The sequence below is a fragment of the Ptychodera flava genome, unplaced genomic scaffold (assembly GCF_041260155.1).
Source record: "Ptychodera flava strain L36383 unplaced genomic scaffold, AS_Pfla_20210202 Scaffold_32__1_contigs__length_2955704_pilon, whole genome shotgun sequence".
NCBI lineage: Eukaryota > Metazoa > Hemichordata > Enteropneusta > Ptychoderidae > Ptychodera > Ptychodera flava.
Window position 1 is genome coordinate 1,594,841 of NW_027248354.1, and position 72,089 is coordinate 1,666,929.

Genomic DNA, 72,089 nt, shown 5'->3' on the forward strand with positions numbered 1-72,089 from the left:
CCGATACTATGCTTTTGAATGTTGTAAGATTTGTTTTCGTCGATTTTGCATGCGCAATTTCAATTTCTAAAAATGCGGACAAATATTAATTTTTGCATATTAATAAGAACAGTGACGTAAAGTTATTAAAATGACTCTGAAAAGTTTGACAGACCTCGATACTGCTGAAAACCATCGACACAATCAGTTAATGATACCGTAAAATCTTAAAAGACGTAATTTTTGCGACATTTAGGCCTACAGTCCATGATGACGCTGAGTTTTGCCTGCCTGTCGTAAAACGGTATACATCGAAACAATTTGAAGCCCTACTCTCGGCCTCTGAGAGTATAGACGACAGACAGTGCAACTCGACAAAACTGTCAATGATAAGGTCGCTCTGTTTTATAAAATGCACACTTGTTATCACGATATGTCGTGGTAAGAGTCGGCCTTGTGAACTTTGGTTAAAGACCAACGAGCGAGCAAGATGTTCTAGCGGTCCACAAACAAACGCAGCGAAACTTGAACTTGACTGTCGACTGCAGGTAGTGCAATTGGGCTGTCGTGTAACATCTAGTCCTTGTTCAAAACTTGAGGTAAACAAATACCTCCATGTTCAAAACCAAATATGTTTAGTCAACAGCACTGTTCTCGTAGTAGGTTTTTGTCTTAAACTCTTCTGTGAACCGTTTATGTTTTTAACGCTTCAATGAAAAATCAAAGCAAAGAAAATAGAGTCAGTTTGATAAAAGAAGGGCTGTATTATGTACATTTGTGTACATTTAAATTCCGAACACTTAAAGTGTGGAACTAGTGAAGTAGTACTGGGTGTTGTTATCATATGACACAGGCATATGCTAACATTACCAGGGTTACACTCTCTAGACGAGTATTTATTATAATATTGTGTCACATAGTTGCACCAAAATCAATCCATTCCATCATTGCTAGAATCTGCATGCACGGACGTAATTCATACTGATCTGAATGTAATCAGTTGCACCGTGCTATGCGCGTCGATCGGGGGGTTAGACTTTTTGTACATGTAAAAAGTCGCAAGACAAAAAAATACTATGTTGCGACATTGTCAACTCCCACCACCCCCGGTCTGGTGTACCATAGAGATCAAATTCCCCACTACCAGGACACGAAGTGCGATCAATATTCCCTGTTGCCCCGCACTCCCACGGTGGAAACATTGATAGGTGCATGACATTCAAGTCTGAATCGCTGATTCAGAGTCAGTCATCATCTGCACTGTTACAGGTCTTCATCATCTGCATCTGTACAGGTCTTGACGGAGAAATTTTCATCATTTATTCCAAATTTCAGTCGGTCATAAGGACCGACATGTTGCCAAAAACCTTCGGCCCGACGAGAAATCTGTCGGTCTCGGACCGTCGGACCGACGTTAATTTCGCACACTGCTTATAACTGAATGCGTCATTCTAAAATCGTGAGGTTCGAGTCTTGTACAAGTAAAGAAATACGTGAACTTCAGTCAAACAGTTGAATATCGCGTTTTCTGATATGTTGAATCGAGCATTCGTCGTTCTTCGGTGGCGACTGGCCGTTGAACTACTATAATAACGATGATAGACAACCCAGCAGCACGCTGTTTGTCCGCGTGATTACAGGAAAAAGCAGTTGGTGATTCGAAAAAAGCACTTTCGTGGTTGTTTAAGTTTTTTCAAGTTCATGGAAATAATTCTATTATTTTCTATTTTGGTTTCTTTAAATTTATTGCATAAGTGTATAATTACCTTATTCAATATCGTTTTCAAGCTATACTGACATGAATTTGTGCTGTGAAATATCGCATACTTTTCAATCGAGATTTACTTCGACCCTGGACTTCGACTCATTTCATAAGCAGTCCGCCAATGACAAATTATGTCTGCTCTATATAACTGTTCGTGATAGAGGGACCGTGGTCTGCTCTATAAGAGCGCCGGTACAAATTGAAAAACAAATGCTAGGTCAACATTGTGTTTACATTGTAAATCACAGCATCATTCTAATGTAATATAGCAAAACTTTACGTGCGTTACCCGTATCACGTTCCCTCTTTACCCGCATATAATTTACATAACAATAAGCTTTTCCAAACCGGGCAGAGCAGACACTGGTGCGATATTTTGTCGCTTTAAAAGTTCGAACTATTGGCATATTATTTCTAATTTCTACTGAGAGGCATGTTGCTCGCTCAACTGTCGAAACAAAAAGACGTCGCAACCATTCTCACAAAGGCAGAAATTTTTTGGTGACGTACAGGAACGTAATGTTCATTGCATGCTTTAAACCGTACAGTATAAAGCGGGAACAGTTTTGATTGCCAGACTTCACTGGGCATATCACTGTGTATGCAGACATAAAAGTCCATCTGACATTTTTATCGTCAGTCGCAATTAGTTCGGAGCGGGATCGATTTTGAATGTCGGACTTCATTAGGTGCAGACGAACATGTAAAGTGTTATCAGAAAAAGACGTAATTTTTGGATTTTCGGAGTAGGCCTAGTTTGATTGAGACGGGGTCAGTTTGAATGTCAGACTATACTTTGCATAGAGACCACGTCAATTCGAGAAAAAAAGCAAAAAACCTGTTGTGTTACTTCGACGCGACGGTATTTGATAATTAAACGTGCATTAACCTAAACGCAGGCATATTTTATTACCTAGTGATAATGTCGATCGGGAATGACAATTGTTCAAAGAAAAGTTCCGAGAAAAATAAAATAAATAAATAAATAAAATAAATTACGGAAAACTACCGATTTTTGGAGCCTTCGTTTCGGCACGTCGCCAGAGCTAATGGCTTTACCAGGCAAAACAATGACGATGAGTCATTACTGAGATCGGACGTGTCCTAATTCATAAGATAAGCTTGCCTACGTTCCCCAGATACATCGGACTAATGTTTATTGTTCACAAGTTGTGAGAAGTAATCTAATAAATGACTAGAACCGTCAAGCACCGCAAAGCGGCTAGTTCATCCTCCAACCACAACTATCGGTATTTTCGAGGTATAGCTTAAACTTACTTGTATAATTAGGGTTATCATACGAAGTTTGGAGGGTACCGACTGATGTTTCCGTATTTTGGCAAGTAGCGCAGCAACTTTATCGTGCCTTCAACAAACAGGTTTTTGAATTGCTCTGAGCTCCGGTCAGAGGGTGGAGATTCCAAACCAAAGCAAGGTCATTCGAACGTAATGTAAAACACAGTCCTCCACGACGATACCCTGGCAACGTTTGCCGATAGGGTCCGAGGAGCGGTCGGCATATTTTTTCGCGTACAATCCGGGGGAGTTCAAAAGAGTTCTTGGGGGATGTCGCCCGATCGACTGTCAAATTGTATGACATCGCAACCATTTCCAAAATAAAACGACACTGAAACCCTTGGTGAGGTACGTGAACGTAATCTTTATTCACCGTGATTACGTTCAGATGCTATGATGAAGGCATAAGCTTACAACGCGAACTTTACCGAGTTTGACCATGGTTGACCGATGTGTAAAACACAATCACTGCATCAGAAAAAGATGTTCGTTTTTTTCGGCTCCAATTAGTCGGAGTAGGTACAATTTTGGATGTCGGACTTGAGCAGATATGCTAAATATATTCAGAAACGGACATAATAATTTGGTGTTCTGCATCATAGGTTGGGATTCTGGGAACAGTTTTTGAATGTCAGACATTGTATTGACCGATATAATATACCAGAAAAAGTCGTGGTTTTTGGTAGTTTTTTCGACCCTAATTTCATTCAGAGCAGGATCGAAGAATTTTGAGTGTGGAACTTTGTTGCATGTCGACTCACATGTAAAATGTTAACAGAATTGGACGTATTTTGGGGTTTTGAGGTCGTAATATTAAGTTGGATGGAGAACAGTTGTCTCTAACGGGTATGGATAAGCTTAGACGTGAAACATACCGGTAAAACAGGTAGTTTTTGGCCGCAATGCGTTTTGAGCGGAGACACTTCCGTATGTCGAAAACTGACTTATTGGACTAGGCTTCAACCACCGTCCCTCCTGGGTGGAGGGACGGTGCTTCAACAAACATTATTGTTACGGTTTATTGTTGACAGGTGGGAGTGATCATGGGTTTTCGAGAAGCCCAACAACGTCACTATGTAAATTACGCAACGCTGTGTCATTCAAGGGTTTATGCAAATAGGAATGCAAATGTGTCCACAATGTTTACAAAAGCTCCCCGATTTGACCGGGATAGCCACGTGCATATGTTTTGAATTTTAACAATCGTGTATTACACGGAAACAATTACTTATTATGAATGAGCGACACAGCTCAATGATGGCCTTGATTTCAAGGCGTATTCTCTGAGAATTTCGAAAATTTGACAGAAAAATGACCAATTTGGTATTTATCTACCTTAAGACATAAGATAAACGATGGCACGCGAACTGGCCCACAATGTTCATTTTTGTTAAAATCTAACACATTTCCGAGTATGTTATGGTTTCAAACTTATCGTCCACTCAAAGGCTATATATTACACGGATTCAAAATTTATCATAAAACAAAAAATGACCAAAATCACTCAAGGAAGGTGGGTGTACCCCTTAAAACTACTTTTGTGCCCTTATCAGTTAGGATTCCTATCCAAATTTCTACGAGGTGAAAATCGCATTGCGGAGACGGCTAATGTCACAATTATTTCAAATTTCATGAAAAAAGTACGTTTCCGCCAGAAAATGAACCGTCTACCTGGCAGTTTGTGTATTCACATAAATTAGTGTGATGGCAGGTTAGCCTATGACGTCGGACTGTCAAGTACGGTTTCTTTCAGTTGCCGGGAGGTGCTAACTGATCCTCGTTAATTGGGATTAGCTGATAAACAAAGGCTTGTTCCAGATCGATTATTCTCTTTTGTTCACTCGCCAGTTCCTTTCCATGATGGGTAGACTGGGAAACTACTCAGAGATTCGTAAATGTAGCGATTTTGTCGGGTGGTAATACGGTTTTAACAAACGACCCAGTACTTCTTTACAGTGTAAATGTTTTGCCTGTTTTAGATTAGCCAAGATACGAAGCCCTCCTACTGATTCCGGCAGTACGTATGTAGTGTTCACTCAAAGGGGTTTGTTAGCGTATCGAGCCCGATACCGTTTTCATGTGCCGATATCTGATTAATCAACTCGACAACATATCCGATAGCCAAAAAATCTCCACTTACTCAAGTTTTCACGTCCGTCGTTGTTTCTTTATCCGCACGTCAGTGTCTTTTGTACTGAACAATGTAATATCGTATAGCGCAGTTACCTCCATGATCATATTTTAATTTTGCAGTCAGTGTTCGCATTTTCAAAGCTTGCTCTTCTTGAACGATTGACACAGTGACAATGCCATTTCCAAAATGTGAATGAGAGATCGACCAATGCAAAATAGATGACTCGGAGCAAAGCCAGCGCGAAAAGAACTGACAACGTCCGGTGCGGCAAGCTTATGATTAGCTGACCACAAGTAAAATTGACAGTTATGGCTACTTATTAAATTTGACCGCAGTTTGGGCTGTTTCACCTTTTGTGAATTGAAATATCTTCCGATGCCGTCATTGTAGCAAGCGACGATGACGATGTCACGATCCCCATCCGATTTGCCCCGACGGTTGAATCGTGTCTATCCGAGTATGAATGATACCCTGTAGCTATGGGTAACCGACCATTGCCGAACAATGCCGAAGATCAACCGAGTAACGTTCCCGGAATGGCAAGGCTTGGTTATCACGGGTAAATGAAAAAGCTGGCGTTGAAAACGTTGTTTTCGTGCAGCTTTGTCGGACTAGGTCAGGTTCGTAGGCAAGCCATAGGGTTTTGAGCAAAGGCACTTTGCGGGTTTTTTTCATAATTTGAGTCATGACGTCGCCATTGATGCAAAATTTCAACACGATCTTGTAGTAGCTTAGCCCTGCGTACGATGCTGTGTGTTCCGCTACAGCTAACCGCCCCGCTCAGCACAGCGGGGCGGTTAGCTGTAGCGGAACACACAGCATCGTACGCAGGGCTAGTAGTAGCTCATCCCACAATTACGTTGTCACACGTGCCCTTGAAGAAGCAGGAATCAGCAAGTCGAAAGAAACAATTGCAAGTTCTGCAGTTTAAGACTATATCTCGGGCGACTGAATGGCTATGTCGCTTTCGGTAAAGTTAATGGCACCGACCTTGGCAAAATGCAACTATATTCTATAGGACTATCAAAACAAAATAAAGAATCGGCAGTTCCGATTGCAAATATGTCTGCATGCTCCACCTCCTATGTTTATCTGAAACCGAGTAAATGGCCATACAGGGCAATCACCTCCTCCAAAAAGAGAACTACCGTAAACGCATGTCTTCATGCTTATCCGATTCATTTCCCAATCATAATCATAACGTCAACCCAAACTTTGATGAATAGTCGAAAATCTACAACAGGGATTTGTAAAAACTCCATGTTTACAAAAGACTTAACACAATTTTACAAAGTGTTGTGAATTACGAAATAAAGTTGCATTTAGAGAATTTAAATGGGTTGCTTCGGTTAGGTGTGTCGCTTTTATCTTGTTTGCTGTGCAATCAATGTGTTTTAATATTGACAGCACAAGTAGGGAGAGAAATTTGGCGTCAGTTTTTCGAAAATTTTACATCCGAACGAAAAATGCCTTTGATACGAAACAACCGGATTGCTTCGGTTTAGAGATTTGTTGCGCTCATCCTTGTTTGTTGTGTAATCAATGTGTTTTTTTGTTGACAGAATTAGTAAAGAGATAAATTTTGCGTCAGTCCCTGCAGTTTGGTTCATGAGATTTTGTGCTGCGGACCAGTCTATATACCTAACTCATGCACATTTGTTGCGTACCTGGCATTTTCCCAGCATTTAAAATTGGATCTGTGGTGTGATCATCTGAAAGTTTTGTGTTTTGTGCGTGCCAACACTTGATAGCTAAGGCTAATCAGACACATATTTAATCACCTTCGACAGATCAAGCTGATGAGGCTGCACGTGTGGACAACGAACCATGTGGCCATACTGTATATTACGCTTGTCACTGATACTTGTCTTCGCATCGAAGCATAGACCCTCTAAAACACGTCTATGATCGAAGTAAATAATCACCCACATGATCCATGAGTGACAGCTTTTTATTTGCCCCTTTGCATCAAAGCTGAACCGCGTCACGGCATTCCTTGCATAAATGCATATGAAATTAGCTGGTTACCGGTTGCCGCCTGGTAGCGTTGTTTGCTTTTTGCTTTTTCACATTGATCCTGTTAGTCTGAAGTGATAAGTCGACCACATTTGTGGTCATAAAGCTTTCCCCCAGATTGAGCGCTCTATATAAGACTGCACTCGATTCCCGATAGTTTCGAAACCGACGTTTGGTATGCAGTGTAAGATTTCTTTTACAGACTGCCTGACTGACAAACATTAAATGTTGTAATTTATGAAACGTGTGTGTTTCACGGCATATAGCCGTTCCGTTGGTTGAAGAATACTCGAAACGTAGGCCTACACACTGTCCCTCCACAAACTGGCCTACATCATGGATGTAAAAAATAGACATCCATGCCTAGATAAGCTCACTCTTTTAGCGAATATAGGCTACAGTAGAAGTCAGGTCTCGCTGCCACTCTCTACATTAATGCAGCGTGGAGGTAGCATGGAGGTAGCATACCTCCATTGATAATGCAATCATGAACTATGTCCTGTAAATCCCAGTAAAAATCACACGCGCAGATACGGATACCTAGCTTAGGGGAGAACCATTTGATTTGGGGGGGGGTATGGAGGAAATGGGTATGGGAGCAATTTTTTTTTCCTGTCACAGTGACAGCAATTTTTTTTTCTACTGTCAGAGCTGCATCAATTTTTTTTTTCAAATGGAGTAGCAATGCAATTTTTTTTTCTTTGTCATCAAGTTTGTGATGCGTTGTATATAAGGGAGCCGTCATTATTTACGGCCTGAAACTCAGAAATTTCAAGTGACACACCCCCCCCCACCCCCCCCCCGTCAACCATGATGAATTTGAGTAACTCCCCTCTCTAACTCTGAAATTTTGACTGATCCCCCCCACTTAGAGAAGTTAACTACAAATACATGTATTTGTAAAATTTACAAAATACAGCAATTTAACAGTAAAGACCTTTGAAATCCTGATGTACTCTGCTAGACTATCATCAGTTATTTCATGATGGTTCAAAAAGGTGAACCCATCAAAATGAAATTGCAAGTCACAATAAAATAATGATATAAAAGCTCACGCAGTATCTAACCATATAGTATATTGTTTAATTTGGATGGGTATTATGACAAGGTTTTCACTTGGATATCTGACCGGGCAGAATTTTAAAATACAGGGGGAGAACACGCGAGAGGCTTAGGGGAAAGTGTCACAGGGGCTTTCCCGTATCTTGCATGGAAAGTTTAAGATATTGATATGTGCAATGGTGCAGTCTGGTGCCATCTGAGAGGTGTTTTTTAATTTTTTTTTTACTAAGTGAAACTGTTAGAACACCTCAAGGGGGAGAGCACGAGAGGGGGTTTCCCCCTCTCGTATTGGAAATTTTGGGAAATTGATGTGTTTAATGGTGCAATCTGAGAGGAGTTTCAGGTTATTTTGCATTTGGTAAAACTGTTTGAAAATGACATTGAACACTGCAATATTTTTACATTTTATGCATGATCAGTGTTTGTGTCACAATATTCAACAACCAAACGATGACAATACAATTTGTGAAAAACAGTTCTGTTTGCCAGAGACTGAAGATAAATAAATATACAGGAACGGAAAATTTGTGACCTTCTTGTGTCATTTCTCCAGCTGCCAGCTTCTAATGAAAAGCTTGAATATGGTATGTTTAACTGTCAAAATGGTCATTGAAGTGAGGTAAATGGAAACATGTCTCTGTGATAATAAAGGATGAATTCACAACAGTTCAGTTTTGTCCTAGATCCTGGGAAAATTTGAGAAATTGATGTGCGCCACGGTGCAGTTTAGTGCAATCCGATAGGTATTTTAAATTTGTCTTTTACCAGTAACACTGTTAGAAAAGCCAAGGGGGGGGGAGAGCACGAGAGGGGGTGCCCCCCTCTCGCATTGAAAATTTTGAGAAATGGATGTGTGCAATGGTGCAATCTGAGATGTGTTTCAATTTATTTCGCCAAAATAAATTGAGTAACCCGTCCCCCTTCTTCCTCTCCACATTTTGAGTAACGCCCCCTGAAGTTTTCAATTTTTTTAGTGACCCTCTCCCTTGTATTTCATTACATTTGTTGTTCCTCAATTTTTCATTGTCAACTTGTACATCTTCCTAATATATTTATATTGAGAGAATACTATATTGATTTTAACACTAGTTTATCGACTCCTGTCTTGTGTTTTAAAATTTTCACAATTTACAGAAGTCAAAAAGTCCCTTTAGATAGTGCCTATGCCATTGAGATATTGCAACAGAAATCCTGAAATATGATTTCTTGGGTCAGGAAAGGGAAGGAAAACATTGAGTGCACTGAGGTGTAAGTAGACCTATGTAGTGCATGCTTATATCATAAGTGCTGGGAAAAAAACATAAGAATTGCTTGTGGTAAAAACATTTGCGCCGCCTATGGCGGCGCGCCGGCAAAGAATACATGAGAATAGGGTTTCCAATTTTGCTAATTTCTGGTGCATTGTGACATTTTTTTTTTCACTTCTGTCTGTTATGACAATTTTTTTTTTCTCAGGCCATGGCAGGATCAATTTTTTTTTCTTCTATCTCACCTGGCGACAAATTTTTTTTCTCAAAATCCTCCATAACCCCCCCCCCCAGAAATCATATGGTTCTCCCCCTTATGTTACACAACTGGTATCAGTGGTAAATGACGTTATGCTAGCAGGTACTGCGGTTTTACAAAAGTTTCGGCAGAATTTTGAGGTTGTGAACGGGTTACGAGTATTTGATTCAACGTTACCGACGTGGCCCTAACCGATGTATAAGTTGGGCTTAACCATGCCGGTTAAAGGACATTTAAGCCATGTCGTATACGTCGGCCTACAAAGCGGATAAGCTGACGGTTAAGTAACGTATCGGTAAGTAAACAACCGACGGTTCTCTTCCGGTCCAGTCGGATCAGCCATTGAACCGGTGACGAACCGCTGACAAACCGTTGCTAAACCGGAAGTGTAAACGCCCGATTTCATACAGTGTATTTTCAATACCATATCTTTATTGTGTCTGCAGTATTAGGTATTAATTTTGCATTTCTGGAATGAAACTCTGAAATATCACTTGAAAAAACTGAAATGGTACGTGATTAATGTAATCGCGGTTTGTGACATTAATTATATGCATCACATCATGGTAGCCATCAGAAAAGTAAACATTAAAAGAACAGACAGTGGCTACACTATGTTAAAATTATAACCCTGACGCTACACTTTAATAAAAGTGAAATTATACAGTAATCAGTTTGCCCTGTTGTAGAACATTCAGTTGGCTACCCACTAAGTGTTTATTACAACAGTGTGGCGTGTTATTATTTGTGTTTATCCAAAAATGTAATTGATCCAAAAATGTGATTGTGTGAGTCTAAGAAATCCTTTACTAAGTATATATAACCCTCTGTGTTGTCAAAAAATAAAATCACATGCTCAAAAACACTGTACATGTTAGCATGTACACATTCCCATCCTTCTCCAAAACATTTTTGAATTCATTGCAAAGTAGATTTGGAAATAACCCCCTCTGTACAGTGTGAAACAGGGAATAATTTCTAAGAATTTATAAACAGTTGTGAAAAAAAATTTGCATGTTCAAAGTTTAAACAACTGGACGAATAGTCAGCTGACAATTATGAGGGTAATTATTTTAGAGTACCAGCTGTGACACAAAATACAAAAAATATTCTTATGAGAATAAAACGTTAGCTTGAATATATATAGGTGACATAACTTCCCACCCCTCTGTTTGGTAAACTACTGAAACAGCAAGGCTTATATTATCATAATGACCTTGAAAAGGGCATAGCCAGTAACAAAATATGGAAGGTTAAATTTAATTTTTTGAATTAACATTGACCGTGTTTCAATTCAACTTTGTCACTTTCTCTAACGCATTTGGCAAGTAAGGAATGATCTACCATAGTTACCTGCCAATTGACCTTTGTTTTGCTCGAATAAACATGCCACTGATTGCCACTGAGTTTTAGGCAGACATGTAAATTATATTCGCGGCGGCGATGTCTTAGACTTATGGCTGTCCATTCAATCACGGTCACTCCACAACCTGATTCTGACTCGGACAGCTATTATTGTAAACAATTGTACATCGTACCACTGCCATACCTTGGTCATATATTATAAGCGGACACACGTTATTTTTGAACAACGTTGAATAGCATTTGTGATCTGACCCAGTTTTCATGATCGGCCGGGACTGCACGGGGAGGCGTCATACGACTGAAGCAATGTAAGAAATTCCGATCAATTCGACCACACTCAACACAATAAAAAATCGACAAAAACCTGTGAGAAATTACGATTTTAATAAGATATATTTGATTTTGAGCGTAAATGTGACAGAAAATTTTGAAGTGAACAACGTTGTAGTAACGTATGTACGGCGCATACGTCATGTTCGACCGTCGCGTTCGACGCGTTCACAGCACTATTGCCGTGCAAGATACGGTGCTCCATAGGTTTACACGTAAAGCACGATCGAGAAAAAAAAAGCCCAAAGCTCAAAAAACACCCCTACATTGAGACTACACTAAAAATGCTCTTCCGATAATAAGGAAAGTAAAAAAAATTGTTTGAGTACGATAAAAATTGATCTACTTTGGTAAATTTAGCTGCAAATTTCGCGTCATACACCCGTGGCCCTTGACAACATAATCGAACAATGGCGCCATACGCGATGCATACCCGAGCATTCCAATCGAATTTTTTTGACTTTCTAACGATCAAATGCTAATCCATTGTAAAACAAGGCATTTCAAAATATGTGAAATCAAGCGATTTCAGTGATACTTATCAGGGACTTTGGAATTTTGTGCTGTTCACTCCAACTTCCACGACCTTCGCCACGCTTCTGAAGACCTAAAATAGCTGTCTCGTTCTTTCTCGTATAACTAGGGCCGTCTCGCGAGATGTTCGCGTTCGATTGTTCATATGTCGTTTCTCCAACTAAGTTATCTCATCCCGTACGTACGAAACGCTTGTGTAAGAGGGCTGATGCCTTCTTTAGGTCTCCTGGGGAAATTGATGCCCCAAGTAATAAATAGACACCCTCCACTAACAAACAGAAATGTTGAAAGAAGTCTGCAGGTAAGACTTTCCATAATAAGGGTACAGAATAGTACAAAAGAAAACTTCTAAACTCTGAAGCTTTCCAGTGTGCGAGTTCATTTGATATGGTTCTCGGTGCTCTTGTAATCATATAAGGTGGCTGGATGGATAGAATATTCTTGTCAAGCATTTGTATCTTATTGCCAATGTACCAAGCATCTTCCTTGTGTGATTTGTCTCTCCAAAGTGTCAAAAGCATTTTCATAATACCTAAGCATATGCAATGCATGTAGTCTGACCCAATGCCATTGATGATATCAAATGTTGGCAAACATGAAAACCAGCTTATGTTCTTCACACCCATGACTACTTGGCCTTCCCACTTTGAATGCTTCTGGCAGCTTCCTTGGCAAATTTAAATGTTGATTTGTGGGTCCTCTCTTCTTTATGTCCTGTAGCAGGGTTTTCTCTGTCATAGGGATAAGCTCTAGTGTGACCTCTAACACTTGTCTTCACGGTCTCACCTGGAGCTAAGCAATATGGACAACCATACATACCATTAAACTGGACGCACTCCATAAACATACATCTTGCTGGAGCATCAAAGACAGCACTCAACAATATCACTCGCACGGTTATGTTTGTGTTCTTTTCAGGAACTTGTAATGGCATTCCTGTAATTGGGTAGATTAAAAACTGGTTAGTACTTTTAAGATAAAAAGGCTGTCATCAGTGTCAACAATACAATAGCAACATATCAAGTCAAAATATTTAGCAGTATGTATGTTAACAAAACAATGCATCTTACCCTCACTTTACACACTGTTGACTAGTACAGAAGCTAAATATAACTAATTCACAACAGTCTACAAAACCAGTAAAACAGTGTTTCTTGATGATGAATAAAACAAGTCATTGACAATGACACAGTCCCAACTAGTAATAGGAGTACTATTGTTTGTCAGTTCAGACTTGCCTTAGTTATGGCTTAAAACAAAAAATAATCATAACAAAAATGCAGCCTGGCAGCCATCTTGGATCATATTACAACAAAAATCAATATGCATATGTGTGACATAGATCAATGCCCTTGTACCAAATTTGAAAGAAATCGGTTGAGACATGCCTCAGTTATGACTGAAAAAAAAATTGTAACAAAATGGCCGTCTGGCGGCCATCTTGAATTGTATCACAAAACCAATCGACGTGCATCTGTACGGGGTATGGTACTATCCTTGTGCAAAGTTTGAAAGGAATTGACCAGGGCATGTCAGAGATATCTGCGTGAACGGACGCACGGACGCATGGACAGATATAACCAATCTATAAGTCCCCCAAGACTTCGTCCGTTGGGACTAAATATTTGGGAAAATGAATTACAGTAAAAGTTAAAACAAGGCTTTCTAGCTAGTATCCTTTTTAGCTTTGATGCAAGTAAACTGTGGTACATATGTAATAATAAGTGTAATATTACCTTTCTCAAACATTTCCTTGAAGCTTTCGGCAAATGGCTTCAGAAATGTTTTCGTCTCTGGTTTTCTAAACCCAAACCAAAGACCCGCAAATATTCTATTTCTTCTTTGATATCTGTGAAATAAAGGATGTTCAATAAGTTATTGTTTTGTGTACACAACTTATGAAATTTATAAACACTTGACTATACCGAGGAAAAAAATTTTGTAAATGGTTGTAAACCAAAATGAAGGAGTGCAATCAAGACCGGTAAAGAATGCATCCTACATGTACAGGTTGCAGTTGTTTTTTTACAGTTCAGAGTGTTGCCTGAAAAAGTTATTGTGTAAATTTTATTTTACCAAACATTGTTCACTTGACTTTGCAGACTATATTTGAAAGGAAGAATGAAAAAATAAATTTGAAACAAATAGTAAAATTATTGGCATTAAAAAAACCAGTAAGACCAGCAATCTCTACTGAAAATATATACTAGCTCAACTAATACAAATTATTAATATACCTGTCCTTGGGAGGAAGTTCATTGACACTATAATACACTGGCCATATGGAGAATTTGGAAGACCTAAACAAAGCGACTCCATCAAAATTCATTTGAAATGATAAATGAAGCTCAGTCTTCTTATGTTGACTTGATGTGTTGTGGAAAAAACCATCATCACTGAAATGTTCCCGGTATAGTAACCCATCCATCACATCAGCTATGTATCCATTTGATGGCTTGTTTCGCTTAACTCGGTATGCCAATTTCTCAACCATACCACTTCCTACAATAAAAAATAAAGAGAGAAGTTTTATATGGAGTGCATCACAAAAGAAGATGTGCATGTACTGGATAAATTTTTCAAACGTGAAGGCACATCTGTCTAGTAGCAAAAAGCTAATGCCAGGGCAGCAGTTTTTGAGATGAACTCGTTATGCTAGCTCCCCAATTGCAAGCCTGACATGAGAATAAAAAAACTATCAAGTTGAAAGCAAGCAGCAAAATGAAGGGAAAAGGGAAGCAGTCTACAAGAAAGCTCCATTTTATTGAAAATAGCTAGCTAATACTAAGTTGAGGTTTCTGCCTTAACCTTTAGCATTTTTATTGCCTGTCCTTTTATTGCCAGTAAACATGTTACCTTCGCCAATAATAGTATCACCTGTGTTAACAAACTGATTTACATATGCCAGTAACGGAGAACCAACAGGAAACTGTAATTCCAAACAGAACACTGGAACAAAAACCCAACAGTTAATTAAAGCTTACTGTATAATGAATACATACAAAATACAAAGGATGGACAACCGCTATGCATTGTAATATCAAAATTGTACTTACGTGAAAATATGCTCTGTAGCTGGCTGAGTACTGGTAAAATGATGAAGTAACTTGTGGACTTCTTCTCCATCGTACTTCTTGAGCAAACAGGGCAATTGGAGTCAACCTCTTTTCCAATATAGCCATAACAGTACAAACAAAAATAATGTCTTTCTATTGGAGATTTCAATTTCTTGAAGAAGTCGTTGAACATCTTTAGACTCTTTCGACACAAGTTAGGCGCGATACAGTGCAATTCTATTAAACTTAGTAAGTCTGCTAAAGCAGTCCCAGTTAAGCTATGTCGAATGGCAAACGAAATGAGGAGAAGCAAACTTATGCCAACTGTGAGAGGAGCTCCAGGATAGAGCGGTTTGTCCTCTTCCTGGCTCTCTGTTTGCTTTTGGTTTTCGTCGCCCACAGGGTCAGATGCTATATCAGAATCACACTGTGGATCATCGACATCCTCACTGAAATCGTCGATGTATTTGTCCCACGAACGATTACCTTGCGTGTAGTCAGGATTGTCATCTGATTGTTCTTCCAAGTCGCTTCCATTGGCAATCGAGGCAACGTCTGTTTCGTGAAAATCGATCGATTCATGCGCATCAAGAATATCTGTTTTCTTGTAGTCATTTGCTGGCAGAGAGTTTGCAGCCGTAGAACTGCTCATCCTACTGGCAGAGTGCAAAATTTCAGCATGGCCAACATCATCTATCATGTCCTGTTCGATCTCCATTTCCGGTGCCCCTGCCACTTGTCGTTCATTAGTGTCCTGTGATAGCCAAACTCGCGCGGTTGAAACAGGTATAGGCTTCAATGGGTTACTTAAATAAGTCATGTACGATCCCCGTTTCGCTTTGGTCTTCCAGTCGTATTGTCGTCAGCCATTTCTCTTTGTTTGTCAGGATTGTCAGGAATCAAACGCAAACTCAGCTGCGAAAGTATACGTTGTGATGCCTACTACTATTGTGTTTACATCAAAATCAATATGGCTTCAGTTCAGCAAGGTATGCTGGGAGAAATATCGGTAATGCAATACGTGTGATCTGTATATTTAGCATTTTATGAAAATACAATATCACCAACTGATAGGTCATTATGTAGTTTTTCGATATTGATAATAAAGGCTTATCTCTGCAGCAATCAAATGACCATTTCTCGCTTTATGGAACAGAAGGTTAAAGGTCACACAATATCCAATCGCATAACGCTCTTCGAGCGGGAAAAATATTAGTATCAAATATAAACGCGCAAAAATCGTTAACCGCGCCAGCCATCCACACCACAGCTCTTACCGCTCCTGTGTCATTTAACAAGAAAACGTCGTGAAATGCCTTCGAAACGCTCTCGCATTCCTAAGACCAAGTTTGGAGATCAAGGTAAGTAAATTTCAACTGTATGTGATATATGACCAAAATTTCGCTCGATGCTTGAGTTGTGCTCATGATATCCCTTGTGTAGTACTGGCACGACACGCCTGCAGGTTGTACTATGCGGCTCAGTTCATTTTCGGTACCTGTAGTATAGACAGAAGTTTCCATCCCTTTCTTGTGTTTCATTTTCCATATGGATTATTACTAAAGAGCATCAGATCAGTAATTGGTTGGGTAAGGAAAGCTGCATGATCAACTGCTTAGATTAGAATTAATTCATTCCGTGGCAGGCATTGAAATTCGCATCGCCGGCGACTGTTTTTTTTTATATTCATACTTTTTATCGCTAAAATATCTTCGACCTTGTAAAACGGTTCGGACATGTATCCCAGGCTTTGTTATCAAATTATTCAGCGGGTTAAAACTGAGAAAGGAGACGATTTACTACGGTAACCTGCCAGCATACGTGGCCTGAATAAACATAAATGTAATGAATTACAACGGACGATTCTATTGGCTACGGCAGTTGCTGATTCCTATGTAGTGACCTTTGTAATCACCAATGAAAACGTGCGTATTACTCATGGCCGCCCTCATAAAGCTCTTCAAAATTGCCGATAAACAAAGTGAGAAGCGGTTGCAATTGCAAGGTCAAGCTTGGTTGTACGACCTCATGTTTTTGAAGCGTACCTATAGGTAAAACAGAAAGGGTGTTACGTAGATTTAAACTGTTTTCAAAGGCAATGGCCTGATTTTTTATCACGGAAACACTTTCCGATTTATTAAATTTCGAATAGTAGGCCGACGTGCGTTGCACTGCCTGTCGTAGGCGTCAATGTGCACCCGCACCCAGCTGATCAGGCGGACATGTGCATTGTACACTGCCGGGCCCATCGCGTATTGTAAGAAATGAAAGGCAATTCATACAAATTGCCTTACCGTTCTGAAAAATTGAAATGAAATTGAAAGTTTTGCACTCTGCTATAATTTGCAAGTTATGACACTCAAAACCGGGATTTCAAATATCAGTAATTGATTTCTTTAATGTTCAGGAATTTTCTGTCACATTTTTAGTGAGATTACAAAATTTAACCGCTTTAGTTATGCAATAAAAATACTTTTGATTGACATGTTTGTTATTACTTGTAGGTTGTGACAAATATTATGGTTACAGACACCTGCAAAATCTGTCATTTTGGCACCACTGAACACAGAGACCATTGTGTTGTAAACAGATCAAAATCAGCTATCTGACATAATTGATGTAGTTTTCTCAGTGCAATGATTTATAGCACATAATGTTTTGAGGATCGAAGATAAACAGTAAGGAAACAAGATTTTATTGTGGAGACATCCAGGTCTCTCTGAACCCATGCGCCAAGGCAAGTTTATGTATCACAGATCACACATTTACAAAGCCACAACATCTGTCATTTTTATTCAGAATTTCAGTTGGTACAGTTCCTTGAGGACAATGCCTATCTGGTGGTAACAAGTGAGAATGTTAAGCAATGTGGATCCACCATGAAAGCCCTGTGGCCTCTTGACAGGCAGTATTACTCATGCCTTGTTCAGAGCAAAAGTTGTGAGTATACCCTCCATCCCAGAAATATATAAAATCAAAACCTGCAACTGCCAAAGATTTTATATTATTTTATATATAATCATTCAACCTAATAGTTGTCAAAAGCTGAAGTCAGTTAAACAAGCCCCAATTTTCTATAGGAGAACTACTTCCTAGCCATTCAATAACAGTTAAGCTGGGAAGAAACTGGGCCAACAGTTGAGTCAAGAGAACAAACCCTGAGCTTCATTTACATTGTAATGTTTTACAGGTTTAGAATTAGGAGCTCCTATTAAAGTAACACAATAGCTGATCTATGCTTGAAACAAAATTATTCACTGGCCATGTGTTGAGCACAATGACACAAGCCTGAGTGTTAGTGAAAGAGCGATCAGTACTGATTGTAGAAAGAGTATAAACTATTATTATATTAGATCCATATATTATTAAATTTTGTGAGTTTGTTGCAAAGTATTTTTTTATAATTTGCCAATTTCCTGGTGAGCGCAGCATTGATCCTGGGATGGATAGAAGATTGATTCAGTGTTTGTAAACATGACATTTTGAACATAGGCAATATACATATTTGTCAAATAATTGTTTAAAAATGAATGTCATTTTAATTTTCAGGTGATAAGGAGGAGCTGCAAAGAATGAAAATAAGTTTGGAGAAAGCTGTCACTGGTAAAAAGAGACGGAAGTCAGACCCTCCTGTCACATCCAAGATATCTACATCAAAGAAATCCAAAGTTGCTAAAAAAAGGTTGGTGAGGATGAAAAGACAGCAACAGAGGTGAATGAAAAAACAGCAGAAGCTGCCATAAAAAAAAAAGTAAGGGAGGAGAAGGAAAAACAGAGACTGGCAAAACTCAAAGCTGATAATGCTGTGTTTAAAAGCATGGAGGAGTCTGGTTACTTTGCACTCAGGTAAGATGGTTCTGATAATATAGGACTGTATAAAGTACTTCGCAAATATATACTGCAAAGATGCAAAGACGGCCATAAGGGGCTGTGGATAATCAAACATGCGCATGGTAAACGAAAGTAAGTGCGTTTATCCTCAACTACCCTCCCCTAAACGAAAGTTTGGAAGTGCAAAAATTCTACCAAGCCTCGATCTGTATCTGCAGCTAATAATTGGTGACTATTTCACTTTGAAATAATGCATACACTACCAACTGCCCTCCAGCATACCCTCTCTAAAATCAATCTATGTTCACTGCAAACTCTACAATGATGCAACCAATAGAATGAAACGAAACCATGTATCCAAATGATTTTTACGTTATTTTACTCGTGCATTGATTCACATTTATTTCAAAAGACTGCAGGTGTAGCGCCAGTGCCATACTGGCCTGGTACACACCAAACAATGTAGCAATATTTTGCAATATAGAAAAATGTGTAGCGTGATGTTGTGATCTGAAAACTTGCAGTGCAATTTTTGCACACGGTAATTTAAATACAGCCAAAGCCCCTTCCCCTAAACACAGAAGTTGCGTTTACCATGCGCATGTTTTTAGTATCCACGGCCCATAAGAGAATCATTTTTCACTCACGGTGTTGTCAATCCTTTATTGTTCATGTATAATTTAACTAACAATCACTTACACACACTCACACACACCACACACACACACACACACACACACACACACACAAATACAAATGTACATAGATGTGTACACATTTTCATTGCTGAAAAGATGGAAGACTTGAATCTTTTGTTTTGTCTTTAGTGATGAAGATGAAGAAGTACCTGAGCTTCCAAAGGAGCCTCACTTTGATTTGTCCGACTCAGACGTAGAAATGAAGAGTTTGGATGGTGATTTAGTCAGCAATGGTAATAGTGTATCTGAAACCGTTTCACCAGAACAAAATCTGAATGCCAAAGGTCATCCAACCCAGGCTGGAAAGTGTCCTCGTCCTGAATATCGGACCTGTGCTGTTTGCCCAAAATACATACAGGAAAACCAGTCTCTAAAACTGGACATCATCTCTCTGCGAAAAGAAGTTGCAGATCTGAAGGTTCAGTTGGCAGCTGCCAAAAATTCATGTGAGTACCATGCCATGTTATTGTTGTGTAAAAATGTTGCAGCACTTCATAACAGGTTTCTTCCCATCTCCACAGAGGGAAGCACATAGAGATCCTCTCTTCTTTGTGTATACTTTTATGATATGACAAGTGGTTTGACTTTAAGACAAGTCACTTAATTTACCTGAAAGTTATTTTTTGCTTTTATACATTACCCATATTTCTGCCAAATGAAATTACTGGTAAAAATAAGGAATTCCTATATTTCTATGGAATTTAACATATTTGACAAAGCTGTAATACATTGTAGTTTTCTTTTTGAACAAATTACTGGTGTCATAAATTTTGTGCAATCAACATTCAGACATGCAGCCAAATGACACCCCTTCATACTTAATCACTGATAGCATCTTGATTTATCAACAGCTGTCGAAGAGAACACCATAGAATTGGCTACCCCACCCAGACCTGGCAGAGTTGACAGACAACTTGCAAAAATGCATAAGGTATGTCCCCGTAAAGCTAGTCAATAGGTGCATTCAGGAAATTGAAAGTTGCGCTTGGATATTTCTGCAGTGTTAGATGTTGAAAAGGTCATGTAATACTGGTACCAACAGATGAATGTGGATCTGCACATAGACACACAGGAGTAGTGTTTCTATGTGTATTTTGCACCTAGTGTTTGTTGTGTGTATACAGCGCTTCATTCAATTTTCTGGTCTTGCCTATTTACACCAAGGGTTCTACCCTCTTTGGCATGTCAAACAATATCAAATTTTGATGTGTAAAAAGAGCACACATTTTGTAATTATATGAAAGCCACAGTAACTGTAACTTTTGAGAAATACAATAGCTCTGTTTAAAATGGCACTCCCACTTAATAACATTTTTAAAGCACATTTTTTCCATGTCAACGGTCGATATTAGGCGTGGGGTCTGTGCGCGGATTGTGAGATATCGATAAAATATGTCCTCAAAAAAGTAAAAGTTTAATTCTGGTGGCCCACCTAAATTCAGCTTCCGAACATTGAACGTTCAGCAGTAGGGCCATTGTCAACTAAGCTATGGAATACGAGTCTACACTGATGCTGCTGTATGCCACAGTACCACTCGTGTCGGTGATCGGTCATGCCCCATGGGAGAAAGCTGAGTCTTACTGACTTGGTGAAAAATCGGACAACAATTTTTGCTTATTCCACCAGAATTCTCATAGGTGACTAGCACAATTACGTGCGGTTTATACATAGCGGCCACTGTGTGGTATGCATTGCATAGACGCATACCATACGGCGACCGCTATGTATTAACCAAAGGTAACTGTGTGGCTGACGACGAAATGTAGTCATCAGAGGCAGTTAATATTTTACACATAAAAACTGATATTAAGGATGGATGAGGATGGTGGGAGTGTTAGTGATGTTCCCAAGTTCTTCATAAATATTCCCTGACCTTTGCAAAAACACTGGCAAATTCAAAGATGTAACCAAAAATAAGTATTATGAATTTATGCCTGCTTGTGTCTGTTTGAAATGTTCTAGTATGTACAGTTAACACCAGGAGATGAGATCTTCGTGCCACCAAAACTTATGACAATAGCAACGAAGAAGGTAAAAGTGAGTAGTCCCACAGCCTGTGCTAGATTCATGGTGAAGTTGTTTTATGATGAAGATGAACTGATTCACATGAATGTGAAAGGCATGAATGGAAAAGAAGGCATTGACCCTGCGATAAGATCCTCCATATTCGGTAAGTTTTATAAAGCTCGCTTAAAATCTGGCATTTCAATGACTTTCAGAAGTATTCAGTCATCTTATTATCACTAGTCAGAGCTTCCGTAAACAAAAATTCTGCGTATTTCTCCCATAATTAGTTTGAAGTAAGCAAAGTAAATTGACGTCTGCTGATCCGATGTGCATTGAAAAAATGCAGTTTCCATAACAAAGACATGAGCACACATGGTTTTCCTCCATTGCATAGTTTATCCATGACTGAAAATCAATGTTTGCTGATAAAGATGTTCCTAATTTCGCAATATTTTGTCCTACTTCCTGTCAATTATGTCTTATCAATTGTTTCCTTCAAGGCTGTACCAATAGACATGTAACATGTACAATAGTTTGTCGTTATTTTTCAAAATTTTTTTCCTCCACTGCGCCCAATGCGTACTTGTAAACCCTGAAGATCTCTGTGTCAAATATCAACAATTTAAGCTATAATTCTCAGCAGACTTAGAAATAATAGTTTAATGGCAGGTCTGCATGCTTCTTTACAACAATTACCATGAACTTTTTCCAAATATTACAAAGTTAGCCATAATTTCAGACATGATTCAAATCTCATCTGTCTTGTGTGAACGTGGGTTCAGTACCCAAACCAGGATTGAAACATCAAAACATAGTTGTTTGAGTAGAGATGTCATAAACTATCTGATGGTGATAACCATGGAAGGCCCAGAAATTTGCAAACTGACTTCAGAGAAGTGATGATATAGTTCAGGTAGCAAAGACATCGTCGGAAGTAATAGTCTAAATAATTAGTAAGAGAATAGAACAAAGTGTATTAAAGATTGTAATACTTGGTCAAAGAAAAACACATTATCATGTTTATTGAACACTTTATTCATGGACTTATGAACAAGTATTCAATATTGCAAATACAGCTATTTTATTGGTACATGTAGTTGTATGCATTTTTGATACATTTTTACGCATATAAAAAAAAATTGCATACAGCCTTATGCAAATTTGAAAATCCTAACGGTAGCTCTGACTAGTATGTGCACATTGTATTTTTTTACATAATTTTTAAAGGGACAAAGTGGCCCATTTTTCATGAATTTTGTTTCATATGAGGTACTATTAGTATTGTTTGACATATGTTGAAAGATACTGAATAAATGGGTGACCATGCATATATTTGACCCCAGTTTTAGACAAATGAAATGAAACCATCGCGAGAATGAATTACTGGTCATGACCATTAATTCATTATCTTGTTTGTTTCATGTATTGCGTCTATAAACCAAAGGTCAAATGTATGCATGGTCACCCATTTATTCAGTATCTTTCAACATGTCACAGTACCTCATATCAAACAAAATTCATGAACAATGGGCGACTTTGGCCCTTGAATGAAAGAGCAAAACAATCACATTGCTATGTCCCCAAACCTCTGCTTTGTTCTTTTTACAATATCAACAATGACCCCAAAAGCAGCTGCTTGGTAACCTTAAAAGTGCAGTAGCTTTACCTTTTAGACACCTTCCTTCATTTTTAGTCCCCACGGACACCGTCCGGGGGACTTATAGGTTTGTCACGCCCGTGCGTCCATCCGTCCGTGCCTCCGTCCGTCTACGCAGATATCTGAGAGACTCCTGGAGAGATTTCGTTCAAACTTAGTACAACGATAGTACCCTACCTCATACAGATGCATGTCAATCAAATCACAATGCGATCAAATTTGGCCGTGTTAGAGGACTTTTTAGTTTACACCTGCATAGACTCCCATGTATAAGGCTGTTCTCCATAGACTCCCATGTATAAGGCCAAGAAAAATAAAAATTTAGTTTCTCATCGTATTCATATTGCAAAAGGATGCAGTGACACAGTTTTTAGTCCCCACAGATAAAGTCCAGGGGGCCTATAGATTTTTTGACAAAATGTCACGTGACCTCATTGAGTTGCACAGGTTAGCCAATATGCAGAATAAAATTAAAGGTTAAAGGCTATAATTATACTGTCCCTTTCTCTTGGTACTGCAACATCTTGCTTGTCTTTGCTAACCTGAGATTATTTATTTCTCTTCACAGCATTCCTTCAGGATCATTGTGACCAGGCCATTAAAGAATCAGAAATGAACAGCACTATTGGGAACATGATAACTGCAATGAAAACCAGGTCTAACAGGAAGAAGTGATGTGCTCTGTCAGTAACCAATTGTCTATTTTGTGATGTTTTGAAATTTTGAAGTTTTGGACATTAATTGTTAGCAGAAGGAAACTGATTTTAAGCTAATATAGACTACAGTCTATAGAAGCTATTGGGATGGGTATCCGTCAAGCATCGGGCGTTACACAGTAAGTGAGGCTACCCACGATTCTCCATGATCCGTACACATGGAGATCACTCACTCAACTAAGGCAAATTTCTTCTGTACGCAGAACAGCTCGATCCATATGTGATAATTATTACTTTCTGATTTCTCACTGTGAATAATGAGAAGATAAACCCCTCTTCCGCAGAGGAGATAGCAATTTTGTAATTTTGTCAACTTAGATTTTTGACAGCCATATGCAATATTTTCAATTGTCATGAGCAGTATTTTGACTGCAGGAGAAATACAATGAATCCCATACAAAGTGTTTAATTTTATCTCATATTTTACTAACATCAAAAGTTTATATTAAATATATTTTGCATGCATACAACTTTTTTACCTTTCAGAAAACAGGGTATGTTATTTTTGGAAACATCTTAACTCAGGAATTGCAAGGAATACAGTACGTGTAACCTTTTCATGAATATTTTACATGAATAAAATGTAAGTATATTCTGCACACACTGATTGCTTACCATGGCATCGTTTACCCCTATCCCTCGACAAAGTCCCTATAATATGGAATCCTGATAGTGTATGCTTATTCTGAGCATACCCTGCAAATGACTGATATCCATATGAGCATCATTTAAATTCGACTTAGGAGGTGGGTTTCAGGTCCACTCAAGACCCACATTTACTTGTGAGCTCTTTTCGGATGGATGTACGTACTGCCAAATGTGGGTTCTTTGTGGCTGCATAGGTGGTTTGTTGGTGCACCTGCACATGTCGAAATCAAGTTACTTTTGGGTGAGTTACAGGTGTATGTACATAGGTGAGTTATAGGTGGATTTGAGGTTTGTCGTAAGTGGGGTGGTTGAGGGTGGATGTGGGGTTCACCCGTAAATGTCGAAATCAAGGTACTTTTGAGTTAGTTACAGGTATGCGTTCACGGGTATCTTACAGGTGACTTTCAGGTGAGCCTGGGGTGGGCTTCTGGGGTGGGATTGGAGTATACCTGATTTCGGTAAGGGTCGTCAGCTGGACTCTGGCTGGATTCAACATAATGCCACTGACTTGGCGTTTATTCCGCTCTAAGCAAGGTTACCCTATTCGCAACATAGGTGTGAAATCTTGCTGTGTCATTGCTGATGTAGCGTAGAACACACAGTCATGCCATCCATCCAAAAGAACGATTCATCAACATGCACATTTAGCTCCTCCTTCAGGCTCTTGTTTACCCGAACTGCTAGCATTGCAGCTGCCAATTCCATACGAGGGATTGAGATTTGCTTCATTGGCGCTACCCGCACTTTACCCATCAGTAAAGTACAATGGACTTGACCTTCTGTTACAATAACCTAACTCACTAGCACCTGAGAGATGATGATGTTGGGTGGTTACTAGTTTTCCAAAATCATCTGGCTTCAGACATCGCTCTACAAAGTAGTTTTCTTCCAATTGTGGTAAATCTTTACTCCACTTCTCCCAACGTTTCTTGAGCTTACCAGGAATTTCTTCATCCAAGCCTAACTTTTGTTTACACAGGTCCTGAAGTTTGATCTTAGCTGTCAGTACTGCTGAAGCTGCCATCCCCAAGGGATCAAACACTGAACTCACTATTGACAAAATTCCTCTTCTGGTTGCTGGTTTGTCTTTCATCCTGATATTGAATCCAAATCTGTCAGATTCTATGTCCTACTGCATACCAAGTGCTCTCTCAATGGGTAAGTAATCTTGGTCCAAGTCTAAATCTTTTATCTCCTTTGCCCTTTCTATCTCTGGAATAGACTCCAATACTGATCTTTTGTTACTAACCCATTTAGTAAGTCGGAACCTCCTTGGCTACACAGTGCGAATGTCCTTTGACAAAGCCCTTCCAGCTTCATCCATCTGTACTGACTTTAACATATCGTCTACGTAGAAGTCTTTTAGAATGGTACTAATGATGTCTTCAGTATAATGCTCTCTACAGTCTTCAGCTGTTCTTTTAAGAGCATAGGCGTCACAATTTGGGAGGATGTTGCCCCAAATATGTGCACTTTCATCCTATATTCCTCCAGTGGTTGTTGTACATCTCCTTCTGGAATCCACCGAAAGCACTGAAAGTCTCGACTAGCCTTAGGCACAACCACTTGAGAAAACATAGATTCTATGTCAGCCATAAGTGCTACTGGCAATTGACGAAAGCGTGTGAGAACTCCTACCAATGAGTTACTGAGATCTGGTCCTTGCATCAGTTCTCTATTCAAGGCGTTTCATTGAACTCTACCCAATAATCAAAAACAACTCTAATCTTCTTTTTCTGGGGTGGTATACCCCATGATGTGCGATGTACCACTTCAATCCTTCCTCACACTGCAACTCAAAGTCTGGTACTTTTTCAGCATAGCCTTTGTTCAGAATATCTTTCATGAAAGTCTTATAGTCTGTCTATGTCCGCATCAATACCTGGCAAACGTACATCACTCAAGTAAGGCCACTGTGCTATGTCTTTCTGTGTCACTATATCTCGTTTCGAAACGGGCATTTCATCCTTGGTACAAATGGTTGGCAATTTTATAACGTTCTTTCCATCCAGATATGTGGCTTCTATGCCTTTCACAATATAACTGTCGACTAGTTTAGTTTCTGCCATGGTATGAAGATTCAACTTGGTTTTTCTCTCTTGAACGTTCAACCGCCGCCTGACTTTGTTGTCAGTAAAGAAAACTGCATCACTGTCATTATCAAGAAGTGTGTATGTCTGCAAAGACACACCTGTGGATTTACAGTTCACCACTACTGGCATAATTACTGGAACACCACTGAAATCCCTGTCTGTGATATTCTGGCACACGACATCGACATATCCGACTTTGGTTGTACCACTACCACTGTCATCATTGTTTGCTCTGTTACCTTCTTCAGTCTTTTCCCTGTGCAACACTGTAGGGTGTGTTTGCTTACACGTATCACAGGTCAGCTTATTATTGCGATCTCTTACCAGGTGATTAGTTATCTTAAACACCCATAGCAAAACCCCTTAGACCGCAGGAACTATAGTCTCTCTTTAAAAAGTTTGGGCATCAATTTCTTACAACTGTTCAAGTTGTGTGCTGTTTGTTCACAAAATGTACAAGCCACAGATGACTTGGTTTCTGTGTTTACAGCAAAACTTGTACCTTTAGGCCTTAGGCTTGACTTCTTTTCACGCTTTGAGATCAAGCTCTTTTCCTTTTTGCTGTGAACTTTTTAAATTCCCAAATATCATATTTGACATTACTTCAGCTTCTTTACTCATAAACTCAACCAGATCTTTGAATACAATTTGACGTGTCTGTTGTAACACATGCGTTTTCCTTCTCCATTTTTCCATTTATATGGCAATTTATGGGGCGACTCGCAGCGATTTCGAAGCTGTTATCCAATTGGGTGGCTGAATCTTACCAATATAATGAAAACAATACAAATAGACTCCCTAAGTGGCTGTGAATAGTGACAATCGACCAATCAGATAACCTTGCAAACACGCTGCGAGTCAGCCCCAATTTATCCACGAGCATCTGTAGATTTTTGTAGTGGTCTAACTCCCTCAAGTGAAGATCACCAGTCACGGCATTTTAACATTTTGTTAGAAAAAGTGAAAAACTTATTCATTGCAGTTTTGTGTTCAGACTTAATATCTGGCCGATTTTCTGCTTGTTGGGGTATGCTTGAGCTATCCTGTGGGCGTTGCCATACTTCTCTCCCAATATCTTTCTGGCCCTGGTATACCCCTCACCTGGAGTAATATGCACACAACTGCTCACTATTTCTTTAGGGTCATCATCAGTGTACTGTTCTAAATAGTACAGTCTTTCTTCACTATCGTCTGTCTTCGATTCAATGCTATGTTTGGACGCTTCAATAAATGATCTGTATTTCAATGGGTCTCCCTTGAAGACTGGTATTTTCTGAGGTGGCGATGCAGCCCTCTTATTGTGGTCAATCAGTAACTTAGTCACCTGATTTTGTTGATGCATCACGATAGAAAACCTTTTGTCATTGAAACTGTGATCACTGTTACTGTCAGGGTCTTGGTGACCTTTATGAGTTATTTGTTCTTTGTGTGTGGTATTGTCCAAGTCTGGTTGTCCTTCAACTTCACTGGCCTGATGAGACTCGGCAGACAAATACTGATTTTACATTGATACCACTAGCAAGGTCCTCATACTGTTCATACACTTTGATTTGTGCATCCTGTGATGCAATTTCTGTGTTGATCTGTAAAAGTTCCATTTTCCTGTGAATTTCCTCAATCTCTTCTTCTTCTTTTCTGCGTATTTTGGCTTCACGTTCTTGTAAAGCTTGTTTTTCCTTTAAAGCTTCTGCTTGTACTAATAGCTCAGCTTTCTTTGCAGCTCAATTTATTTTGATGCATTACTACACCTGCTACTGGTTTTACTGCAAGCACTCAACTTCGTCCTGCCCGTGACTTTGCTGGTTTCACATGCACCTTTTGTCCAATGTGTGAGACACTATCAACAGGCCTTACATTAATTTCTGGCTGTAGGGCTGTATTCTCAGCTTTTTCCCAGCCAATGCTCCACTTGTCTTCTAAAAGTATCAAATTCTTGCAGACGAGGTGCTACCAGCTTCTTGTAATCTTGTTTCCTTTCTACTTCGTCTACTGTCTTATGATATTTGCTATCTGCTGCCTTATAGTTTTCATACATCTTATCCCATGATTGCAATTCATTTTTCACTAGCTCTATATTTCTTGTATTTTCCATTAAAACTTTCAATGATTCATCTTTTCAGTCACCTGACCACAAGCTGCTGATCTGGAACCTTTAACATTCTTTTTTCTTCATCTCGTGTCTTATCAGTTTGTACTGATTCATGCTTGAAAGCTTCTGTTCCGTGTTTACTATCTACAGTGTTAGTTTCCTCCAACACTCCTTCTTCCTCTTTAACACTCATCGTGGCTATTTGGTGCTATGATATTGTTCAAATATATCGTTACTGTTTCTATATTACCAGACGCGTGTACGTAGTTGACCTTGAATATTAATTAGTTCTATGTATATACGGTCGTTTCAATGGTCCCTTATACACTGCCAGACATGTATTTCCATTGCATTGTAGTGCCGCAGTCTGAGCTAGATACTGTCTGTAAACTGCCAAAAAGTTTCCAAATCAGATGATGAAATATTTCTCTCAGAATTTCTGCACGCCCTACTAGAAGGTGTCCTCCTACATGCAGTATGCTCACTGTTTGACGTAGGCCTTCCGGTTGTTCTGAACGTGTTCAAAATAAGCGTAGAAATGTCTTCCATCACTCGGCCTTGATGTACAAAGTCTCTTCTCTGTCATACAAAAGTTTTACTATATTACTGCAACGTACTGGTTCCTACCTTGTTCTTTGCAGTTCCTCAGAGGGAGGCGGGCCTTCCGAGTTTACGCCTTGAATAAACAACTCCAAGGTGTAGTTGTTACTCACCTGGTCAGTTCAACCAAGGTCATCTGTCTGTCGCTATTCAGACATGCAGTTCACGTTGTGATGTATTTTAAGATGCTTTCTGCATCATTTAATGCCTATGAAATACTGTAACAAATCACTATTGAAAACTGTACTACCGTAGATAACGCAAAACCAAGACGAAACCATAAAACGTTTGTGTTTTGATTCGCCGACCCTCTGGCCTAGTTCAGTCTTTAATCCAGAATGATCTAAAATTAATGTCAATGAGCTGCGCCTTCTACGGTAGACTATACAAACAAACTATATGCTTTTCAGACAGCACCAGTGGGCGGCCAAAATGAAACAAGAGTAACTTGGCATCAACAGATTGGGAGATTGTAATGGAGACATCATGGTTCAGTGGCTAGCGTAATGGCCCCGCAATTGGAGGATGGTAGTTTAGAGACTGGAGGATGGTAGTTTAGAGACTGGCTAGCATACCGGTACTGGACTCACGATTTGAGGATGGTGAGTTCGAGACTTGAGCAGCGCCAGAATGGTGTGTGCTGGAGCTTTACTTTACTTCTCATTGCTTCTCCCCTATATATATATATATATATATATATATATATATATATATATATATATATCCTCTTGTACATCATGGGTCATTAGAAATATTGCAGTGCCAGTAATTTCTGTAGCTGTTCTATATCCCGAAAGCCTTCATTAAATTTGATGATCCAAGGTGGAGGTATTTATCATCAAATACATGTAACTACACAATGCTAGTGATTATTGAACATATGAATTTCAGACTTTTCAACATTCACACTGGGTCTCGAACTCACTCTTACTACAAAATCTATTCTGAATTTTCAACAATACATTTACTATTTCACGTCTGTACTTATTTGACAATATATTCTGGTATATACATGATACAAGGTCATTGATAAATATAATAAGTATTCATTACAAATTTTTTGTTGACTTGGTTATTTATATTATTTCAATAAATATCAGCGAAGTTGTAAAATTTGTAAATATCCAAATCATAACAATGTCAAATAATAAGGAATGATCCAATAAAAAGTGATACCTGAATAATTTTATGAATTTGTTCTCTTGAGATATTTGATATAAAAATCAATGCTGCTTGACAATTAAAAATCAAAAAGATTCTGAACTTTTTGCGCATTGCAGCTGTAATGAGAAATTGGATTCAACCAACAATACAGTAATCATATAAAGCAAGGCTAACCATGACTCTCCACAAGGAAAGATTTTTTTTCTGCATTTTACATGTAATGATGCAAGGAGGACACAATGGCCAATTATTGTTTATTTTTTATAGATCAAGAGCACATACATCAAATTCTGTGTCATAATGTATTTAAAACACTGACAATTATATGGCCAGGTGAATAAAAGTATACACGTATACTCACTAATGCACTTCATCCAACAAACAGAAGCAAGTTGTCCTCTCAATAGTTTCTAACAACACTAATGGCCAAAAATTTACTTATTTCTTTCACATTAAAATAACCAATATGAACTGCCTGGAAATGCTGATTCCCTTAATTCATTCTTTCTTTCTCGCCATACTTTTTGCCAAGTTTGAAAGAGTTGTTAAAATATGCTTTCCGGTGACATGTTAGATTGTATTATGAAAAAGGCTATGTGTATAGGCAAATCATGGCATGTAAATTGTACATGTACTTTTGTTGGTTCAAAAGAGATCGGTCCAGGCGTACCTGAGTAATGGCATTGGACATGAAAATATTGGTTCAAATAATGGATGCCTGGTAGCCATATAGTGGATTGTATCATGAACTTTATTGACATTCATGTGTATGCCTTAGAGTATTATAAGTGTGAAAGTAACTTGAGTTATGGGACCAACAGACGGATTAGATTTGAAAATGTTAATCTCTTAAAAAATCCAATGAATTTATAAAAAAGTAATAATTAATACATATACTATAAATACTTTGATGTATAAGTGAAGTTACAAATTTGCTGATGAAGCTGTATTGTTTTCTCCATTCTTGAAACTGAAATTACAATTAAAATAACAATAAAATGGAGCAGGGCCAGTGGTAAAATACAATTTAGAGAAAAATCAGTTATGATCAATATTGACATCAAACTAGACAACAGATTTGGAACCAGTACACTGCATAAAAACCCTATAATACTTACTGTATTAACATGGATTATTGCCTGTATTTTAGCTGAAGAAGGCATATACAGATGAATACAGTCAAGAATCCATTTTTTGTATTCAGCAAGCCTGTATTCATGTGGATTCATGTGAATTCACGTGTATTATAGTATAATACAGGCAACTCATTAATGTGAATTTATCTGAATTATTGGGTTTTCATGCAGTGGTAATTTTTTCAGGCCCAGGTTGTCCATGAGGAACCAATACTGAGGTCACATCAGGATTTGGACGACTGTATTATTGATGCAGCTTTAACAATATTATTGCACATTTTTTATGGCCAAAGTGTCAATTATAAAACTTTGCATTGGAATATGAATTACTGATACTGGTCACGCCAGTCTTACACCAGAATTTATAAATTTGTGATGTTTACTCTGGGACCTTTGGAAAAATGAGTCAAAGGTCCAGGAAAAGTTGAAAAAAAATCTGGTGAGGACTTTTATCTGTAAATCAGTCTGTCTAAATGTAAACTGAACAATACGAAACTGCTATTGCCCAATAGGAAGCCTTGCTACAAATAAAAAATGCATTTTCTAAATGACAGTTTGTACATTTAGTCCACAAAAGGGAGATTGCTACAACAAATAAGTAAAGCATAAATTTACATTATCCTTCACTGCAATGAGTAAATAACAGCAAATACTGGCATATCCATTAGATGTCTGATAATTACAAATCAGTCAGAAAGAACCAACATAAAAGTGATGAGAATTGGTGATCAATGAACATGGTGTTTGTCAATACTGGTCAAAAGGTTACATCTGTTCAAGGTCATTAAACTCAAAACAAATTTCCATGACTTTTTGAAGTCATTTTCATTTTTTTTTTTGCTCAACAAACATCAAACTTAGGGATAATACTTATGTGTGCTAAATTTATTTCAGGATGAATAAATTGACGAGGAAATTTCTGAAAGACTATAATTTCAATTTGTTTTGAATTATTGTTTTTCAGCTGTTGCATATGCATTTTCAGACCAAGCTCACCAGATCAATTTTCAAAAGATTCTCGGACTACCTAAATTTATTTTTCAAGATCTTTCAAAGATTGTATGAACCTTGTACATGTGATGACACATACTATGGCATGTCAATGATCTCTGATGGTCAATTATCCATGACAATTATGACGTGGAATGCAGTCTCAGGTGTAGTCCATTATTGCAATTAGTGCAAACATTCCTCGATCGATGCCGGACGCCAGTAGGACGATTGGAGCATACGCAGCAATCTCGCTCTCTGTGACCTGGCAATCTTCTTATTTGACCTATGTCGTTGTTGTTGTTATTGTCATTGTTATGTTCTTCATCATCACCATTACGAGCAGCCGTGTGCCGTACTACTAACACTTCAATCACCTACTTGTAGAACTCTTCACAGATCAGTTGTGTTTTGCTTGTAGATGATGTACGCATTCAGCATCATTCTTTGAAGAATGTTAAATACCATCTTCTTCCAGTATTTCATGGATTTGCCTTCATCATTGTAAGCAAAGAGCATCATGTCACTGATCTCTACACCACACATGTACCTGTTGTATGTTGTAACGATTACAGGTTTAGGTGGGTTGTTATGATCTGATTCATTCTGAGCTGGCTCATGAGTTGACAACATCAGTACTGGTTTTCGTTTTGACAGCTTTTCACGGTAGGCAGCACACAAGACCTCGCCCTTTCTGGCATACACTGTTTCACCAACCTTGGAACGGGCATTACTTATCATGGCAGGAATGAACTTTCTCTTATGGTGAAGCGTTCAGTCAGGTAGGTTTCCATGCCAAGCAGGACTCGTGCGAGTGGAACACTAGTATAGAAGTTGTCGACCACTACATGATGAGCTTTCCTCAACAACCGAACTTCTCTGAGTAATTCAATGACAACATCATATCCCAATCTATTTTCTCCACCTCGGTCTCGCCTGGATATTACAAAATGCATAGAGTTGAAAATTATACCCAGTTGACGCTTCACAGACTACCCATAATTTCTTGCCAAACCTGTGATGATGTTTGCGTGGCATAAACTGGATAAGGTCACATCGATTTCTACTACCAACCGTGCTTTCATGAATACTCAGTATTTTACCTTGGTTTGAAGTGTTGTTTGAACTTTCTGTTACATTGGTCAATCAAGTTCTGGAATGTATTGCAAGGATCGTGTCCAACTTCACCTCTATCAGGATATTGCATGATTGTCAACAATGTGGAAAAAACTTCAGCAAAAGTTGGAATCTTTTTCTTGAAAAATATCTTCCGGAACCAAGGTGTTGATTGAGAGCGGTACTTTACCTCCTAATAGTCAGCAATTCGATTTTTCTGATTCAGACCCATATCTAAAACTACTGCAACAAACGCTTTGATTTACTAACCATCGTACCCCCAGCACGTATCCATCATTGGACTCTGGATGCATGGCCCAAGGCTCTATGATTGCGCTCGATAAAACTGGTGGCAAAGTGGTTGGTTTCGATTACAAATGACCTGACAAGTTCAATTGTAAAGAATAGCTCAAAGTAGGCATGAGGACTGGCATATCTAAGTGGTGGACGGACGGGGCCCGTAGCTTCTTGGAATATATCATGGTCACAAGCTGGCTCGTGCAAAAACATACAAACCATGGATTGGGAGGCCTTCGATCAAATTCCTCATCTTCTGAATCAGCATTGCTGGTGCCTGTAAATCTAAGGCGTCACTGGCATTGATTTCCGAAGACATTTCTCATTGATGAAAAAAAGAAACACTGCACTGACGAAGCAGACTACAAAATGTCAACAAACCATCCGCCATGTTCTCTGAGTGACGTCGTATCAACCTGACTTCTGCTGACCAAGGTCAGACATGGTCTAGATCAAATCTCATTGCAGAACAACACAAAGACCCATATATTTTGTGTTTGTTTGACAGGGTAGATGATGAAGGTGAAACTTCAGGTAGCCCTGTTTCCTATTATACAAAATCTGGCATTCTCATGCCTAAATGGGGACCTCCAGATGTCTTGATTGATGACGACAGGGCTATGAAACACCAAATTGTAGTTCATAGGTCCTATCATGCTGAAATATTGCACCTGGCCCATGAGAACCCTTTGGCTGGTCATTTGGGAGTCAGGAAGACTTATCATAAAATTCTCAGTCAATTTTATTGGCCTAATCTCAGGCAGGATGTAGCGCATTTCTGTAAAACTTGCCACACATGTCAAATGGTAGGTAAGCCAAATCAGATCATTCGAAATGCCCCTTTACAACCATTCCGGCATTTCAAGAACCATTTAGTAGGATACTTATAGACTGTGCATGGCCCCTACCAAAAGCAAGATCAGGAAATGAGTACATGTTGACAATTATGTGTACATCTACTCGGTTCCCAGAAGCCATGCAACTGAGAAATATAAATTCAAGTTAGTCAATTTTTTTTCCTTTATTCGGCCTCCCTAAATGTGTCCAGTCTGATCAAGGCTCCAGCTTTATGTGTGGAATTTTTTCAACAATTAATTGATCAACTGGGAATTAAACAGTAAAGGTCATCCGCCTATCACCCAGGAAGTCAGGGTGCTCTTGAGCGATTTCATCAAACTTTGAAAAACGTGATTAGGACCTACTGTTTTGATACAGAGAAGCAGTGGGATGAAGGAATTCATTTTCTGTTCTTTGCTGTTAGAGAGTCAATTCAAGAGTCTCTTGGTTTTAGCCCATTTGAGGTTGTATTTGGACATACAGTCCGTGGCCCACTTAAGATCCTTAAAGGGAAATTTCTATCAGACGATAATGATTGTCTGAATATATTACAATATGTGTCAGATTTTCGTACAAAACTCTCTAAGGCATGTGAATTAGCCAGAGAAAACGTTAAGTCATCTCAGCAGTCCATGAAAATCAAATATGATAAAATCACTTCAAAACGGAAGTTTGAACAAGGTCAAAGGGTTCTTGTTCTTTTCCCGGTTCCTGGCAAACCACTACATGCTCGTTACTTTGGGCCATATCTAATCGAAAAGAAATTAAGCGATTTAAATTACACCACAATAACACCTGACAGACGAAAACAAAAACAGTTATGCCACATAAATATGCTTAAGCCATATTTGGATAGGAATAATCCTACAGTAACACAACCTGTCAGTGCAGTCAGTTCCAACCATTATGAAGATAGCAGCTAGAATTGTTACAAAGACAAGGAAATCCGGCCAAATTACCCCCATACTTATGCAACTTCACTGGCTTCCAGTACATCATCGCATTGTATACAAACTTTTGCTGATTACTTACAAAGCCCTAAATTGACAAGCTCCACAATATCTCAGAAATTTAATAACACCTTGTGCCTCATCACGTGTTCTTTGTTCATCTGATAAATGCCTTCTACACACGCCTAGATGGAATCTGACTACCTATGGTTGCCGCCCTTTCTCTGTAGCAGCTCCTGTCCTTTAGAACTATTTACACCTCAGCATGAAAACCTCTCCAAATGTCAACATTTTCAAAAGACGCTTAAAACCGTACATCTTCCAGAGAGCATTTTCATTGTAGTAACTCTAAGTGCCACTGAGCATTGTTTAACGTTCGATATTGGCGCTTTACAAAGTTTTCTAGATAGATAGATAGATTGTGATACTGAAACTGACTTGAGTGAAAACACTCTGAATTCGAAGCTGGGCTCGGTCAAATGTCAGAACTCAGAAATCGTGGAGAATTTGGAGTCTACAAGTTGGCACACCTCCAGCCGTCACAAAAAGCAGGTGAAAGAACTGATTTATGGATATAAACACCTGTTCCAAGATGTTCCAACGAGGACATACGTTATCCATCATGAAGTTGATGTTGGGGACAGTCAGCCTGTAAAACAACATCCATACAGACTGAATCCAACTAAAGCGAATTATCTCCGGGAAGAAGTCAAATACCTGGTGGATAATGACTTTATTGAACCTAGCAGAAGCAACTGGAGTTCGCCGTGCATACTTGTGCAAAAATCGGATCAAAGTTATCGTATGTGCACAAACTACAAAAAAGTGAACACTTTAACAAAGAAGACACTTTCCCAATCCCGATGATTGGTAATTGCATCGACCGAGTGGTAAAAGCCAAGTATGTGACGAAATTTGACCTATTGAAGGGATTTTGGCAAGTCCCTCTGACGGATTGTGCTCGTGAAATATCCGCCTTTGTTACACCAGACGGATTGCTCCAGTACAAGGTGATGCCATTCGGAATGAAGAACTACCCGGCAACGTTCCAACAGATGATCAACTGTGTCATATCCGGGCAAGACGGATGTGGAGCTTACGTCGACGACGTCGTCCTGTACAGTGACACCTGGGAGGAACACATCAAGCTCATGTTAAAGTTCTTCGAGAGACTGAAAAAAGCAATGTGACTATCAACCTTGCCAATCTGAGTTTGGCTGGGTAAGGGTGACTTACCTTGGACATACTGTAGGACAGGGTGAGGTAAAACCTGTTGATGCCAAAATCAGTGCCATTTCAAATTTTCCATACCAAATTGCAAGAGACAACTGATGCGCTTTCTCGGTATGGCTGGTTACTACAGAAAATTCTATCCAAATTTCTCTACAATTACTGAGCCTTTGACTAACTTACTTAAAAAGAAAGTAAAGTTTGTTTGGTCAGATCAATGCCAACAGGCATTTGATACACCTAAAGCCATACTTCAAAGTGCTCCAGTCTTGTCTACACCAGATTTCAGTATGCCATTCAAATTAGCTGTAGATGCTAGTGATACGGCTGCTGGTGCTGTTTTATTGCAAGAGGATAGTCATGGGATAGATTATCCTCACTGCATGAAAACCCAATAATACTTACTGTATTTGCATGGATTATTGCCTGTATTTTAGCTGAAGAATGCATATACAGATGAATACAGTCAATAATCCATTGCGTGTATTCAGCAAGCCTGTATTCATGTGGATTCATGTGAATTCACGTGTATTATTCTTTAATACAGTCAACTCATTAGTGTGAATTTATCTGTATTATAGCGTTTTGATGCAGTGCCTGTTTGCTACTTTTCACGCAAATTTAACAAATCCCTGAGAAACTACTCTTCAATTGAAAAAGAGTGTTTATATTTGATATTACCTTTACAGCATATTGACGTTTATGTTACCTCTTCAAATCAGGTAGTGGAGGTTTATATTTATCACAACCCTCTTATTAATCTGCAGAAATTAAAAGGCAAAAATCAGAGATTGTTAGAGCTTAATGTCGCAGGAGTTTAATCTTGATATTAGACATATCAAAGGCAGAGACAATTTAATTCCAGACTGTCTCTCTCGTATTTAGAATTTATTGTTGTTCACACTTTTAATATTACATTAGTTTGTAAAAGAACGACGTTTCTTTGAAAACTTTTCTTTTTTGTAGAGGGGTGTGTTATGTAGGTCATTATCCCCACACTCATCACGACCTGAGTTAATTAATCTAGAACATTCTCAATGTCACTGCCCCTTAAGACCTCACAACCTTGAATTCAATAAGTGGTGTTTGGAATGTTCTTGAAATTTACTAAGTTGTGAAAGAGAGTTGATATTAGAAAAGTAATTAGCATGTCAATAAAAGTTCTAATTTGTTCTCATATACTCTTATGTAAGCACATGGGCATAAATAGGGACGTGGACAACTTGCAGTAAGACATTTGGGATTGTGCATTTTGCGTGTTACTTCAAGTCTTTTGAAACTTTAGCAGTATTAATTTCAAGACTTTTCAAGACCTTCACTGCAACACTGGATTTAAAATGTGGACTTTGTGCAACATCAAGCCTGAAAGTCAAAGGACTGTTCATTCATTGGACTGTTACAACTCTGAGACTGGATTTTTGCCGTTCCAGCTGAGATAAGAAGTCCGTACACTTTTACAGTTTGTATTCTATCCCTGACTTAGCAATTAGTTTTAAAAACAATGGAAACTATTTTTGTGACTATAGGATCTTGAGCATTTTGTTATAATCTATTTAACAATCATCAATCTTACAGTGTTTTTGTGTGTAGACGGGGGCAAAATTCATAAATTATTGATAATTGCACAATCATCAAATACATCTCTAACAAAATGTACATTTTTTGTCAAGGTTTTCGCACTCGCGGGAAAGGAGAACAAATTCAACGTAACTGATTTGTCATTTTTGCTTAGGTCCAAGTCAAAATACAGATTCCCTTTCCAATGTTGATTTGTAGGCATTTGCTATTCTCACTAAACAATGCATGATAAAATTTAAATTTTCGATGGGAATATGGCCTTTTACCTCTACCCAAATTAGTTCTGCTGTTGTGTATGTTTGTTGGTGATCTCTTTTTCAAATGATTTGGTAGATGTTAATACAATGTCTTGTACATTTATTTATTTCATATACAAGGATATGAGACCTGGTAAATTTGATTAAACTACCCTTTCCTTATGAGTGTGCTAATTAATGCCGGAAAATTTTACAAAATCACTGAGCTATTTTAGCCCTTCTATTAAAATTAACTATTTTTGGTAGATGCAAAGAAATGTAATCAATATCATCTGTCTGTTGAAACCTTAAGATGTTAATGGTAGGAACCAACAGTTGTTGTCTGGAATTTTTAGGGATTGTACAGAGATGGTTTTGCAGCTTTCAGGGACCACTCCTAGGATACCCTAATCTTTTAGAGACCACACTGACGTGACCTTGAAACTTTCAGGGACCACCCAGATGAATCCTTGAAACTTTTAGAGACCACCCTGATGCAACCCTGTATCTTTGAAGGACTATCCTGGTGTGACATTGAAACCTTCAGGGACCACCAAGATGAGTCCTTGAAACTTCCAGGGACCACCCAGATGTGACTTTGAATCTTTCAAGGACTATCCTGATGTGACCTTGAAACTTTCATGAACCACCGAGATGAGACCCTGAAACTTTCAGGGACTATCCTGATGTGACCTTTGCTCTTCAGCTTGTGCATTCACAAACATTACTTGGTAAAGCTGAAAGGCAGAGGAATCACTGAAAGGTTTGGTCCAACTTCCTGCACATACAGCGTCACTTTCCCGGCCTCAAAGTATTCACGGTGATCGAAATTAAGATTATGTAATGGCTTAACCCGGTGTCCTCATCGCTCCAATGTGTGACTGGTCGGCCTTCGTGGAAACACATCTTTACGTATTTATCACGCGACAAGATCTACAAGGCATGTTCTCCCTGGCATAAATGTGATGAACTAGGCAGTGTCTGAACCTTCAATTGATTTAGACGAACAGTCTTGACGATTAATGGTAATTTACACGCTCATTGAAGTATGCTGTAGCCTGTACTGTTGTCGCTTGCCAAAACGCAGCTGGTCTTAACAGTAAACAATTTGCAAACTATCATTTCATGATTGCATATTCCATTTTAATCTACAGGCACACCTAGGGTGCATCGTGCAATTATGTAAGGTCCTGGGTGAGAAACATGTTGCTCTTTTATGCCATAAAGTTTTCCCGCCGTTTAAAATATTGTGGTTGTATGTTACAGTCCTTATAATTAATTTAGAGATGTAGTCAATGACATTTTTCTCGTTTAGCGAGACATCCAATCATACACAAACTAATATGGTCGTTGCTAATTAACAGAGTAAGGTCATGGTCCCACTGTTGTCAGACTCTGCATTGTTTCAAGTCGAGTGTGTAAATGGCGTGACGTTCGAATGAATTTTGTCCACTGCACTAATTTCTTCATCGAGAAAGGTTATCGATTCTGAATGTAGGACGTCCATTACCCCAGTTATTTAATGACAGGACTACATGGAAAGCAATGGAATACTGGATATCGCCGATGAATTTGATATCTGTTACCACGGTCCTTTGAGGAGTGACATTGCTGTTCCCGATCACGACAATGATGTCAGCAACTGTGATCGCAGTGTGAACATGACAAAGACTATGAGTCCTTGCAACTTTCAGAAACCAACCTGAGGTGTCCCTGAATCTTTCAAGGAATATCCAAATATAACCTTGAAACTTTGAAAGACCGCCAAGACTAGTCCTTGAAACATTCAGGGACCACCCTGATGTGTCCCTGGATCTTTTAGAGACCACTCTGATGTGACCTTGAAACTTTCAGGGACCACCCGGATGAGTCCTTGAAACTTTCAGGGACCAACCTGAGGTGGCCCTGAATTTTTCAAGGACTATCCTAATGTGACCTTGAAACTTTCAGGGACCACCCTGATGTTTCCCTTAATCTTTTTAAGGGACCACTTAGATATGACCCCTAAACATTTTTAAGGACTGGCCTAGAGAGGCACTTTGAAATAGTAAAGATCAAATCAGATAGGATCCCGAAACCTTCAAATGCATCCAGGTTCCCTAAACAATACAGCAATCATCAAGTTTTGACCTCTTATCTTGACATTTTCAAGAATGTGTGTCATTGAGATGAATTATCCTAACACAATTGTCAAAAGAATAAGTTTACAATTGTTGTAAACCACATGGCTTTAAATATTACAATTTTTTATACTACTTTAACATTTAGTTTTGATAATTAAAGATTTGATATTTTTACTAGAAAATTGATAATTACTAAATGCTTTTAGTAAACCCTCTCTTAGAGGGCATATTCTGTGACTTTTACTGTTCATCTTATAATCACAAAATAGTTACAATTGTGTTATTATTTTCATAATATTTTTCATTTTACACGTAACCTGCTGAGTTCCCTTTTTGTTTGTTCTCTGCACGTAACACCTACGCCTGCCCCACCTGTGATAAATAAATGTAACAGAGTTTTACCAGTCTTAACAGACGTCAAGATATGGTACAATATTTCTTTCTGTTTGATATTTTGATGACCTGAAAAAATTGTTATAATCATTATCTGATAATATGTCATGCATAGCAGTTTTGTCATCTCTTTCAGCAGTGGCATGCCCATATCAATGCCATGTCATAGAATGATTGTTGCAGTTGGGTTGGATCAAAATAAATGACTTGGTTAATAAGGGTTGAGCCAGTGTCTTTGTCATCCCCCTCTATCTGTTTTGTAATAGGTGCAATGTGATCATAATCATCACCAGGTAAATCACTTTGAGCCTGCATTGCCTCTTGCAAAATTTTGCTATGGTGTTCATATTTGCTCATATGTGCAGTCACCTCTTTTTTATTGAGTATGTATGCGTCTTTGTATGTGCAGCAGCCACTCAATAGATCAATGGTTTCATTTCTCCAGGGCATGTAAAGCATTAACTGTTCTCGATAGAAGTTCTCTGCATCAGCTTGTTCACTGTAGTTGACAAAGCGAATAATACTCGGGTTAGACCGAGATCTTATAACACTGCCATTTTTTAGTTTGATATGTATAGGCTGTTCAGTATTCTGCATATCATTTTCAGTTATCTCATCATCAGACATATCTATATCACAAAATGGATTATCATCATTTTTTCTGATGTGCGATCATCTGCTGATGCAGTCTTACTTGATGTGACTCTGAGTTTTGATACATAATCTGCTAAACACCAATTTTGTAATGCATTTGGCCGTCTAGCATACTGTTTAATTAAATTGTCAGATTCAATGTCTGTTGAGTTAGGGGGTGCATTCTGCAAGGCTGCTTTACTCTTTAACAAAAATGTGCGTTCATTAGGTGGTGATGTATTGACAAAGATAACTTGTCGAGTAGCTCGGGTCAGAGGCATTTGGAGGATGATGTACACTGCTTCTTGTGCACTGATTTCAACATTGTTCAGAAATTTATTACCAATGTGTCTGACCTGTGCTTTCAATTCCATATTTCCCCTTCTGGCTTCTTTGCATGCCTGGTCCAGTAATGTACTCATACCTCTTTGTGATTTACTAATATATGATAATCCGTACATACTGCACGTATATGGCAAATGCCCTATTTGAAAATGATGATATGAACTTCTGGGCTTCTGTAGCCCGTGTAAACAACAAAAAAGTCCCCTTGGTAACTTGTGTCAACAATGCCAAGGGTGAGCAAAATATCGCAAATATGTGGGTGAACATTTTCAAAATCTTATGCATTCTGTAAACAATGACAAACAGCAGTTTAAAAAAAGTCACTTTTCTCTGTCCCCAATGAAAATGAGATGGTTGTGAGTGTGGATGAAGTTCGTACTATTATTGACAATTCGGGGATCGGAAAATCACCCGGTGCAGATGGCTTAGGGGTACAGCACCTGCGTTTGGCAACTGGTAAAATGGCCGTACATCTGGCCATGTGTTTCTCGTCAATATTAGTTCACAATTTTGTTCCTCAGAACATAACAAATGTGATCATTGTTCCCCTTGTTAAAGACAAAGCTGCTGATTAATCAAGTAAAAATAACTATAGTCCAATCGCTCTGACAGATGTGCTTTCAAAAGTTCTCGAACGCGTTCTCTTGAATTGCTGTGAAAAATGCCTCACAACTTCTGATTATCAGTTTGGTTTTAAGATATGTGTATCTTTCTTTTGAAGGAAACTATCAGGAATTATACGAAAAATGGCAGCTTGGTTTATTTTGCTTTCTTGATGCTGAAAAGCAGTTGACAAACTAGATCTTTTCACCATACTGAAAAAACTAATCGAGAAACATGTACCTCCTTTTATTGTTTCATATTCTACTTTTTTGGTTTTGCTCTAAAAAGTTTTGCGTCCGTTGGGGCAAATCAATTTCACTATTTTTGCTGTTTCAAATGGCGTTCGGCAAGGGGGAATTATGTCTCTTTTTTAAGGCAGTCCTTGTGTAGTGTTGGCTGTGAAATAGGTGGTATTATGTTAAATAATTTAGCCTATGCCGATGATATGTGTCTGGCTGCTCCGTCTGTAAAGGATTTGATAAAGCTTATAAAATTTTGTGAGTGATACGCTGCTGAACATGACATTGTCTACAATGTACAAAAAAACAAAATGTATGCCCTTCATTATGTACATAAACTTTGGTCTGTACCATCAGTCTTCCTCCGGGACATTCAATCGAATTCGTCACTAAATTTTTGTATCTTGGTCATGTCTTTAAATGTGACCTAAAGGACGACGAGGATATTGCTTCCAAACGAAGAGGACATCCTAAAACATGCTAATAGGGTTTTTTACCAAATGTCAATGCATTCTAGTCTGCATCACCAAGTAATGTGTCTAAATTGCCAATAGGACCTGCACAGCTATCGACCTCGCTGAAATGTTCTTGTAGCAATTGCGCATATTAACCTGTATATTTTTCATCCACAATTTTTGCTGTGTGTCGGTTTTTATCTGCATCTCTATTCCATTAGGTACCTTGGTCATTATAACTATCCTATGAAACTGAAGATAGATGTGCCGTTAGTTCGACTTTGAATACCATACTCATGTTTCTCTTCTATGGTTGAGAAACATCGGTTACATAAACTAAGGTAGCCGATGGTATCAAAGCTCTTGGTGCTTCGAATGATTCATGTAGATGTTAGGAGAGGGGAAAAATTGACCCCGGGAGCAGCGGCCAGACTCCAAAAAAACTATAGTGTATAAGTTGGATTCTTATGCTGAAATTTTTATGTATAGGGTCCGTATTGCTTGTTACTATGTCAGCTACGTTAAAACGATAGATATAAATTCTAATATTAACTTGCTCCCTGTTCACCTTAGTGAGCTTTATTTCACTCACTGTAATTCCAGTTTTCACAAGTATTGTAATTCTCATTTTATTTCGTTTTTACTCTCAGTTTACTTTTTTATCAGCCCGATTTTTACTTCTGTTTGTGCTCATTTTTATTTGTCAGCTTTTGCCCTGAAGAAGGCAACTTGTGTGTTGCCGAAACGTCGGTATTTTTAAATAAAGATCATTAGAAGACAAGGAGTACTGGTTGAACTGCCTTCTTTATTAATTTATCTATGCCATGATCCTGGTGTGTTCCCGCACTCTACGTGTTGCTTCTATGGTTGTAGTTGGACTGACTCTTTTTAGAACACTCTACTTAATTCACGTGATGAAGTCCCCAGCATCCAGCAACTTGGATCCTGCAACCACCATGACAGATTTCAGTGAAGCACAATGGAATTTCTACAACAGATTGAAGACTCTACAGAAGAAAATTATTCAGTGTGAAAACCACATCAATCACCTCACGGAACATTTGAATTACAACATCACGCCACTTGGTTTACAAATCAAGGTGAGACCCAACATACCTATCGAGAGACCACACTTCAAGAACCAACTGAAAAGACTATTACATAAGACTGAAAGATCAACAATACAGCTCATTATCAAAGAACAAAAGAATGCTTTTAACACCTTTCAAAATAGAATCAATGTCACTGTTTCTTTAATGAAGCGAGACTTGAACAGTCAACAAATTGATTCGGTCATTAGAAAGTTAGATGCTTTTCAAAACAAAATTTCTGGTTTCTGTTGTTACGTGCAGAGAAAACGAACAAAAGGGTGAACTCAGCAGTTAACGTTTAAACAAAATTTATTACAAAAATAAAACTAATTGCTAAGTCCGGGATAGAGTACAAGCTTTAAAAGTGTACAGACTACTTATCTCAGCTGGGACGGCAAAGCTCCAGTCTCAGAGTTGTAACAGTCAGTTGGATGAATGAACAGTCCTTGCAGGCTTGAAGCTGCACAAAGTCCACAGTATAAATCCAGCGTTGGCAGTGAAGGTCTTGAAAAGTCTTGAGAATGACTACTGCTGGAGTTTAGTAACACACAAGAGACACGATCCCAAAAGTCTGACTGGAAGCTGTGCACGTCCCTTTTATAAAGGCATATAAGAACAATCTAGAACTTTTATTGGCATGCTAATTACTGTTCTAAAATTATCTCCCTTACACAACTAATCAACTTTCCAGAACATTCCAAACATGACTAATTGAATTCAGGTTGTGAGGTCATCAAGGGCAGTGACCTTGAGAATGTTCTAGACTAATTGAACTCAGGTCATGATGAGTGTGGGGGGAATGACCTACATAACACACCCCCTCTTCAAAAAAAAGAAAATTTTTCAAAGAAAAATCTTTCTTTTGCAAATGTAATCTTGAAAAGGATTTAAGTACTCAATTTTTTTTTTCTAAAGTAAAACTTCTTGAAATTGAACAACAATAAACTCTAAATACGAGAAAGACAGTCTGCAATTAAATTGTCTCTGCCTTTGATATGTCTAATATCAAGATTAAACTCCTGTAACATTAAACTCCATCTTAGCAATCTCTGATTTTTGCCTTTAAATTTCTGCAGAAAAACAAGAGGGTTGTGATCAATATAAACCACTATTGGCTGATTTGAAGAAGTAACATAAACTTCAAAATGCTGTAAAGCTAATATCAAAGATAAACACTCTTTTTCAATTGTAGAGTAGTTTCTCTGGGATTTGTTAAATTTGCGTGAAAAATAGCAAACTGGATGATCTACACCATGACTATCCTCTTGCAATAAACAGCACCAGCAGCCGTATCACTAGCATCTACAGCTAATTTGAATGGCAAAGTGAAATCTGGTGCAGACAACACTGGGCACTTTGCAGTATGGCTTTAAGTGTATCAAATGCCTGTTGGCATTGCTCTGACCAACAAACTTTACTTTCTTTTTAAGTAAGTTAGTCAAAGGCTCAGTAATTGTGGAGAAATTTGGACAGAATTTTCTGTAGTAACCAGCCATACCGAGAAAGCGCATCAGTTGTCGTTTGCAGTTTGGTATGGGAAAACTTGAAATGGCACTGATTTTGGCATCAACAGGTTTTACCTCACCCTGTCCTACAGTATGTCCGAGGTAAGTTACCCTAGCCCAACCAAACTCAGATTTGGCAAGGTTGACAGTCAACATTGCTTTGCTCAGTCTCTCAAAGAACTTCCGCATGAGCTTGATGTGTTCCTCCCAGGTGTCACTATACAGGACGACGTCGTCAACGTAGGCTGCACACCCGTCTAGCCCGGATATGACGTCGTTGATCATCCGTTGGAACGTTGCCGGAGAGTTCTTCATTCCGAATGGCATCACCTTGTACTGGAACAATCCGTCTGGTGTAACAAAGGCGGATATTTCACGAGCACGATCCGTCAGAGGGACTTGCCAAAATCCCTTCAGTAGGTCAAATTTCGTCACATACTTGGCTTTTCCCACTCGGTCGATGCAGTCATCAATCCTCGGGATTGGGAAAGTGTCTGTCTTTGTTAAAGCGTTGACCTTCCTAAAGTCCGTGCACATACGATAACTGTGGTCTGATTTGGGAACAAGTATGCACGGCGAACTCCAGTTACTTTTACTGGGTTCAATAAAGTCATTGTCCAGCAGGTATTTGACTTCTTCCTGGAGATATTTCGCTTTTGTTGGATTCAGTCTGTATGGATGTTGTTTTACAGGCTTACTGTCCCCAACATCAACGTCGTGATAGATGACGTTTGTCCTCGTTGGAACATCTTGAAACAGGTGTTTATATTCGTGGAGCAGTTCTTTCACCTGTTGTTGTTGTTCTGGCTGGAGGTGTGCCAACTTTGTAGACTCCAGCTTCTCCAGGATTTCTGAGTTCTGAAGCTTGACCGAGCCCAGCTTTGAGTTTAGAGTATTTTCACTCAAGTCAGTTTCAGTATCACTATCTTCATAATGGTTTGAACTGACTGCACTGACAGGCTGAGTTATAGTAGGATTATCCCTATCCAAATATGGCTTAAGCATATTTATGTGACATAGTTGTTTTTGTTTTCGCCTGTCAGGTGTTATTATGATGTAATTTAAATCACTCAATTTCTTATCAATTAGGTATGGCCCAAAGTAACGAGCATGGAGTGGTTTGCCAGGAATTGGAAGTAGAACAAGAACCTTTTGACCTGGTTCAAACTTCCGTTTTGAGGTGCTTTTATCATATTTGGTTTTCATTGACTGCTGAGATGACTCAAGATTTTCTCTGGCTAATTCACATGCTTTAGAGAGTTTTGTACGAAAATCTGACACATATTGCAAAATATTCAGACAATCATCATCATCTGATAGGAATTTCTCTTTAACGAGCTTAAGTGGGCCACGGACTGTATGTCCAAATACAAGCTCAAATGGGCTAAAACCAAGAGACTCCTGAATTGACTCTCTAACAGCAAAGAGCAGAAAATGAATTCCTTCATCCCACTGCTTCTCTGTGTCAAAACAGTAGGTCCTAATCATGTTTTTCAAAGTTTGATGAAATCGCTCAAGAGCACCCTGACTTTCTGGATGATAGGCGGATGACCTATACTGTTTAATGCCTAGCTGATCCATTACTTGTTGAAAAATTCCAGACATAAAGTTGGAGCCTTGATCGGACTGGACACATTTAGGGAGGCCAAATAAAGTGAAAAATTTGACTAAAGCTCTCACTATAGTCTTTGTCTTTATATTTCTCAGTGGTATGGCTTCTGGGAACCGAGTTGATGTACACATTATTGTCAGCATGTACTCATTTCCTGATCTTGTTTTTGGTAAGGGCCCAACACAGTCTATTAGAATCCTACTAAATGGTTCTTGAAATGCAGGAATTGGCTGTAAAGGGCCTTTGGAATGGTCTGATTTGGCTTTCCTACCATTTGACATGTGTGACAAGTTTTACAGAAATGTGCTACATCCTGCCTGAGATTAGGCCAATAAAAGTGACTGAGAATTTTATGATAAGTTTTCCTTACTCCCAAATGACCAGCCCAGGGCGTTTCATGGGCCAGGCGCAATATTTCAGCACGATAGGGCTTTGGAACCACAATTTGATGTTTTATAGCCCAGTCGTCATCAACCAAGACATCTGGAGGTCTCCATTTACGCATGAGAATACCAGATTTTGTATAATAGGAAACAGAGCTATCTGAAGTTTTATCTTCGTCATCTACCCTGTCAAACAAACACAAAATATCTGGGTCTTTGTGTTGTTCTGCAATGAGATTTGATCTAGAAAATGTCTGACTTTGGTCAGCAGAAGTTTTACTGGAAGTTTCAAATCCACGAGGGATAACAGAATGCTCCGTGTCAAACACCTGACTGAGAAAGGTGTCATTTAAGTCAACATCTGTGACATTATTTTTGAGAGTATTTTGATTCTCAGAAGTTTTCTTTGACATGGCTCGAGTAATAGCACATGAAGGGAAAATGCCGGGAATTTCTTCCTCTATTGGCTCTGGATTTTGATCTAAACTAGGATTATCAGTCACAAGTGGATTAGTAATGACCTTGTCCCCAGCAAGGTCGTTTCCAAGAAGAAGGTGAATCCCTTCAAAAGGCAAAAAAGCCTAATACCTAAAGTCACAGGTCAAGAAACAAAGTCCGAAGACAAATAGACATTATGGAGAGGAACAGGAATGTAGTCATTACAATCTACCCCCTTAATAAGAACTTTAGAACCTGAAAATGACTTTTCAGAAAACGGCAGGGTATCTGCCAACAAAAGAGACTGGAAGCCCCGTATCTCTTAAAATTTTGACAGGGGTAGCGGAAGAGAAATCACTAGAAAGTGATATAAAACCATCATGAATGAATGGTTCGAAAATACCCATAATGCTATCTTGAGAAGAATTGACCTTGACCTCATTAATTGGGGATGAGAGGGGTTTAACCTCAGAAAATGTGTTGCACACATTATTAGACTCTAATTGAGTTGATGAAGAAATAAAGCCGGTGGGCTTAGATCCACTTTGACCACTTTGACCTTCACGTTTTCTTTTCAATTTGAAACACTCTGACATTAAATGCCGTCTTTCTTGCAATAATTACAAGAAAGTGTACCAAACTGTTTGTCAGAAGGAGATTGAGACTTGGGATCTGATGATGTGGGAGTGTTACTTGAACTGTGTGAACTGCTGTCATTTGATTTCCTACTCTCCTTTGAGAAATTCTTGGATGAAAAGGAGGAGTTAAATTTACCTGCATTGTTTCTGTATGAAAAGGACTGGGATGGTTTGCTGAGAAATGAAGATTTGTGGGTCAATGAATAATCATCGGCCAAACGTGCAGCAACCTCTAATGTATCTGCCTTTTGTTCATTGATAAACGTCTTGATGTCACTCCGGATGCACCTTTTAAATTCCTCAATCAAAACAAGTTGTCGTAATTTGTCATAATTCTGACTGACCTTTTCCGAAGAACACCAACGATCAAACAGTTGTTCTTTTGTTCGAGCAAATTCAACGTAAGTTTGATCTTTCACCTTCTCACAATCCCTAAATTTCTGACGGTAAGCTTCAGGCACCAACTCATAACCCTTGAGAATTAATTCCTTCACAGAATCATAATCTGAAGCCTGCTCTACTGACAACTGAATGTAAATTTCTCTGGCTTTACCCACCAAAGCACTCTGCAAAAGCATAGACCAGGACTCCTTAGGCCAATTCAGACTCTGAGCAATTTTCTCAAAATGGAGAAAATATTTATCAACATCCTTTTCTTGGAAAGGGGGAACTAACCTGAAATGCTTAGTGATGTCAAAATTGTCTGAAGGGAAGAATTTTCCTGACTTTCCAAGCTCTAAACGTCTCATTTCTAACTGCAGTCGGTGTTCAGCTAATTCTCTTTCCTTTTCTTTTTCCTCTCTTTCTTTCTCCCTTTGTCTTTCTTCCATTTGCAATTCTTTTTCTTTCATTTCCAATTCCCTCTCTTTCTGTCTTTCTTCCATTTCTAATCTTTCCTGCCTTTCTTTTTCTTTCTGTCTTTCTTCCATTTGCAATTCTTTTTCTTTCATTTGTAATTGCATTTGTATTTTTTCTTTTTCTAATGCCAATTTTTTAAGCTCCAAATCTGCCTGAATTTCTAATTCTAATTTTTTGAGTTCGAAGGAAGACTCAGGCTCATAATCTTTTAAGGCAGACTCTTCAAAATGGCCAGAATTAACTAAATGTTTTGCAATCTTGAATTGAATTTCTCGCTTGCGCATAGATCTTTTGACATCTACTTTAAGGAAATTTGCCAGTGCTATGAGGTTGTCTTTTCTGAGGGAATTAAATGTGTCCTGATCAAGGTCATCCATAAATTCGTCTGGCTTAAATTCCGCCATGATTAAATTTCGCTGAGTTCACAGTATACAGTAGTTTTGAAAAGGCTGTCAAAATGTTGTCAAACGGCTCAAAATATTCGTCTCCCGGACGAGCCCCCAATTTTGTTACGTGCAGAGAAAACGAACAAAAGGGTGAACTCAGCAGTTAACGTTTAAACAAAATTTATTACAAAAATAAAACTAATTGCTAAGTCCGGGATAGAGTACAAGCTTTAAAAGTGTACAGACTACTTATCTCAGCTGGGACGGCAAAGCTCCAGTCTCAGAGTTGTAACAGTCAGTTGGATGAATGAACAGTCCTTGCAGGCTTGAAGCTGCACAAAGTCCACAGTATAAATCCAGCGTTGGCAGTGAAGGTCTTGAAAAGTCTTGAGAATGACTACTGCTGGAGTTTAGTAACACACAAGAGACACGATCCCAAAAGTCTGACTGGAAGCTGTGCACGTCCCTTTTATAAAGGCATATAAGAACAATCTAGAACTTTTATTGGCATGCTAATTACTGTTCTAAAATTATCTCCCTTACACAACTAATCAACTTTCCAGAACATTCCAAACATGACTAATTGAATTCAAGGTTGTGAGGTCATCAAGGGCAGTGACCTTGAGAATGTTCTAGACTAATTGAACTCAGGTCATGATGAGTGTGGGGGAATGACCTACATAACACTGTAAACATAAGCAAAGCCGCAAACTCAACAATCTGATACATAAACAAGGTAAAGATATAAATAACACTTGTAAATCTAATAGGCGATACAGAAAACATCGCCGTAACAATAGAGGTCATAAAAACAAAATTATCTCAGATCCTAAAATTGTTTTCAACATTTCTTCCAAACAACTTACTGATTGTGAAACACGTGTTCTCTCCAAGGGGCTTTCTTTTTGCCCAACCCCAAATAATATAAATATGGTTACTTTAAAATCAGACATACACGAGTTCAAAAGGAGATGCAGATGTGCATATATATTTCGTGATGAAAATTCATCAGAACAGATAGACACCCCTCCCGGCCCATTTCCCAAAGAAAAATCAGAGTACAACCCTCCGCCCTGCTCCAATCCTAACTTAGAAAGATTTCTCAATATGGTTGAAGGGGATATTCTCAATTCTCATAATTGGAATAATTGTTGGCCCAATTTACCTGAACAAGAAAGAATTTCACTTCAGAAAATTCGTAACAGAGATGATATCGTTATCAAACCAGCTGACAAAGGGGGCAGCATTGTGGTAATGGATAGCGATTGGTACATATCTGAATGTAAGAAACAACTCAATGACACAAAATTCTACGAGAAACTCACATCTGATCCCACAGAAGAATACACTCTTAAATTACAAAAGATTTTACCCGCTGGAGAAGGAAAAACTGGATCTCCAATAAAACTGCTCGGAAATTACTACCCCAAGAACCCAAACCAGGCCATTTTTACGGCTTGCCCAAAATACATAAAAGGACAACCCTCTCCGACAATAGTTCTCAAATGTCAATCCCTCACACCCCTCTTTCCATGTACGTCGACTATTACCTTCAACCCATTGTTCAATCACTCCCCTCCTATATCAAGGACACTAATCACCATTTACAAGATATCAATCAGATCAATATCCCTGATAATGCCCTCCTGGTCACCCTTGATGTTCAATCCCTCTATACTAACATTCCACATGACTGTGGTATCAACTCTGTCAGAGACTTTCTTACAATGCACAACGTCGAAAATACAGATCTTCTAATTGAAATGCTCCAATTCATTCTTGAACACAACTTCTTCACTTTCCAAGGCAATTTCTACCTTCAAAAACATGGAACGGCTATGGGTTCTAAAGTAGCCCCGTCATATGCTAACCTCGCGATGGGCAAGATTGAAAATACGATCCTTCATAACACACCCCTTCAGCCCACACAATGGCATAGATTATTGACGACGTCCGCTTTATCTGGATCCATGGCCTCTCCACCCTCCTGAAATTCCAACAGCACTGCAATGAAGTACACCCAACCATCAAATTTACCATAGAACATAGCTCCAAACACATTGCTTTCCTAGATACTGATATGTCGATACAAAACAACTCTATTCATACTTCGATCTACAGCAAACCCACAGATAAACATCCCTATCTCTGGCCAACTTCCTGCCATCCTAATCACACGTTCAATTCAGTCATTTGGAGCCAAACTCTCTGTTATCGACGTATCTGTTCAGACACTTCAACTTATGACAAAGCAACCAAGAAATGCCCCATCACATTGTGAAACGAGGCTACAAACCCCAAACAGTCAAAACTTACATTGAAAAAGCCAGAAACATAGAAAGAAACCACGTACTTACCACAACACCCACTGATAAGCCCCAGCACAAGAGAATCCCCTTTGTCACCACCTTTAACCCCACTCTCCCTAAGATTTCCAACATTATCCGCAGACACTGGGGTATCATCTCCGAGGACAAAGAAATAAACAAAGCCATTCCGGAAGTACCTATCACAGCTTTCAGACAACCTCCAAATCTTAGAAAAATTATCGTAAGAGCAGACCTCAAAAAACTACCTCATCAGCCCACAACAGTGAAACTAAACGCTGCGGCAAGTGCAATAAATGCCAATTCATTACAGAAACAAACACAATCACCAGCTCCACAACAGGTAAAACCACAACATCATCGGTAAAATCTCATGCAACACCCTTTATCTCATTTACATTATTACTTGCCAAAAATGTTCAAACAATGCATTGGGGCGACGAAAAGGGAACTCAAAAGACGAATATACGAACACATATACACAATCCGCAGTCGTAAACCCACCCCAGTCTCAGAACATTTCAATCAACTCGACCACAGTCCATCACACTTCCAAGCTACTGGTTTACACAAAGTTTACACCACAAACACCCGAAAAAGAAAATATGTGAACAAAAATACATTGTAGAAATTGACACACTCACACCCAAGGGCATTAACCAAAGAGAAGGATAAAGCTACTTTCCCGCGTTTCAACTTCCCCTTTTCCAACCACTTAGGGGACCCCTTAGTTCAGACCTTTTTTTTCCGTCTTAGGAGTCCCTTCACCATGAACTTGCTCATTCCGACCCTCCACTTCAGCTGGTACAGTTCCACTCTCCGCACCCAGGTCAGTTTCATTCCATTGTACCTTTGTTTCAACCACTATTCTTGTTTCAAAAGGCTTATTGATCTTTAATTTTTAGTCATAGCGCTTTTCATTGTTTTTTATCACTACTGATTTTTAATTTCGTTGCTTACAACTGTAGTTGTGCTGCTTTCACTCACTATAATTCCAGTTTTCATAAGTATTGTAATTCTCATTTTATTTCGTTTTTACTCTCAGTTTACTTTGTATCAGCCCGATTTTCACTTCTGTTTGTGCTCATTTTTATTTGTCAGCTTTTGCCCTGTTGAAGGCAACTTGTGTGTTGCCGAAACGTCGGTATTTTTAAATAAAGATCATTAGAAGACAAGGAGTACTGGTTGAACCGCCTTCTTTATTAATTAATTTATCTATGCCATGATCCTGGTGTGTTCCCGCACTCTACGTGTTGCTTCTATGGTTGTAGTTGGACTGACTCTTTTTAGAACACTCTACTTTATTGTGAAGCACTCAACTCCTCGGTGGACTTTAAGAGTATCAATATTCAGAACTTTGTTATGAAGTGTATCATTTGGAATAACAACAATATTAATATTAATGGGAAATCTGCTTATTGTCAAGATATCGCTGAGAAAGGGATTTGCTATGTAACTGATTTATTAGAGAGAGGAAGATTTACGGGAGCTAATGACCTGAGAGGAATGTTTAATCTTTCTGCAACCCAAGCATTCAAGCTAATCTGAATTTGGGATGCACTCCCACCTGATCTAAGGATAGCGCCACCATCTTTATCATTGACTACTCCAAATGTTTGATGTGATGATTTCTCTGTATAATAAAAACAATATATTTATATTCTTGAAGCCAGTAAAAATGTACTTAAGAACATCTTAAGGGGAAGGAATACTGCCCTTTCTACCAGTTCTGCTTAGAATTTAAGAGATTTTAATATTTCCGTTGGTGAACTTCTAAGTTATATCCACCTTGATACTAGGGCTAGAAGCTTTCAATTTAAGCTATTACATTGCATTCTCTACACAAAAAACGATCTCTTAAAAATTAAAGCTCTAAATGTCACTGATCCACTTTGTAATTTTTTTTTCGAAGGGAAGTTGAAACAAGAAATTATTTGTTTTATTTTTGCATTTATGCAAGAGAATTCAGGGATACTTTTTACAAATCGTATAAAGAACTTGTCAGTGGTCAGATTTTCCAACCCTACAAATTATAATTCTTGGTTCGTGGATTTTCAAAGCATCTTGCACCATCTTTTGATTATTAGGAAAAAATATCTGTAAAAGTGCAAAATGCAGAAGTGTTAACCGATATTTCAAGGATTTAGAGCAATGTTAAAACAAACACGGAATGTTGAGAAATACATTGCAACACAAAATGGTAAAATATAAATCTATAACACAAAATGGTCATTACTGAAAGACATGCAATTAAGTTAGTTTTCTTCAAAGCGCTTACTTTTCTCTTTGACACTATTGTGTCTTTTTGGGGTCTCTTTTTCCTTTGTATTGTGTCAGCAAAATGGAAAGGCTTTAATAGAAAATAAAAAAAAACGATGGATATCATGCTTACAGTAATTATAACAATGGAGTTTTTTTGCATTTTGAGAGTGGACAATTAGTAACGTATGGCAAACGCTCAACACTGCTGGACGAAACTATGCATGAATGTTTCGTATTCCGCGAGGCACATATTCTACCTGAGAGCGCTTTCGGTCGGTTGCTAGTGATGACAGCGAACATTGTGTCAATTTATTTTCAATAGAATTCGATCGAAATCTGCTGGCGTGGCGGTTCATTTATTCAGGACATATCATGAATATGTCAACTTTAATTTTATATATTGACTTATATAGCACAACATCAACTTATCCACTGTTTTCTTAGACTTAAAATTGAATCGCCGACACTTTTTTTCAGTTTTGGTGATACGTTTATGTTTCCGAACATTTTGACGCACTTTGGCCAAGTTGAGCGCCATTGTAAGCTGGGAACGACCTGCAAGTGAGCATGACAACAATGTATCAATTTCCGATAAAAGAATATCGATTGATAACGTTATCTGTACAAATACAGTGGGGATTCTGCACCCGTTCGCCTCCGTTCTGTTTTATTTTTTCAAATTTGCTGGAATTTTCATCATTGATATTCGCCCAAATTTGACATAAATTACAACAACATGACACGCATTAGTATGGCAAACGCTCAACACTGCTGGACGAAACTATGCATGAATGTTTCGTATTCCGCGAAGCATATATCTACCTGAGAGCGCTTTCGGTCGGTTGCTAGTGATGACAGCGAACATTGTGTCAATTTATTTTCAATAGAATTCGATCGAAATCTGCTGGCGTGGCGGTTCATTTATTCAGGACATATCATGAATATGTCAACTTTAATTTTATATATTGACTTATATAGCACAACATCAACTTATCCACTGTTTTTCTTAGACTTAAAATTGAATCGCCGACACTTTTTTTCAGTTTTGGTGATACGTTTATGTTTCCGAACATTTTGACGCACTTTGGCCAAGTTAAGCGCCATTGTAAGCTGGGAACGACCTGCAAGTGAGCATGACAACAATGTATCAATTTCCGATAAAAGAATATCGATTGATAACGTTATCTGTACAAATACAGTGGGGATTCTGCACCCGTTCGCCTCCGTTCTGTTTTATTTTTTCAAATTTGCTGGAATTTTCATCATTGATATTCGCCCAAATTTGACATAAATTACAACAACATGACACGCATTTCATCTGAACAACTTACAAGACGCATACTGATTAAAATTTGTCAATTTAAGACCCTTGTTCTGCATATGTACACGCCGTCATATCCCCAATTTATTGACGGCAACAGTATATTTCAGTGATCGGAATAAATAAAATGCTAATAAAACAATTTTCATTAAGAAATTCAAAAATCTACAAAAATAGGAATTTTGTATATGAATCAAAGGATCATCATGCCGATTTTCATCTATATCTGTTCAAAATTGAGGAAATTGCACCGGCCGGAAGTGTGCACTCTGTGCGCTGTATTAGACGCCATTGTTTTCTACGGGAAATCGAGCTTATTAGCCGCTCGTAAAATGAAAAATACATAAAAAATCCGTTGGTTTAATTTTTTCATTCCGCTGTAACTTCATACGATATTTGAAATAACACATCTTATGAAGATAAACTTAACTCTATCGTTTCATGTTTTTTGAGCTTCCCTCGTATTTTTATGAAATGGCGAGTTAACGATCGTTTTGCTGTTGACTGTGTTTTAACCTTTTTTTGCATATGAATATTTATCGCAAAGGTATTTTCAGAATTCCTTCATAAAATTATTACTAAAATATCATAATTGAATGGTCAACGTATAGCTCTTCCAGCAATATTAAGCTGTGCAGCGAGGAAATTCGGCGGGATTTTAAACATAGCGTCAAAGGTGGATTTGTTTCTCTGTACGAGTACTCAACGTATGATGGCGAAAAAGTGAAACGCTAATAAGAAACAAAATGCAGGGCCTTTGGGTCCGCAGTGCAGGGATAAGAAGACACTTGGCCAAACCATTGATGTAAGGGGATGAGTATCGTCAAAGCGGACATGAGGGGATTGGCCGGCACAAACGATATATCTAGGCTAATCCCTGGACGAGGAAAATTTCCCCGTTACCAAATTAATGGCTAATTTCTCCCCAGAGGGTGAATAAACTTTTGATCAAGTAGAAAAAAATATCATAATGTTTGTGAATACCACACTACCCGTGATATTTGTAGAGTAATTACCGATTGACAGTCAGTCACACCTCAAGTAAGGTATCTTTTCATATTGAGATAATTTTGAAGCTACAGTCTCTGTGCCGGGTCGCTTGGAATGGAAATATGTAACTTAAGACTGCACAGTAAGTGAGGCTAACAATAAATCCTTTTGATTTGTACACTCAGAACTTGTTTGCTAAAGGGTTCTTAAATTTTATCACTTTCGGAATAATTGAAACTTAAATTTAATTGCTGAATTATTTGTTAATGATACGTTCCGAAACATTAACAATTGAATAAGTCGATGTTTCAAGGTGCTGATAATAGTACAATCACCAAGGTAAAGTTATCAGCAACTAATATTGTTTCATCAAACAACCTGTCAGACATGCAAATTTTCTAGGTCATAAACATTAAAGGCACAAATACCCTTTTTTGTTCAAGACAGGCGCATCGGATTCCGTAAGTTTTCGCTAAAATATTGTGTGTGACCGTCAAATATATATTTGACGAAATACGGAAAGGCGTTTATCTTCTCATTATTCGCAATGGTTAATCTGAAAATTATGATTATTAAAACTGAGCTGTTATGTGAACAGAAGAAATCTGCTTCAGTTCAGTGAGAGATCTCCTTGTGTACGGATCACTGAAAATTGTGGGTAGCAAAGAAAATGTATGTTATGACCGACAAATTAGCATAATGAAACAAAGTACCATTGGTAGGCATAACGTCAGTAAGTGGATAATTTAAATTTCGTGGGTAAGGACTTTTAACGAAAGTTATCAGATCTCGTCCAAGGTCATATATAAGTGTGTATAAAGTTCTGATTATAAAAAAGTTTAGTGTCCCTTAAAAGTTGAAATATTTCCTTTAATGACGTATTGTACACAATAGCGTGTATAAAAAACGTGATTCATTAACAAATCATCTACAAAGGTGTATGGTATGGCTACTTCGGTTTGGCGTGTATAAGAGAAAGAGATATGCCCTTCCCAGGGATACCTAAGGATATCTAAAGAGTTTTAAAACATGAAGTTGGTCAGATGTAGGCTGCAATAGCATCGTTAGTGCCTATATCAGTTGCAATAAGTGTGTCTCCATAAAATATCCGTTGCCGAATATATATATATATATATATATATATATATATATATATATATATATATATATATATATATTCCTCCTCAATTAGGTATGTATCCTTACCTAAACTATGTTTATCAGTCAAAAGTGGATAAGTCATGACCTTGTCCCCAGCAAGGTCATTTCCAAGGAAAAGGTGAATCCCTTCAAAAGGCAAAACGGGCCTAATACCTAAGGTCACGGGTACGGAAACAAAGTCCGAAGACAAATAGGCATTATGGAGACAAACAGATATGTAGTCCTTACAATCTACCAATTAATAATAACTTTAGAACCTAAAATAGACTTTCAGAACACAGAATGGTATCTGCCAACAAAAGAGACTGGAACGCCCTGGTATCTCTTAAAATATTGACAGGGGTAGCAGGACACAAATCACTTGAAAGTGTTATTAACCATTGTTACGTGCAGGGAAAACGAACAAAAGGGTGAACTCAGCAGTTTCCGTTTAAACTACATTTATTACGAAAATAAAACTAATTGCTAAGTTAGGAATATAATACAAGCTTTAAAGTGTACAGACTACTTATCTCAGCTGGGACAGCAAAGCTCCAATCTCAGAGTTGTAACTGTCAGTCGGATGAATGAACAGTCCTTTAGCATTCAGGCTTGAAGTTGCACAAAGTCCACAGTATAAATCCAGCGTTGGCAGTGAAGGTCTTGAAAAGTCTTGAGAATGACTACTGCTTGAGTGTAGTAACACACAAGAGACACGATCCCCAAAAGTCTGACTGCAAGCCTGCTGTCCCAGTATTTATACCCATGTGCTTACATAAGCATATAAGAACAATCTAGAACTTTTATTGACATGCTAATTACTGTTCTAAAATTATCTCTCTTACACAACTAACTAAATTTCTAGAAAATTCCGAACATGACTAATTGAATTCAAGGTTTTGAGTCATTAAGGGCAGTGACCTTGAGAATGTTCTAGACTAATTGAACTCAGGTCATGATGAGTGTGGGGGAAATGACCTACATAACATACCCCCTCTTCAAAAAAAGATTTTTTTTTCAAAGAAAAATCTTTCTTTAACAAATGTAATCTTAAAAGTGTGAACAACAATAAGCTCTAAATAACAGAGAGACAGTCTGCAATTAAATTGTCTCTGCCTTTGATATGTCTAATGTCAAGATTAAACTCCTGTAACATTTAACTCCATCTTAGCAATCTCTGATTTTTGCCTTTAATTTCTGCAGAAACCACTGGTTGATTTGAAGAAGTAACATAAACTTCAAATGCTGTAAAGCTAATATCAAAGATAAACACTCTTTTTCAATTGTAGAGTAGTTTCTCTGGGATTTGTTAAATTTGCGTGAAAAATAGCAAACAGGATGATCTACACCATGACTATCCTCTTGCATTAAAACAGCACCCGCAGCCGTATCACTAGCATCCACAGCTAATTTGAATGGCAAAGTGAAATCTGGTGCACTGGAGCACTTTGCAGTATGGCTTTAAGTGTATCAAATGCCTGTTGGCATTGCTCTGACCAAACAAACTTTACTTTCTTTTTAAGTAAGTTAGTCAAAGGCTCAGTAATTATGGAGAAATTTGAACAGAATTTTCTGTAGTAACCAGCCATCAAGCCAGAAAGCGCATCAGTTGTTGTTTGCAGTTTGGTATGGGAAAACTTGAAATGGCACTGATTTTGGCATCAACAGGTTTTTCCTCACCCTGTCCTACAGTATGTCCGAGGTAAGTCACCCTTGCCCAACCAAACTCAGATTTTGCAAGGTTGACAGTCAAGATTGCTTTACTCCGTCTCTCAAAGAACTTCCGCATGAGCTTGATGTGTTCCTCCCAGGTGTCACTATACAGGACGACGTCGTCAACGTAAGCTCCACATCCGTCTAGCCCGGATATGACATCGTTGATCATCTGTTGGAACGTTGCTGAAGAGTTCTTCATTCCGAATGGCATCACCTTGTACTGGAACAATCCGTCTGGTGTAACAAAGGCGGATATTTCACGAGCACGATCCGTCAGAGGGACTTGCCAAAATCCCTTCAGTAGGTCAAATTTCGTCACATACTTGGCTTTTCCCACTCGGTCGATGCAGTCATCAATCCTTGGATTGGGAAAGTGTCTGTCTTTGTTAAAGTGCTGACCTTCCTAAAGTCCGTGCACATACGATAACTGTGGTCTGATTTGGGAACAAGTATGCACGGCGAACTCCAGTTACTTTTACTGGGTTCAATAAAGTCATTGTCAAGCAGGTATTTGACTTCTTCCTGAAAATATTTCGCTTTTGGTGGATTCAGTCTGTATGGACGTTGTTTTACAGGCTTACTGTCCCCAACATCAACGTCGTGATAGATGACGTTTGTCCTCGTTGGAACATCTTGAAACAGGTGTTTATATTCATGGAGCAGTTCTTTCACCTGTTGTTGTTGTTCTGGCTGGAGGTGTGCCAACTTTGTAGACTCCAGCTTCTCCAGGATTTGTAAGTTCTGAAGCTTGACCGAGCCAAGCTTTGAGTTTAGAGTATTTTCACTCAAGTCAGTTTCAGTATCACTATCTTCATAATGGCCAGAACTGACGGTACTGACAGGCTGAGTTACAGTAGGATTATCCCTATCCAAATATGGCTTAAGCATATTTATGTGACATAGCTGTTTTTGTTTTCGCCTGTCAGGTGTTTATATGATGTAATTTAAATCACTTAATTTCTTATCAATTAGGTATGGCCCAAAGTAATGAGCGTGGAGTGGTTTGCCAGGAATTGGAAGTAGAACAAGAACTTTTTGACCTGGTTCAAACTTCCGTTTTGAGGTGTTTTTATCGTATTTGGTTTTCATTGACTGCTGAAATGACTCAAGATTTCCTCTGGCTAATTCACATGCTTTAGAGAGTTTTGTACGAAAATCTGACATATATTGCAAAATATTCAGACAATCATCATTGTCTGATAGGAATTTCTCTTTAACGAGCTTAAGTGGGCCACGGATTGTATGTCCAAATACAAGCTCAAATGGGCTAAAACCAAGAGACTCTTGAATTGACTCTCTAACAGCAAAGAGCAGAAAATGAATTCCTTCATCCCACTGCTCTTCTGTGTCAAAACAGTAGGTCCTAATCATGTTTTTCAAAGTTTGATGAAATTGCTCAAGAGCACCCTGACTTTCTGGATGATAGGCGGATGACCTATACTGTTTAATGCCTAGCTGATCCATTACTTGTTGAAAATTCCAGACATAAAGTTGGAGCCTTGATCGGACTGGACACATTAAGGGAGGCCAAATAAAGTGAAAAATTTGACTAAAGCTCTCACTATAGTCTTTGTCTTTATATTTCTCAGTGGTATGGCTTCTGGGAACCGAGTTGATGTACACATAATTGTCAACATGTACTCATTTCCTGATCTTGTTTTTGGTAGGGGCCAAACACAGTCTATTAGTATCCTACTAAATGGTTCTTGAAATGCAGGAATTGGCTGTTAATGGGCCTTTGGAATGGTCTGATTTGGCTTCCCTACCATTTGACATGTGTGACAAGTTTTACAGAAATGTGCTACACCCTGCCTGAGATTAGGCCAATAAAAATGACTGAGAATTTTATGATAAGTTTTCCTGACTCCTAAGTGACGAACCCAGGGCGTTTCATGGGCCAGGCGCAATATTTCAGCACGGTAGGGCTTTGGAACCACAATTTGATGTTTTATAGCCCAATCGTCATCACCCAAAACATCTGGAGGTCTCCATTTACGCATGAGAATACCAGATTTTGTATAATAGGAGACAGAGCTCTCTGAAGTTTTACCTTCATCATCTACCCTGTCAAACAAAGACAAAATATCTGGGTCTTTGTGTTGTTCTGCAATGAGATTTGGTCTAGAAAATGTCTGGCTCTGGTCAGCAGAAGTTTTACTGGAAGTTTTGAATCCACGAGGGATAACGGAATGATCCGTTTCAAACTCCTGACTGAGAAAGGTGTCATTTAAGTCAACATCTGTGACATTTTTTTTGAGAGTATTTTGATTCTCAGAAGTTTTCTTTGACATGGCTCGAGTAATGGCACATGAAGGAAATAAATCATTTATCTCTTGTTCAATTGGCTCTGGATCCTGATCTAAACTAGGATTATCAGTCACAAGTGGATTAGTAATGACCTTGTCCCCAGCAAGGTCGTTTCCAAGAAGAAGGTGAATCCTTCAAAAGGCAAAAAAGGCCTAATACCTAAAGCCACAGGTCCAGAAACAAAGTCCGAAGACAAATAGACATTATGGAGAGGAACAGGAATGTAGTCATTACAATCTACCCCCTTAAAAAGAACTTTAGAACCTGAAAATGACTTTTCAGAAAAGGCAGGGTATCTGCCAACAAAAGAGACTGGGAAGCCAGGTATCTCTTAAAATTTTGACAGGGGTAGCGAAGAGAAATCACTAGAAAATGATATAAAACCATCGTGAATAAATGGTTCGAAAGTACCCATAATGCTATCTTGAGAAGAATTGACCTTGACCTCATTAATTGGGGATGAGAGGGGTTTAACCTCAGAAAATGTGTTGCACACATTATTAGACTCTAATTGAGTTGATGAAGAAATAAAGCCGGTTGGCTTAGATCCACTTTGACCACTTTGACCTTCACGTTTTCTTTTCAATTTGAAACAATCTGACATTAAATGGCCGTCTTTCTTACAATAATAACAAGAAAGTGTACCGAACTGTTTGTCAGAAGGAGATTGAGACTTGGGATCTGATGATGTGGGAGTGTTACTTGAACTCTGTGAACTGTTGTCATTTGATTTCCTACTGTCCTTTGAAAAATTCTTGGATGAAAAGGAGGAGTTAAATTTACCTGCATTGTTTCTGTAGGAAAAGGACTGGGATGGTTTGCTGAGAATTGAAGATTTGTGGGTCAATGACTAATCATCGGCCAACGTGCTTCAACCTCCAATGTATCTGCCTTCTGTTCAATTATAAACGTCTTGATGTCACTCCGGATGCACCTTTTAAATTCCTCAATCAAAACAAGCTGTCGTAATTTGTCATAATTCTGACTGACCTTTTCAGAAAACACCAACGATCAAACAGTTGTTCTTTTGTTCGAGCAAATTCAACGTAAGTTTGATCTTTCACCTTCTCACAATCCCTAAATTTCTGACGGTAAGCTTCAGGCACCAACTCGTAGCCCTTGAGAATTAATTCCTTCACAGAATCATAATTTGAAGCCTGCTCTACTGACAACTGAATGTAAATTTCTCTGGCTTTACCCACCAAAGCACTCTGTAAAAGCATGGACCAGACTCCTTAGGCCAATTCAGACTCTGAGCAATTTTCTCAAAATGTAGGAAATATTTATCAACATCCTTTTCTTGGAAAGGGGAACTAACCTGAAATGCTTAGTGATGTCAAACTTGTCTGAAGGGAAGAATTTTCCTGACTGTCCAAGCTCTCAACGTTTTATTTCTACCTGTAATCGCTGTTCTTCTAATCGCAATTCTTTTTCTCTCTGTCTTTCTTCCATTTCTAATCTTTCCTGCCTTTCTTTCTCTTTCATTTGTAATTCTTTCTCTCTCAATTCCCTCTCTTTCTGTCTTTCTTTCCATTTCTAATCTTTCCTGCCTTTCTTTTTCTTTTCTGATTCTCCTTTCTCCCTTTGTCTTTCTTCCATTTCTAACTGCATTTGTATTTTTTCTTTTTCTAATGCCTGTCTCTCTTTTTCCATTTGTAATTCTAGTTTCTTGATCTCCAAATTTGTCTGCATTTCTAATTCTAATTTTCTGAGTTCAGAGGTAGACTCGGGCTCATAATCTTTCAGGGTGGATTCCTCAAATTGGCCTAAATCAACTAGATGTTTGGCAATACGGTACTGTATTTCCCTCTTGCGCATAGATCTTTTGACTTCTACTTTGAGGAAATTGGCCAGTGTTATGAGGTTGTCTTTTCTGAGGGAATCAAATGTGTCCTGATCAAGGTCATCCATTTCCTCTGGTTCAAATTCCGCCATGATTAAATTTCGCTAAGTTCACAGTAAACTGTAGTTTTTGAAAAAGGCAGGCAAAATGTTGTCAAACGGCTCAAAATATTTGTATCCCGGACGAGCCCCCAATTTTGTTACGTGCAGAGAAAACGAACAAAAGGGTGAACTCAGCAGTTCTTAAACGTTAAACTACATTTATTACGAAAATAAAACTAATTGCTAAGTTAGGGATAGAATACAAGCTTTAAAGTGTACAGACTACTTATCTCAGCTGGGACGGCAAAGCTCCAGTCTCAGAGTTGTAACAGTCAGTCGGATGAATGAACAGTCCTTTAGCATGCAGGCTTGAAGTTGCACAAAGTCCACAGTATAAATCCAGCGTTGGCAGTGAAGGTCTTGAAAAGTCTTGAGAATGACTACTGCTGGAGTGTAGTAACACACAAGAGACACGATCCCCAAAAGTCTGACTGCAAGCCTGCTGTCCCTATTTATACCCATGTGCTTACATAAGCATATAAGAACAATCTAGAACTTTTATTGACATGCTAATTACTGTTCTAAAATTACTTCTCTTACACAACTAACTAAATTTCTAGAACATTCCAAACATGACTAATTGAATTCAAGGTTGTGAGGTCATTAAGGGCAGTGACCTTGAGAATGTTCTAGACTAACTGAACTCAGGTCATGATGAGTGAGGGGGAAATGACCTACATAACACCATCGTTAATAAATTGTTCGAAAATACCCATAATGCTATTGCGAGGAGAATTGACTTTGGCCTAATTAATTGGGTATAAGGAGGTTAAACTCAGGAAATGTGTTGCACACATTATTTGACTCTAATTAATATGATAAGGAAATGAAACCGATGGGCTTAGATCCACTTTGACCACTTTGACCTTCACATTTTACCTTCAATTTGAAACAATCTGACACTAAATGGCCGTCTTTTTGCAATAATTACAAGAACTTTTACCAAACTGTTTGCCAGATGGAGATTCAGACTTGGGATCTGATGATGTTGGACTGTTACTTGAATTTTGCGAACTAATCGAACTGTTGTCATTTGATTTTCTACTCTCCTTTGAAAATTCTTGGATGAAAAGGAGAAGTTTAATTTCCCTGCATTGTTTTGGTTTAAAAAGGACTGGGATGGTTTGCTAAGGAATGGAGATTTGTGGATCAATGAATAATCTTCGGCCAAACGTGCAGCAGCCTCCAATGTATCACAACATATGTATCACAACAAAAAGATACATCTTCAGTTCTTCCCCGATTTGGGCCTTAAAGGTCCTAACATGAACCTGATTATTTTGTTATTTACACTTATTGTACTGCAGTTCTTTAGTTCAATGTTTTTTTTCTTTGTATATGCACTGTCTTACTCTAAATTTCCTGCATACTGTTTTTGAGCATTGCCGGCGTGTACATAGCACTATCGTTGTGTTTGAAATGAAACCAAATCCGGGTTTAAATGCTATTTCAACAGCAAGAATGTTCAACAGACAATAAAGAAGAGATTACATGATGCACGATTGGCTGTATCTTCAGATGCACTCATTAACTACATGAATATCAATGTTTTACTAGCTACTTTGCATAGTTCAACCCGTCTAACATACACACGCACACACGTATCTACCAAAGCAAGACAAAACTTGCCAAACTTGCTATATCTCTAATATGTTTGTGTTGAATTGACCCTTCATGACCCTTACTAGATTTTCTGAAGATCGCCCTCTGTCTTTCTTAAGGCCCTCTGACACAAAGGTCAAGCAACTTCTTGGTAAAACAATTAAAAGGTTAAAGATTAAATTACACCATGCAGACACGTTTTTCTTCCACTGTCTTAAAGCAAGTAGACATGCCACGTGGATCTCACTAACACTCCAGCCAAAAATAGGACTGTAGGCGCAACGATGTAAGTTGATTTCCTTTTATGACTTTCCAATTATTTAGAGGACCGTTTTGAATGCAGTGCTTAGATATTTTAGTAGAATTTAGTTCTTTTATTCCGTTTACTTTGAACTCGATTTACCTCGACTCTCCGATGTAGACAATGAATGACCTTGTATTTTAATCTCTTTATTTACCCAGTTTTCACCGCTTCTTGAATAAACCTATCCTAAACTAAAGCAACTGAGGGTGGTTATTTCTTGGAGTGGTTGGCACTTAGCGGATACAAAAGTAACTGGACTCCGCCACAGTGAAAAATCGTCGCAAGTGAAAAATTGCTGAAAACCAGTGAACCATTGGACAAGACACTGGCTCGAGTGCACAGCGGACACTGGCATATAGGCTACAAGGTAGCAACTGTATACACATATACAGCAAACTACAACTGACTCAAAGAAACTATAATGGAAGAAATAAAGTCGAAGGAGCTGAACAACCAGCTCACACAGAATCTCAAAATGAAGATCAAGAAGATATTTCTAAGGCAGAAAATAGCACAGAACAAACAAAGGAAGGGGCGGTTCCCAGTGGGACTGCTGAAGGTGGATCTGCTGCCCGAACTGAAGGGCGCCCTCTACAGGACAGTAGTAAAAACGAAAGAGGACTGCTCTATGCTACTTGAACACTGAAAAGGCCCTGTCAAGCATTTGGAACCAAACAAGGGGAGTTCTCATCGACCTCAGGGGGATGCAGGACCCAACAGAACGCAAAATTGAAACAGCAGAGACACTTTCCAAGGAATACGAACAAACTTGGAACAAACGTCAGAGACTTTATCAACAAGACAAGACTCCAGAAGGTAAGGAGCATGCAGAATTAATGGAAATAAGCTTCAATAGGAACATTGAACAAGCAAATGAATACATTAACGATGCAAAGACAAGGAGAGCTGAAAACAGCGTCCTCATCTTCAAATCACCATCCGAATGAGGATCTACACAAGGCAGCTTACGTAGTTCACACAGAACCAGATCATCAACATCATCCAGAACAAACGCATTAAAGGCACAAGGCAAGGCACGCTCTGCAGCAAGAGAGGCAGCGTATATGAAGACAATTGCTCACCATCAAGCAAAAATCAAAGTTATCGAAGCTGAAATGAAAGAAGAAAAGGCAAGGATAGATGCAGAAACCCTCCAGCAAGTAGCAGAAGAAAACTCCCTACCAGTACAGACACTTACTACACCAGACCAGTCATCAAACGACCATGTATCACGATACATTGCAATGAAAAGAGAAATGAAGCATGATCCATTACCAGCACTGAACTTTACCGAGTTCGTACCCAAAGCACAAAACAAATACTTAGAATCATCCCCTCTACTGATACAACCAGGACAGGGAACACCAACAGAATCAGGTGACACAGTTACACCTACGTCAAATCAACAGACACCTTCAACAAGCCAGAACAACAACAACATGCAACCTCTGACGGAGATAGCCCAAATGATGGCCCGTCAACGTTTACCACTACAACAACCAATAACATTTGGAGGCGACCCAACCATGTACATGTCATGGAAAAGATCATTCGAGGCCACTGTAACAACGGCCTGCATACAGACATCTGAGAAACTGGACTTCCTGCATAAATACACACAGGGAGATCCACAGAAAATCGTCGAAGACCATCTACAACGATATGTAGACGACCCAGACGAGTCATATAGAGAGGCTTGGATAGAACTAGAAGACAGATTCGGCAACCCTGCAGTCATCACCGCAGTAATCCTGGAAAGACTGAAGTCCTTCCCGAAAGTTAAACCAGACGAAAGCAAAAAGCTACTCGAACTATCAGACTTATGTTCTAACACAGAGGCACACATGAGAAAACTTCCTGACCTTTCGTCCCTCAATACACCACAGGGACTCAAGCCCGTCATGGAGAAGTTACCAAGATTCGTCCTCAACAAGTGGAGAGATAATGTGGCATCATACAAACGACGCCACAAAACATTTCCTCCATTCAAGTTCTTCAAAGACTTCCTGAAAGACACAGCAAAAGCAGCATGCGATCCTGATATTCCAAGACCAGACGACACACACCCTGGAACAAGTAAGTCAAAATCCAGTCAACAAACGAAGACTAGAGCGCGTGTACACGCAACGAAATCATCAAATGAAGAAAAACAATGTCTCTACCACGAGGCTACAGGACATGACCTGAAAGATTGCAAAGCATTTGCAAAGCAACCAGTTGCTGACAGAATCGAACTGTGTAAGAAGAAAGGCTTGTGCTTCAAATGCACTGAGAAACATCTCGCCAAAGACTGCACATCGACCATCGAATGCGCTATATGCAAGAGCAAGAAACACATCACCTGTCTCCACGCTACACCCAGTGACAGATCTAAGCAGAAAACAACCGAAGCCAAACCAGAAGATAAAGAAAAGGAAACCCAAGAAGCTACAACAAAATGCACCAGACTCACGAAATGCCCAGCCGGACGTTCATGAGGGAAGATAGTCCTCGCAAAGGTGTATACACAAGACCGACCAGCAGACTACATAGAAACTTACGTAGTCCTAGACGACCAGTCCAACGCCTGTATGGGTGATAGCCACCTCTTCGACGCACTGAAGATACACGGCCCAGACCTTGAATACGAACTGTCAACATGCAGTGGCAAGGGAGAACTCAGAAAGGGACGACGTAGCAACCGCGTCATCATAGAATCACATGACGGAAAGAAAAACTTCTCTCTTCCCGTCCTGCTAGAAAACGACAACATACCGAGCGACAAGAATGAAATACCTACACCAGACATTTGCAAGGCCTTTAAACATCTGAAGCCCATCACCGATTACATTCCAGAACCAAAAAAGAACGTTGGAATTCATCTCCTCATCGGCAGAAACTGCCCAGAACCACTGAAAGTCAGAGAAACAAGGATCAGACCTGTTAACTCGCCTTGGGCTCAACGCACCGACCTAGGGTGGACAATTTCAGGTGAATTGTGCCTAGAGACAGCAAGAGGTGTAATCCACACTTCAGTACACCGTACTACTGCAACCCTCAACAGCTACGATGAATCGGCGCTCGAATGTAATCATCACATCCACATCAAAGACATAATAAGCCCGAAACCCGTCAACTTCGGCACCACCGTCTTTAAGCGGACACCTTACGACGAACAGAAGGCACCCTCCATTGAAGACAAGCAATTCCTGGACATTATGCAACGAGAAGTCCATGTAAATGAGGAAGAAAATCTAGAACTTCCTCTCCCCTTCAGGCAAGACCCGAAGAAATTACCGAACAACCGACAGTCAGCTCTGAACCGATTCTACAATCTACAGAATCAGTTTCAGCGTAAACCACAAATGATGGAAGAATACTTTCAGTTTATGAAGAAAATAACGGAACGTGACCACGCAAGTCCTGTTCCAGAAGATGAAATAGATGCCGACAACGCATGGTACCTACCACACTTCGGTGTCTACCATCCCAAGAAACAGCAGATCAGAGTAGTATTCGACTCCAGTGCAAAGTACAATGGAGTCTCCTTGAACGACGTAATTGCTTCAGGGACCTGACCAATGAACAGCCTCCTCGGTATCCTGCTACGATTCCGACGCGAGCAGACAGCAGTAATGGGCGACGTAGAACAAATGTTTCATAGCTTCCACGTCAACAAAGAACACAGAGACTATCTGCGCTTCTTTTGGTTCAAAGACAACAACCCCACGAAACCAGTAATTCAGTACAGAATGAACGTACACCTGTTCGGCAATGTCTCCTCACCAGCCATTGCTACCTTCGGACTGAGAAAGATCGCTGAAGACAGTGTATCTACATACGGAGAAGATGTGAAAGAGTTCATCGACAAGAACTTTTACGTCGACGACGGACTAACCTCAGCACCAGATGCACAGAAAGCTATTAGTCTCATCAATAGAACAAGAGACTTACTAGCGACCAGAAACGTTAACTTTCACAAGATCGTTTCTAATGACGAAGAAGTCATGACAGCACTTCCAAACGAAGTACGAGCCAAAGATCTACAGAGTTTGGATTTCAACCAAGACACCTTACCAACACAGAGATCATTAGGGTCAAGTGGTCTCTAGAGGCGGACGCATTCATATTCGAAGTAGACTTGAAGGAGAAGCCATTCTCACGGCGGGGATTACTGGCGATCGTCAACTCAATATACGATCCACTCGGTATACTCGCACCAGTTTCCATAGAAGGAAAACTAATACTACGAGGCCTCATGACAGAAACTAAAGGACGCAACTCATCAAACCTTGGATGGGATGAAACGCTACCAGAGAAATACTTGCCCAGATGGACCCACTGGTGCAACAACCTCAACTACATCACAAAGATACAGCTACAGCGATGCTACACTCCACCTACCTTCGGACCCATAAAGAAAACTGAGTGTCACATTTTCTCTGACGCCAGCAATGAAGCCATAGGTGCTGTAGCGTACATGCGGTTAATTAACCAGGAAGACAACGTCAACGTATCATTCATACTTGGCAAAGCAAAGGTAAACCCGACTCATGCAGTCTCCATACCTCGCCTAGAACTGTGTGCAGCCGTCCTAGCGACAGAACTCACACAGAAGATCATATCAGAAATCGGCCTGAACATCGACAACGTCATATATCACACGGACAGCGAAATCGTCCTTGGATATATAAACAACAGCTCGAAACGTTTCCACGTATACGTAGCGAACAGAGTAGAAAAGATACACAACATCTCATCACCACACCAGTGGCGACATGTGTCTACACACGAAAATCCAGCTGACATCGCATCACGCAGTGTACCAGCCCAAAAACTCAACTCAACTATCTGGCTATCAGGACCAGCATTCCTGTGGCAGCGAGACGAGCAAGACAAAGACAACCATGAAGAAACAGAACACAAATACACAGTAAGTGACGAAGACCCTGAGGTCCGCAAACAACTTGCTGTCCTCAACACATCAACGAAGGAAGTAGAACAAGACAACTTAGGTGCTCACCGATTTCAACGATTCTCATCATGGAGATCCTTGAAGAGAAGTATTGCCAACTTAATAGGCAAAATCAGACAAAGAAAATTACCAGAAAAGACAGACAAAAAAGAAGAAGAGAAGTCTCCAGAAGAACTGAAAATTGAGATGATGGCACAAGCAGAAACCATCATCCTACGCTCAGTACAGAAAAGCGTGTTTCATAAAGAATATGAGATACTATCTGCAACAAAGTCAGCAGGCACGGACAACAACAGACTACAGAAACGGAACCCCATCAGCCGGATGAACCCATTCATCGATGAAAAAGGACTCATCCGCGTTGGAGGAAGACTTCGTCAATCTGACATCGACCTCTGCGGCCGACACCCAATCATCCTTCCACAGGACAACCACATTTCACAACTTATCATCGATCATGTACATCGACAAGTACAACATCAAGGCAGACAACTCACCCTGTCAAACGTCAGAGCTAATGGCTATTGGATTATGGGTGTACATGACATGGTAAGAAGCATACTACACAAATGTGCGATATGTAGAAGACTGAGAGCAAAACCA

At 39.0% G+C, this 72,089-nt stretch overlaps 5 protein-coding genes and 1 long non-coding RNA gene across 6 annotated transcripts in view; 4 read left to right on the forward strand and 2 right to left on the reverse strand.

The window, feature by feature from the left end:
* Window positions 1–12,196: 12,196 nt before the first annotated feature.
* On the reverse strand, window positions 12,197–14,469 carry LOC139127505 (uncharacterized). Its single transcript, XM_070693419.1, has 3 exons — window positions 14,225–14,469; window positions 13,724–13,836; window positions 12,197–12,923 (listed from the first exon to the last, which is right to left on the reverse strand). Exons 1-3 carry the CDS (start codon window positions 14,413–14,415, stop codon window positions 12,616–12,618), a joined length of 612 nt encoding a protein of 203 aa, XP_070549520.1. The 5' UTR covers window positions 14,416–14,469; the 3' UTR covers window positions 12,197–12,615.
* Window positions 14,470–25,346: 10,877 nt separating this feature from the next.
* On the reverse strand, window positions 25,347–25,694 carry LOC139127453 (uncharacterized). Its single transcript, XM_070693375.1, has one exon. It carries the CDS (start codon window positions 25,692–25,694, stop codon window positions 25,347–25,349), a length of 348 nt encoding a protein of 115 aa, XP_070549476.1.
* A 40,596-nt stretch (window positions 25,695–66,290) lies between these two features.
* Window positions 66,291–66,728, forward strand: LOC139127513 (uncharacterized). Its single transcript, XR_011551037.1, has 2 exons — window positions 66,291–66,514; window positions 66,691–66,728. It is a non-coding gene; the product is annotated as an uncharacterized lncRNA (long non-coding RNA).
* Window positions 66,729–67,596: 868 nt separating this feature from the next.
* LOC139127454 (uncharacterized) lies at window positions 67,597–69,009 on the forward strand. The gene has a single exon (XM_070693376.1). It carries the CDS (start codon window positions 67,597–67,599, stop codon window positions 69,007–69,009), a length of 1,413 nt encoding a protein of 470 aa, XP_070549477.1.
* A 1,137-nt stretch (window positions 69,010–70,146) lies between these two features.
* Window positions 70,147–70,623, forward strand: LOC139127455 (uncharacterized). Its single transcript, XM_070693377.1, has one exon. It carries the CDS (start codon window positions 70,147–70,149, stop codon window positions 70,621–70,623), a length of 477 nt encoding a protein of 158 aa, XP_070549478.1.
* A 146-nt stretch (window positions 70,624–70,769) lies between these two features.
* LOC139127456 (uncharacterized) overlaps window positions 70,770–72,089 on the forward strand; it is a 1,704-nt gene continuing 384 nt past the window's right edge. Inside the window, exon 1 of the mRNA XM_070693378.1 lies at window positions 70,770–72,089. This exon is cut by the window's right edge and continues 384 nt beyond it. Coding sequence (XP_070549479.1) covers window positions 70,770–72,089 — 1,320 coding nt within the window.

Excerpts from the sequence above, each read along its gene's own strand:
- LOC139127505 (XM_070693419.1), bottom strand. The coding sequence starts at position 14,415 with ATGGATGGGTTACTATACCGGGAACATTTCAGTGATGATGGTTTTTTC. Across the intron at positions 13,837-14,224 it reads GAACTTCCTCCCAAGGACAG|ATATCAAAGAAGAAATAGAA; the intron begins GTATATTAATAA and ends TTTATTTCACAG. Across the intron at positions 12,924-13,723 it reads CAAGGAAATGTTTGAGAAAG|GAATGCCATTACAAGTTCCT; the intron begins GTAATATTACAC and ends ACCCAATTACAG.
- LOC139127453 (XM_070693375.1), bottom strand. The coding sequence starts at position 25,694 with ATGAAAGACAAACCAGCAACCAGAAGAGGAATTTTGTCAATAGTGAGT.
- LOC139127454 (XM_070693376.1), top strand. The coding sequence starts at position 67,597 with ATGAAGACAATTGCTCACCATCAAGCAAAAATCAAAGTTATCGAAGCT.
- LOC139127455 (XM_070693377.1), top strand. The coding sequence starts at position 70,147 with ATGGGCGACGTAGAACAAATGTTTCATAGCTTCCACGTCAACAAAGAA.